This window comes from Manis pentadactyla, chromosome 2 (assembly GCF_030020395.1).
Source record: "Manis pentadactyla isolate mManPen7 chromosome 2, mManPen7.hap1, whole genome shotgun sequence".
NCBI lineage: Eukaryota > Metazoa > Chordata > Mammalia > Pholidota > Manidae > Manis > Manis pentadactyla.
In genome coordinates this window covers 114237409-114304816 of record NC_080020.1, presented here as the reverse complement: position 1 = coordinate 114304816, position 67408 = coordinate 114237409, and the positions used below count along the sequence as shown (strand labels likewise).

The following is a 67408-nucleotide window of genomic DNA, read 5'->3' as shown; positions in this document are numbered from 1 at the left end:
TTTCATTTACATTCTATCTTTTACCCTCAGTTCAAACATTTGCTATCCCTCTTGCTTTAAATAAAACCAAATCTTAGAGACTTTCTCTACTTTGTAGTATTCTCTAGTATTAGGAAATTTCAAGAGTAATTCAGGTATGTATGAATACAGTGGCTTTTAAAAAATTAATTTCTTCTCAGCATGCCTGTTGGGAAATTTAGTATATTAAAATTTCTGAGAAGTCCAGGAAATGAACATGTGTCACTCTGGTTAACCCAGTTTGGTTTTTTTCCTAAACTGATTTCTGCCACAGAGCCTTTCTGTCTCCTCCATGTAAACCAGTGGGCATCCTTGAAATCAGCATTCCTTGCACTACCCTTTAGGAAATGCCGTCTTGTACAACAGCCATAAAGAACTTACCATTCCTTTGATACAGTGCCCTTTGTCATGCCTCCTTCCCTTTGCACATTGAGTTTGGCAAAGAATCTGGACCCCATTTCATGACATAAGTCTTCATGAACATTGACTACCTCACCAATGAACTATTTTATCTGATCACAGAAACATGACTTTTGGCATATCCCTAATTTCTCTTTATGACTTATGGTGGTTAAGAGCTCTAGTTCTGGAGGCAGACAAGCCTAGGTTCAAACCCTAAAACGACCACTTCCTACTATGTGTAATCCTGGTTTCCTCATCCTTAGAATGCAGATGAGAACATACCTATCTCTTAGTGTTGCTGTGAAAATAAATGAGATAATGTATATAAAGTTGTTAGCAAGATTTCCTGGCCACATGGTAATACATGTAATAAATAACAGCTATTTTTATTTTTACAGAAAGCTTGGGTTTTGACTATTACCTTGTAGTTCTACCATTGGTGCAGGAAGCAAAAGGAAATTGGAGCTACTAACTACCCCCGGTTAAAAGCTACCACCAAACTAGTGTGGAAAACATTTCACTGGTTAACATCTCAAAAGTGAGCTCAAGCCTATCAGCCCCTGGAAATACAGATAATACATAGACGAGACAGTCTGGCACAATTACTTAAAATTCAAAGAGAATATTTTCACTGTGGAAATCAGAACTCTTTCAGTGGCCTGTAAATTTCCAGCAAAAGGAATCCTGCCACCGTGTGGTGGAAGAGCTGTAAGGCTTAGGCTGATTGCTAGTTCCAGCCTGAGATCCCTCTCAGATCTTTGCCACATCTGAATTTATGAGGCGCAGGGGGTAATTGACTTTTGCCTATTCCTCCTGAAATCTGAAATCACATTATATCTTGGTTCGTTGAGAAGGAAGTTAAGATGCCTGATAACTTTCTGTATTTTTTGCAAGTAGTAGAGAATGAATCAGTCTTTAGTAGGATTTGCATATAAAAAACCTCAAGCTGTTCATAAAATTTTGTATCATATTTCTGTGGAACATTTTAATTTTTTCTTCAGTAAAACGGTCTATGAAAACCACACTTTTTGCAGGCTTGAGGTCTAACTAGCTGGGTGAATGAAGAACACTTAATAGAAACTGGGTTTCTGGATTGGCCTTTTAGTCCAGAATACTTCTAACTCCAGTCCAACTTCTCTAGTATTAGGAAATGAGTAGGGAAATCTTAATGGTTGGAAGTGGAGGAGATAGAGCCTCCTTTTAGCACTTGCAGGGCCTCTGGACTATGAGTCTGGTATTGAGAAGAAATCATCTGAAAATCATGAACAATATAAAGGCCCTAAATTAGACCCTTTTTTTTTTTTTTTAGCTGTGATTAAAAGCAATCCACGTTATCTTAGATATCCTTGGCTTGTCATCTGAATCAAAGGAAAAGCTCCCCTCTCTTTAGGGAGAAAGCCCAAGACTCCAGTAATATTTTGGAGGCCTGCCTGCTAGAAGAGTCAGCATTTTGAGGGTATGGTCACATGGTGACGGAGTCTGTTGCACCAGAGTTCAGCCTTCTAGCTCAATAAGGCAGTGTGATCTAGTGCCAGGAGAAGAGAAGGCAAGAAACAAGAAAAATTTACAAATGTTTTTCTCCTTTCCTCTAGGTCTTCTATTATCGTGAAGAGAAAGTCTATACATGATAGCCAACAAAAAAGCCAACCTTGTGGATAACAAAAATTCTCAACCATAAAATATATTTATCAACAATGATAACAGTGGTTAATCAAAAGCAGAACTAAGGATTCTGAAAAAAAAAAAAGGTCCACTTAGCAGCAGAATTACAGGTAAATACCCATGAGTTATTAGAAACCAGGATCTTGATCTCTTAACTACAGGGGGAAGAAGTATTTTTTTAGACACATTCTTTAAGTTAGTTTCTTATGTCAGTGGGACTCCATTACCTTCCCTTTCGCTTACTTTACTTTCATTCTCTTCAGTTCTGATTCTTTTGTAATTCTGCAAAACCTAAGTAGTTTATTGGTGAACATTTTAACATACTATTTGGACGTATTTTTAGTCATAACCTGTTTGAGGTTACTAAAACTGCTTTGTGAGGAAATGTTTGGTCTTCCGAAACATTTAACCTGATCTGATGAGTTAAAGTAAAAAAGGGCTTTTTTATTCTTATAACCAGCAATGTGGATAATCCAACTCAGTCAAACACCTGATGTTTCTAACAGACCTGAGTCAAAAAGATCACATACAACTTTAAGATTCCTTTTAAATAGCTAATAGGCATCAAAATTTTTGAGGTAGATGAGGGTTAGCTATTTTCCTACAATCTCTGTACCAAGTCAGAAAAAAAAAATCAAGCCCAGATCAAACTGTCCCACAAACAGATTTTACTACACATTTCTTAGTAAGCATGCACAAAGTTTATGCAAGCTTCTCAGTGAAGCCCCAACTTCTCTGTCTTGGTAGTTCATTTGCTACTTTCCATGAGAGGCCATTTAAGGCACACTTGACAACACTCCAGATGGGATCGTTCTAATCCAGTCAGCTACAAGCAATCAGAAATTCTTAGACCAAATGGCAGGAAGCAATACCATTCAGGGTTCAAGCCTCAGGTACTAGGCCTAAGGGTACAGTACACAAGCCCCACTAGTTTCTTACAGCCAGCCTCTCCATGCAAGGATGGGGACGGGACTACTTAGAAATACTTTAGTCATATATTCACATATCCTGAGTCACTCTAGTTTTACCTGAAAGAGCTACCACTATTACCTAATATATTGATCAACAAGCTATTTTTTCTAAAAGAAAACCTATTTCACACATTTACTCTAGTAATTACCAACACCTCTGGTGGTGACTGAAATACAGATAGCAGAGGAACTTGGAACAGCAGTGTCTTGCCAGTGGGTTTCAGCCCCCAGCAAGTTTGCTATGGATTCAGTGTGACCAAAGAAATGACAGTTTTCTTTGGGGTGAAAGGGTTTATTAACCTGGCTTGTTCTTCCAGCGGTAGGTGGAGCACTAGTGTCTCTGCCTCTGCCCAGAGCACTGGGCTGAGCTCTATAGAGTGCAATAATAGCTTATTACCTAAAGGTGTGGAAGTGGTAGCCTAGCAACAGGCCAGTTACGTCATCAGGTGGTTTAAGTTCAGTGAGGATCCTGGCCACAGGAACCCCAACTTTCCCACACTCTACCCCTACAGGATTCTTGCCTTACAATCTATACACTCTCAATCTTCCACAATGCTCCCTGTGTGAGAAAGCTGGAGCACTATAACCAGATTCCACAACAGCAACAGAGAATAACAACTTAGAGATAATAACAAAAATTAAGATACAACAAGATCTTGATACACATAACAAAAATTATAATAATCCTTAAGCCAGAGGAAAGTTCCCAAACCACAAAGATCTTAGGAGCGTAAGACACGTTTTAATACCAACATAGGCAAATCTTGTCCATCAGGTAGGATGCATGCAAGAGAGTGGTCCTGTGATAGGACTGTAGCAGGCAGGCGGTCCCTTCCAGGTCTAGTATACCATACTTTTACTCCTTTCCCCATGGGGGTTACTGAAGGGTCTATATATAGTGCTACTGGAGGTGCATGCACTGGCCATAATGATAAAACAAAACTCCCTGGTGAGATGCTCCTACCTTCTGCCATTCAGAATACACTACTGACCTTTGGGGGCCACTCTGCTGTTATTGCAGGAATACAGAGGCCAGCTTCCAGGCCTTGTCCCCAAGGTGCCAGGAGTGCCAGCCATCATTGGTCCATGTGCTGAAAGGTCCACCAAGGCCATGTCCACTCAATGGAGTCTGCAGGGTTCAGTGCAGTTAGTACTGGCAGCAAGATATTATTCTGGTGGCTGAACCTCAGCTTCAGTGATTCTTCCTTGGTTTTTACTTGCAGTTGTATAGGGGAGGCAGCCATATGTGTTAACATGTCTACGGGTCTCAGGGCTCCCTTTCAGGGTCTCTCATTCAAACACTGTAGCACAGTCCATAAGCAGACTGACCATCCCCCAGACTATTGGTATCTGACATTAGTCCGTATTTCAACAAGCCATTGTGCCTCTCTATCATGCCTGCTGCGGTAGGATTGTATGGCACATGAAACTTCCATTTGATTCCCAGCTGTCGCACCCATTCTTGCAGTGTATGTCCAGTAAAATGGGTGCCCTGATCATTCTCAATTACCTGTGGTCAGCCATAGGTGGCAAAGAGATGCTCCAGGCCTCTTTTGGTCATCTGCTGGTCTGCACAACGGGTAGGAAAAGCAACCAGAAGTCCAGTAGCTGTGCCCACACAAGTCATGGCATACTGATATCCTTCTGACACAGGTAGAGCGGCAATATAGTCTGTCTGCCATCTGACGAGGGGTATAGGCCCCTTAGCTATTGTCCCATGTTGCTGTGGAACTCGGTGTAAGTCCCTGTCTTGCCAGTGGGTTTCAGCCTTGGGCAAGTTCACTATGGATTCAACGTGACCAAAGAAATTGACAGCAAAATGTTCTTGGGGTGAAAGGGTTATACCCAACTTTATTCTCACAGTGGCAGGTCAGTCACTAGAATCCCATTCACTCAGAGCAAATCTTGAGTGCAGCAAGCCAGTCTCTGCCTCTGGGCCCCTCTGTCTGCACAGCTGTCCCACACAGCCATCCTCTGGGCCTCTGTCCTCAGCAGTGCCACCACTGCAGCCTCTGCTCTGCTCTTCTCTCCTGCAGCCTTGCAGCCCTGCCACCATGTTGCCCACAGAGCACTGGGCAGAGCTCTTTATACAGAGTCAACAGCCATGTATTGCCCACAGGTGTGCAGTGAGCTAGTCAACCAGGGCCAGGTGAGAATCCTGGCCACAGGAACTCCCATTTTATCCACAGTCCCTTTTGGAGCACATGACACACTCCTGCCAGGCTCCACTAACTTCTTCAAAGGTCAAAGACAAGCCCCACTGGTGGGCTACAGCCCACACTGTCTTTTGCCCCACATGCAACGAACGCTGATGTAACCATTGGGCTACATCAGAGGCAGACTTTCCTTCTAACATATCTGGGCCAATTTATCTACTTCATCATTTCCTGGGGATGCCAGTGGCAAATGACCTGTCATATGGTATACTGTAATTATTTTAGTCTGACCACAGGCCCGTAAGTCTTGCCCCCACAGGGGTTGGTGACCAACCAGCCAGTTGGCATAGTACCTGGTTGATTCTGCCAACTATGCCAGTTGTCTTGCCAATGGGTTTCGGCCCCCGGCAAGTTTGCTATGGATTCAGTGTGACCGAAGAAATGACAGTAGAACATTTCTTTCAGGTGAAAGGGTTTATTACCTGGCTTGTTCTCCCAGCAGTAGGTCCAGCACTAGCGTCTCTGCCTCCGCCCAGAGCACTGGGTCAGCTCTCTATAAGTGCAATAATAGCTTATTGCCTAAAGGTGTGGAATTGGTAGCCTAGCAACAGACCAGTTACATCATCAGGTGGTTTAAGTTCAGTGAGGATCTTGGCCATAGGAACCCCAACTTCTCCAAAAGCCGCCTGCAGCATTTCTCATTAGGGAACTAGCTGTCTACTCCTGGAGCGGGAAATCCATGGGAGAGCTGCCAGCTGCCACTGGGGTGCATGGAACCTAACTCATGTATAAAAACACTACCAAATACATAATTGGAAAGAGAAAATGTTACACAATATCCCCAGTTTCTCAAGACCCAAGATTTGGTTTCAGGTGGGGATAGGAGCAGGCACTGTGAAGACAGGGAAAGAGAGAAGGCAGTCTACATTGTTCTGAAAACTTCCCCACCCCAAACTGCTCAGAATGCCACATGCTTCCCCTTCAGCAGCTGTAACTAATTCCTACTGGGACTACCTGAGGACACCACAGAAATCTTTTGGCTTCTTATGAAAATTATTGTAACAATACTTATTTTTATTAGAAAAGTAGAATTTAACAAATCATTTCATTTGTATTATTTTGAATCATTTCAGCAATTCTAGGTGAAAACATATCTTTATCAAACAGGAAATAAATTAAAAATGGAAAAAAAGATTACCTACCCATTCATGGTAAGCACAATTTAACTGAAAAGGAGATGAACTTGAGAAAGGCAAAACTCAAGGTCTTAAAAATAAGATTATACTCTAAATGTGATGCATGAAATGAATTTGTGGTCACCAAAACATCCTGGCCTGCCTGAGTTCCACCTAGTGGTGTTTCATAGGAACTTGAACAAAGTTGAACTAGTAAATCTGTAGGTCAAATAGAAACATGCATAAGTAGGAAATACTTTATTAAATCAGTACTTTGATGTTAGGGTAATTAATAAAAATTAAATTCATTAGCTTCTAAATTCTAAATAGGTAAAGATATTCAGCTAAAATTATGGTCTTAAGTGTGCAAAAATGTCAGTCTTTCCTTCCTAAATCAATAGAGATTTTAAATTCATTTTAAATGAATGTTAAAAAATGTTAGATCAAAGTAAATTCAGAACTAAATAAGTATAATTAAATAATAACTAATAAGATGCTAAAAGACAATATGAAAGTAGAGGTTCTTTCATCTAATGAATATCTACTGAATGTCTATTAGATACAAGGTGCTGCTCTAGGTATTGAACATACCAGTGAACAAAAAACCAACTGCCCTAATTTAAATTTAAAGGAAAACTGTAGTCCTTGCAATGTCGGTAGATTAAATATTTTCATAATTATGTTTTAGATATGTTCTGTTCTTTGAACGTATCTTTAGATACGTTTGGACCACATTTGGACCACATTCATTTCCGTCTCATACATATACTATACAAAACTTCAACTTTTGTACCACCTGGGCATTCTGAGATTGCTTGGGACACTTACTCGTGATCAGGTACTACCCTGGACCAGATCCCCAGAACTGTGCAAGTGCCCGGGAGCGGGGCTACAACTGCTCCGGAGGAGCTCTTCTCTGAGGTGCTTTGCTGAAACACTCTCCAAACCAACTGCCTCTAATGCTGCAGGGCCTATTTTAAGGTAGGGCCCTCCAAATATATCCTGAAATTTTGATGACTATTAAGTTGTCAACCATCAATAATATGGGGGCACTTTTATTTGGGGATAGGGGTGGTCACGAAGACTACTAGCATTAGTGGGCAAGGGCCAGGGAGGCTAAATGAGTCCCTCAATGGGATGAATTTTTCCCATGAAGAAACGTCCCCCACAAAAAGGCCAATATCACCTGCCCACTGAGAGATATTGAACTACTGTCATGTGGGACAGAAACTTCATTTACTTTTTATTTTTTTATTTTGGCATCATCAGAAACTTCATTTTAAGTCTGTATTTTTTCTATTAGAAAACAAGTCAGGTAATTTTAGTGTCATATTTTATTAAATATCTACATGCCATAAAACTTACTTCACTGAAAACTACCCAAGAAAGTATAAAATCACTTAACTGATTTCTACACCTTAGTTTGAATGGGAAACTCTTATAATCAAATAGAAGATATCTAATAAGTACTTACTGCAGTAGCTATTATACTAAACAGTTTCGAGAACAAGAGGAAAATCTGTAACTAAAGATTGTCTTGTATCCTGTTCACAGATTTCTTCTAAATGTGTATTTAAAAAATAAATTACATAATTATTCAGACCTGTTTGGCAATGGTAAGACTTCAGAACATTAGTGAAGAAATCACATGTAAAAACAATCACTTTGATGCAATTAAATGCTATTTTTTTAAAAAGCCTCCTTTAGAGCAGTGGTTCTCAAACTTTAGCATGCATCAGAATTTCCTGGGGTGAAGCTTTATAAACTACAGATTGCTGGCCCACCTCCAGAGCTTCTGACAAGTTTCCACATGATGCTGATGCTGTTGCACAACACTTTGAGAACCACTACTTTAAGATACAGTCTCCAGAATTCAAACTAGTAAGCAGTGCCTATATGCTGCTGCTTTTTCTTACATATAAAATACACCACAACAATTATGGCACAGGCACTTTGTGCCTATCTCCTCCATGCTTCTTCCCTTCAGAAAATCCAGTAAGAAGTAGTGAAGAATACTATACCCAGAATGAGAATATGACCTATCATGAATGTATAAACAAATATCACAGTGAATTATCATACTTAAGACTCAGATTCACAAATTTCTTCATCAGGGCAGCAATAATATTCCACAAAACATATCTGACCATCTTCATTTCTAATCATATACTGCAATGAGAGGAATCCTCGGTTATCAGTCCGAATAGATACCTTACAAGACAGGACTAATGCCTTTGTAGAGGGTTTCAGTAAACAAATCTTGTATCTGTAGAAAAGTAAATAAAAAGCTGTTATTTGGATACACTTAAATCAGTGTTCATAACTCCAAGGACAAAAATTAGCCCAAAACTACCAAGTAGCAAATATAAGAATAAAATCAATTACCTGTGCAATTTGCTGTTTGTTTATTTACTTTTATTTCATTCACTATCACATCTCTAAATTCACAAGTAAACCAAGCACCCTACTATTTATTAATGTTACACTTCTATTTACAGATGAAAAGCTTTCTAAAAATTTTATTTAATAGAAATGTGGTATTTAATCACACCTTCATCACTAATGGCAATCTTTACATTAAGAACTGACCTGTTGACCTGGGTCTGATTACAATGAAATAATTCAATCAAATCAGAATCTTTGGGATAGTCAAGGTGGGAACTTCCTGCATTCCCAAAAGTAGATAACCTATGGCAGAAAAAGAGCACTCATTTACTCATTGGCCCAACAATAAACCATATTCATATCCAAATAAAACATTTCCTTAAGAAGCTCATTTTGGTGAGCGAAGCAGATATGTAAACAAGTGCTGACAATACACTGTAACAATTACCATAATAAAGATTCCTACAGGATGCTGTGGGAGTACAGAAGAACTAATAACCAATAAAGAGCTTTGAAAAAAAGCAGTCACAAAAGGAATCCAATTTGCTTCAATTTCATTACTTTAATTCCACCCTGTTATTCACTATTCCTGATACTCCTTTTCTGATATTGACCAGTGAAATAGGTGAAGGATAAAGAGGTACAAACTTCAAATTGTATATCAGTCACAGTGGCAGAAGTATAACACAGGGTATATAGCCAATAACAAAACACACATATATATACATATCATAGAGGAGAGAGAAATGACTAATAGAAGACTTTGATCTAAATCAACTAGGAGCCTGGGGTCCCATTCCCTATCTTTATGGCCACACCAAATAATTATGGCTTTTTTGTATGTCAGACTGCTCTTTGGCCTGTTTTATGGTTTTCCTTGCTTGGTAATATCAGCTGTTTGGATGCAGACAATTTATAAATGTTTTTATGTTTACTTAACCTTCAAAAACTTCCTGATCATTTGCTGTGGGGTTGACATGTTGATAAGTACCCTATGAGCACAGTGACAACACCCAGGTGCTAGTTTCCCCAGGATCCATCTTTTCTAACATAACTTTCTCTGAGACATTTTGTTCATGCCCAGCTATTATGATGGTTCCCAAATTAAATTTCCCATCTAGACTGATCTCCTGAGCTCTCTGTATATCCAACTACTCCTTACTTTCACAGACACCTCAAATTTAACATATCTAAAAAAAAAATTTCAACTCCCAGGTCCCCACCACCAAATCATTTCCCATACTGGAGATGAGAGAAACCTGATATATCCAGTCACCTATACTTATAGACAGCATATTTAGATGGGGATCTATTTAGATGGGGATCCTGTGAAATACAGTTGACCCCTGAACAATGTGGGGGTTAGGGGCACTGACACCCCCTGACATACTGTCAGATCCACATATAACTTCAACTCCCTAAAGACTTAACTATTAATAGCTTACTGCTGACCAGAAGCCTTACCAATAACAAATCTGATTAGTACATATTTTCTATGTTTTATGTATTACAGTGCATTCTTACAATAAAGCTAGAGAAAATGCCTTTTTTTTCAAATTACACCAATCTCCAAATAAATTTTCCAATATGTTATTGAAAAAACTCCACATGTAAATGGACCCGTGCAGTTCAAACTCACATTGTTTAGGGGTCAGCTGTACCCTGTTTAAATACCTGGAATTCATTTTGCTGCTGAAGTTGGGTTCCACTGATTTTTATTTTGGATAACATTTTACCCAATTTTGCAACAACTTTTTAACTACCTAGTGTTATGAAAAGGGCCTGCAGTTCTTCTAAACTAGATATAGAAAGAACAGCTTTTACCTCTCATTCCATATGTATTTAGCTCGTTTACTCTTTAATATTCTGAAATAATTCAAAGGAGAAAAATTTAAATTCTCCAAACTGATTCCAATCCTGAAATAAGATTTGCCATTCCATAATTTGTTGGGTCAAAATATCAGAAGCAGCTTATAGTTTTTGTTATTGTATTCCTACTGAAAATTGCCCTCTTAGGAAGTTTACTTCAACCTATCCTCCATAAGTACTCCTGTACTGATTGTCTATTGTACTAATATATATTATTTTGGTACGTAACAGCATGCAGTTTTGTTCCTTCCATGCTGTTTCATCTTATCTCTTCTTCACCTCGATTTTAAGCTGTTCCTTTCTATAGAGCTTAATGACTAGACATACTTAGTGAATGAACCACATATAGAAAACATCTGCTTCCTTTGCATCCTATACTAATTTGAAAGAAAAACCATATAGAGGCATACCTCATTCTATCACACTTTGCTTTACTGTCATTCACAGATAATTGCGTTTTTTTACAAATTGAAAGTTTGTGGCGACCCTGCATCAGGCAAATCTGTTGGTACCATTTCTCCTCCAACATTTGCTCACTTCATGTCTCTTTGTCACACTTTGGTAATACTCTTGTACAAGAGTTCAAACCTTTGCATTTTTACATTTCTTATAATGCTATGTGATCAGTGATTATGACTTACTGAAAGCTCAGATGATGGTTAGAAATTTTTAGCAATAAAGTATTTTTTAATTTAAGTATGGACTTTTTTTAGGCATACTTTTCATACTTAACAGACTACACTAATGTATAAACATAACTTTTGTATGACTGGAAAACCAAAAACTTCGTTTGACTTGCTTCATTGTAGTGCTCTCAAACTAAACCCACATTATCTCCAAGGTATGTCTGAAATACAAACATCTTTCCCCAAAATTTAAGGCCAGTTTTTCCTTATATGTAACCTGATCTACAACAGTTAGTACAATGCAAAGACCACTAGCTTATGAATTAGGAAACTGGGCTCCTCATCTAGAAATCAGCACTACCTATCAGCTTTCAGTAATGAGTTTGTCTTCCTGGTCTTAAGTTTCCTGACCTATTGAAGTATGAGATAAGAGTAAAAGCTCTCTGAAGTTCTCAAAATTCTAGGAACTGAAAAGATAAAAGTTCCACATCCTAAGCAAATGTGTAAGCAGGGAGATGGAATAGACTACATTAACTACCACTGTACTGTGTTCACATACCGGAAATAAGGCTTGTCAGGAGACATCGTGATCTGTAGGACCTCACTCGTCATATCCAATTCAGAAAATGCTTCACGGAGCCCCTCTGACTGCAGAATAATTTTATTAATAACATTGGTGCTGCAGAAATCAAAATCTAGAGTCTCCTCAGGCTCCTGAGTATTGATTTTACAGACTGTTACCACTCCTCCTTCTTCCAGAAATAGCATCAAAGGGTAACCATAACCCTGGTAACACATTCGAAGTGCAGTTAAAGTTCCTGCAAAGGAAATAAATCATACTTCAGGCTTAGCTTTACAGCTCTGGATTCAGCTTCTCCTCAAATGCTACAGAAAGCAACTCAAGAATATTTTATTCTGCCCAATTTCTAGCATTTATGTATCTCCTCATAAGGAGGGATCACATCTTCCCTGATGACAGGGGAGTGCAATTTAATAATTGCAAGAAAATTGGGAATCAAAAGAAAACAAAATATAACATGACTCTTTGAAATCATTTTCCAGCTTGCCAAACACACCTCAGAAATCGCTTATTGATTTTATATATATATACACAATTTCAGTATGGAAAACCTACATGGACCAATACTGCAAGTAACAGAATTGTTGTGAATAAGTATGTTATGTTCTTGCAGGTTGAATTTGAATAGTGGATTGCTTTGATAATGTCAGTGTATTCTCTGTAAAGATCTTCCCAGTCTTTTCTATTGGGAGATATTCTTTGCATTTCCTCAACTTTTTATAACAAATTGGAAGAAAAAGAAAGGGTGGTTAATGGTGGAAACTATTATTGTTATTATATCATTATTATTATAATGATAATAAAATGGTTCACCTGGCATTGGATTTGATCCAAAAATAGATAAACAGTCTAAAAGGACAGTTAAATTAATTCGAAAAGTAACAGACTCTTCCTGAACTGTAAACTCTTGAAATATTCCGGCCTAGAAAAAAAAGTAAACATGAAAATGTATAAAAAACAATGAAAATTTACATATAGGGTTCTAGATTTTACTTTTTATACTTTAACATATGCTAACTCCATGATAATTTCTGATTATGCTTCAAAACATCTTGTTTTTTCAACTACTATCCACTAGAATACTGCTACTCAATAGTTAAAGGTGTAACAGTAATTTAGGTCCCCATGCAAAACTTTATGAAGAGTCCTTTATCTAGCTTTTTGAATCGAAACTATCCCCTATGTGACTCTCCTTTGCCTCTTTTTTGTGCCCATCAGTATGGCAAAGGTCACTTGGAAAATAGCCAAACAATTTGATAATGCACAAGTGATAAAAGTTGTCAATTTGTTTAAGGATAGGAGCCTTGTCTTATTTATCCCTCTCTATACCTGAGAGCCTACCGTGCACTTGGGTGTTCAAAAAAATGCTGAATTAGATCTGAAATCCTATCCGAACCACCCAAATATTACTTTGTAAGAACAAACATATTATAGCTGATAAACGAAAAAAATATTATTTAGTAACATGGAAGTAATGATAAAAGAGCATATATTCTGAAAACAAATGTTCTGGGTACTCATCCCAACTCAGGTCACTTGCCAGTTGTGGGATTACTGGCAAATCATTTAAATGGTGCCTCAGTTTCTACATATGTAAAATAGGAATAATAACAGAACCTACTTCATAGAACTATTGTGAGGATTAAATGCATTAAACATATAAAACACTCAGAAGAGTGCCTGGCCTATAGTGTAGCTTAATACATTTCAGACATATTATTATTAACCATTATGTAAAACAAGTAGGGACAAGAATTTGTTACCAGGAGAGAAGAGAACTCAAATGATGGCATTTTGTTTTCTTCAATGATGTCTATTGAGAACTTTGGAATTCATACTGGAAGAACATCATATGTCACAGACTTAATGGTGTCTACTTACATACCTGAATAAAAGCATTTGCTTGCACACACTTTGCATTTTCTACCGTAACCTTGATTCCATTTTTAGTAGCGAAACATGTAGCATGTTCTCGGAAGTGAATAGCCTTCAAGATAGTGGAGAGATTCCTAACGTTGTCAAGGCTGGCCACTAAGCTGTAATCATTCTCATCTTGGATCCGTTGGGTTAGGAGAGGCATCTTCCACAGCACATTCGGCCCCAAGCGATGCGCCTGGTATCAACACTTGCTCACGTGACACCTGATGAGGTTCGACAATAAAACTCCGCACCAATGCTGGCGCGGCCCACGATCTCAACCTACGAGGAGAGCGGGAAAGGCCTGGGCGTTGAACTCAGTCAAACACGGATTGAATTCCACCTCTGTCACTTAACTCTTTGGAACTCCGGGGAAAATTACTTTGAAGCTGCGGTTTTCTCGTTTTTAGCAAAGGGACAATAAGAAATGGAAAGTTGAACAACGAAAAGGCAACTAACACGGTAGGTCCTCTTGGGGCCAGTTTCGCTCCGCCAAACCAAGGCTACGTATCCCCGCAGTTTTGAGCCGTCCTTGCCTCTAACAGAACAGGCGGTCCCCCGAGCTTTCCAGAGTACAGACAACCCCGTTCCCCAGGGGCGGCATCTGTTTCCTGGGGCGCGGGAACCCTACCTTTGCGATGGGGTCCGCACACCGGAGAGCCTTTCCCAGCTTCGTCACTGGGGAAAGCGGCGATGTCTCCCGGGAAGTTGGGGAGGAAGGGCAGCGGCTCCCGCCACTCTTTTCAGACCCGTCAGCCACCTCGGGCACCGTTACCACAGAGAGAGACGAGGCCTAGAGAGCTCAGTGGGCTATGGGCTGTACAAGAGACCGGAAAGAGGGCATCATGGAGCTGGAGGAGAACCACCGAGCCGAGCTACGGTACCATAGAGACCGGAAGGGGGAGTGGAACGGCAAAGCCGGAAGGAAAACCGAGAACCGAGGCGGTGAGGCAAGATGGCAGCGACCAAGAGGAAACGGCGTGGAGGCTTGGCGATACAGGCGAAGAAACCAAAAAGAGACAAAAAAGATGCCAGGACGGCAGCTAAGCAGAGCGACATGGCAGAGGAGTTGGAGCAAGAAGAGAGAAACCGTATCCCAGGCCCCGTTTGCAAGGTAGAGACGGCTACCCTCGCATGGCTGCGGCCGCCGCCCCGCGCGCCTACCTGATTACAGCTTTAATGATTTCGGAGTTGCTTGGGTGGAGAGGGAAGGGAGCTCGGTGTCAGCTGGCCTCTGGGTCTGTCTGGCCACCACGTTCCCATCCAATCCTCCAGCACGTGCCCGTTCTGCTGGAGAGCGGGCCGGCTGAGCGACTGGGCCGGCTTCAGACTGCTTCCCTGGCTCACGATCGTCTTGCAGGGTACCCAGTCAGCGTCCGCCTTCTAGTTACTAATTTTTTTTGGAGGGTAGTACTTTCCTTTAAGTTATTTCTCACTACTGAGTATGTTTCTCCCAATGATTGTGCCATGGTCCGCTAATGTCACTCAGATTCTGAAACTTGTTAGGCGTTTCTTTGAAAAGTTGTTGTCCTTGGGACAGTGACTTCGACTTGATCAGGTGTTTAACTCTCAAAGGATGATGAAAGCTAGACTAGATAGAGTGACCTTTTCTTGTATTTAACAAACTTTTAACGTGCCAGACACTATACAAAGTTAGATTTCCTCTGACTTTGGGATTGCAAAACTACACTGTGATCTCTTCCTCCTTAAATGTTGGAGTTTAGAAGGAAACTAAGAATTCATGTTAAGTCGATGGTGGTATTCAAAAGAAGGTGAACACAAGTTGTTGGACCTAACTTTCATTCAACTGAGAGCTCCTTAAGCTAGATTAAATACTGCGGAGACAAGGATGGCCTTTGATTTATTAATTACTGTGTCCCTGGTGCGGACCTCCCCTCTCCCCAACGTATGCTTAGCTTAGTATTTATTCACCACGTAGTAGGTGATAAATAGGCAACCTTTTGTGGTGTAGTGGCAAGCACTAGGAAGGGAGTTAGCTCTGAGGGATGAAAGGTGAGTTTAATTTCTAGCCCTTCTGTTAATTAACAGCGGTATTTTGAGCTCTTTTCCCATCTGCACATTAAGAGAAGAAATTATTTACTTTTTGTGGAGAATAAGCTGACCTTCTGGAAGATTTTTCGATAAATGTTAATACTCTCATTCTTCCCTTTTTAGAAGCTAAAAAGAAATATAATAGTATCTATGACCTGAGTCAAGATAAGAGAAACTCTGTGTAACTGCGAAAGATAGAGAATGCTTTTACCCCACTAAGGAATTAGCCTTTGAGCTGAATCCCAAGGGAAGGGCACAGTTCTGATATTCAAAAGTGAGAGAGAACAATGCAAGGGAGAGGACAGAACTAATTAAAGGTGGTTTTGAAGTGTTGAATGCTGAAAATCTAAAAAGTAGAGCCAGATTGGCTAAAGTGTAGGGTTGATTTGGGACAATAATGACGTAAAAATATAAACATCTTAGAATCCATTGTTAAAGCTGTCATTTTGGTCTTTGTTTAGAAAACCCCGTGAATTTAAGGATGTGATGGGAGTAGTGCTTTAGAAAGCTCGAACTTGCTAGCCTGCCATATCTATTGGAGGAGCCCTTGTCTGGGAAGGCTAGCAGCAGTTTAGGAGGTTTAAGATGGTAAGGATCTGAACAAGGGCACGGTGAATAGGAAAAGTAAGTTGTAACAAAGAGAAATTGACAGCATTGAGTAGTGCTTATGATGGCAGAATAAGGGCAAATGGAAGATTCAGAGCCTGGTGGATGGTAATGATGATGACATCATCAGAAAAATAATAGTAAGAAAATTTACTGGACTTAAGGTTTAGCATTCGAGAATTGAATTTGAAGTGTTAAGTTAAATACTTGGATTATTAGGACTGGAGAGTTCCTTACCTTTCTATAGAGTTGCCAGTTGGTCCGTTGGGAATGATTATGAGAACTCTGTCCTTGAGAGACCAGAAATAAAAAGAGGCCTGAGAAAGAATCTTTATCAGGAGGAGGATTGAAGAAGAAAAACCAAAAAGGAAGTCAGTCAGTGAGTATTTCTGGTGGTGCCATCGCCAGTGAACGCTACTGAGAGATTGAGTTCAAGGGCTAAGGACTGTTTTGCTTGCTACCGGAAGCTTTTTATGAATATTGTGCTTCTCTACTTACTTTATATAGAGGGAGTTAACTTGTTCATAGGCTGTGTTACTTCATAAGAACCAGGAGCCATCTTTAGTTTGTTGTTGCTTTACGTAAGGAATTTAATTTGTCTATGGCATAAAATAAATTGGGGACTTATAAAAGTTTTCTTTCTTGCCTCATCACATGGTGCTTGGCCACTTTTGGCCTATGTGACAGACGTGTTGTAGTTATCTAAGTAAGGATGTCGAGCCTTTATTCGTTTGTTGGTTTGTTGACTATCTTCCCAAATAAGACCAGTGTCTGGCTCCTGGTAGGAACCTACTAAATGTTAGGTTAATATTAAGGTCTTTTGTGCAAGGAATAGGGAATGAGGAGTCCACTCTGATTTCAGGAGTGGGAAGAGTTCTGTGTATAGTAAAACATTTCAGTTCCATGAATTACATGGAGAAAGGGGCAGAGTTACAGGTGTAGTCTTGATGTATTAGAGGATGATGGGATACTTAAAAAGCTGGATACTTTTATGTCTTTTTTTTGTTGAAATACAGTTGATATATAATAGTATATTGGTTTCAGATGGACAACATAGTGACTTGACAATTGTGTGCAATACTAAGCTCTCATCATGATGAGTGTAGTTACCATCTGTCAACATTCAAAGCAATTGTAATATTATTGATTATATTCTCTATGCTATACTTTTCATCCCCATGACTAATTTATTTTATAATTGGAATTTTGTACTTCTTTTTCCCCTTCACTTTATGTCATCCATCCTCTCTCACCTGTGGTAACTGTCAGTTTATGACTCTGTGTTTATGAGTTTTGTTTTTTATATCTCACATGTAAGTGAAATCATGTATTTGTCTTTCTCTGATTCACTCAGCATAATACACTCTAGGTTCATTCATGTTGTAAATGGCAAGATTTCATTCTTTTTTATGACTGAGTGTTTTCCATTGTAGACATTTAATATTAAAAAAAAAAAGATAGGTTCAGTATGAGATTTAAAAATCTTTTAACATTTTCTTTTTCTTTAGGGCAAGTGGAAAAATAAGGAACGAATTCTCATCTTTTCTTCCAGAGGAATAAATTTCAGAACAAGACATTTGATGCAAGACTTAAGAATGCTAATGCCTCATTCTAAAGCAGGTGCCTTTATATCATATATGTTAAAAAATTTATATTTATGAACTGTTTATATATTTCCAGTGCAAATCGTATTTCATTTAATCTTCTCAGGTAAAGAACTGTGATGCCTCCGAAGTTTATCTTTTCAGTGCCAAGATTTTTCCAGTTAATGTTTTGTTAGAAATTCTTTGCAAAATTTATTATTCTCTTTACTTTCTTAAACAGATATCCTCATATATCAAAACATTTCTTGAAGGTTCAGGAATGTCTTTATTGTAGTGCTCTCAGAGGCTGTGAACTGGTTTGTCCTTAATGATTCAGGACTGCTGTGTATTACTTTCTGCATTAAAAAAAAAAAGTTCTCATTTAAAAAACTAATGCACTGGAGTAGGCCTTGAAGTACCTTTAAACCAGGGCTCAGTCTACTTCTAAACACCAGGCTCCTTTTAGCAGTGAGGGGTCTTTCAGGCTAGTGAAGACTGTCTATTTTTAGGTTTAGAACTGTGGCAGTGCCGTCATGCAGCTGTTTTTTATGCCTGTGTTGGGAGGTGCTTTTGGTTTTAATTCTAGGTAGTAACTTTGTTCTTTAGACCAGTGTTTTTCAAACTGGGGTCTGCGGTTTTATCTTCAGATTGCTGAAACTAGTAAGATAAATTTTGATTTGTATCTTTTTTTCCTATGATAATATAAAACCAATCTTTTTTTTTTTAAAGTTTTTTTTTGGCATCTGTAATTCAAAATTGAAAATAGTTTTGCTCAATTCAAATTTAAGTGTGAGTATTCCTTAAACTGAAGGCCTAGAACAATCTTCGGTCTGTGAGAATGTTCCATTTGTGAAAGAGATTCATAGAATACATGAAGTCTGAGAAACAGTGCTTAGATCATACTTTATAATTCAAGACTGTTTTGTAACCACTAATTTTTGCATTTAAAAACAAAACGTGTTTTCAGGTCTAATCATTTAGAAAATTAGCATCTCATTTAAACTGAGGATTATAAAAACATTTAAAATAATTTTATGGAAAGTGTGTGATTTGACTGAAGTAGCTTTGAAAGCTTTTGTTAACCTGCTTTTTCTTTTTTTCTTTTTATAGATACTAAAATGGATCGTAAAGATAAGTTATTTGTGATTAATGAGGTAATTTTATAAAGTAAAATATTCTAGGAACACTACATATATAAGAGCAAAATATTTTGGAACACTAATGATGATTTACTGAAAAAATAAGTCAATTATTCAGTGACTTTTAAATTTGTAAAAAATATTCCAACAAATTTTATTAACTTCAATAATCTGCTTTCTAAATTTTGATAATACTTATAAAAGTAATTTTACAGTTTAGTACTTCAGTGCATAGTTTTTCTTGATCATTCTTTTATTTGTGTTGTTTCAACAAGCATACTGAAATTTCCTGAAGTCTGGAACTGTATTTCATCTTTTTTCTCAGTATGTTTAGTACAATGCTATATTCATAGTAGGTACTCATAAAAATTACCAACATGTATAAAGTAAAATTAAAAACTCACTAAATATTTTAAAACCTCACATTGTAAAAGTGTTGTGCCCGTGTTAAAAGTGATACATGTGGTGTTTACTTACAAACTAGTAATAGCTTAAATTTGCAAAATACTGTTGAAGATACTAAACTTGTATTTTAAATTTTTTAAAGCTTAAAAGAATTAAGGTAATTCACTTTAGCTATTAGAGAGGCCTCTTTTATCCATTTAATACAAGTTTTTGAGTCTCTGCTATATGTGACATTATTCTACATGTTGTGGAAATAGTGTTTTACCAGACAATGCCCCTGTCGTCATGGAGCTTACATTATAAGCAGGGAGACAGGCCATATACAAGTATTACAATTTCAAATGAAGATAGGAGACATACAATAGGATAGGGTTTCTAGGAACTGAAGTTTGATGGGGAAACAGCCAATATAATATTGTCTTTATTCTAAGATCAGTAAGAAACAAAAGTATTGTACCTATGAATTTAAGTTATTAAGTTGAAAGCATCAAGTAGTTTAAAGCATATGAATATGTTAGTTTATGAATATTATAGTAATAAAGGACTTCGTTCCTATATTGCTCTGATGTATTTCTAAAGTGTGACTTTGTAAACTTTCAAGATGTTGAAGTTTAATTCAACTTGAAATAGGTTTTGGGTATTTCTGCCTTTTACCAGTTTCTTAGAGATTTCACAGAACCAGTTCACAGGAATAATAGTACAGATGAGGAAGTAAAAACTTAAACTTAAATTTCTTGGGCTTAAAATAAAAAAGCCAAAGAACTAAAAATCAAAGTTAGCATTATAAAGGATGTCTTTGGTTTTATAAGGTTTATTTTTCCCTAAAACTGGTGAGGCTAATTGTAGTGTGTTTTATCCCTAGGGCATCTGTTATCAGTATTTGTAGTTTGTACACAGGACTATGGTTAGAAGAGGTTCTCAGTAATCAGAAATGAGTCCAGGTACTTTAAACAGCTAGGCCAAAAAGAGTGGATACTTCCACCAAAGAGGTGGGCAGAGTGTCTACTTTACCTTGGATAGAATACCTAAGAACTGTAAATGTTTCTGCAAAGAAGTTTACCTAGATTTAGACCTTCATAGCCTGTTAACCTGCTTAAGTATCTTTGGAGGTATCTAGATACTAATTACATTGAATTGCATTAGTTCTCATTTTTATTATCTGCTTCATTTTTGTATACTTTGCTTTATTTAGGTTTGTGAAATGAAAAACTGCAATAAATGTATCTACTTTGAAGCTAAGAAGAAACAAGATCTCTATATGTGGTAAGGAATATATTAAGTAAGGTTTGAGTGGAACTCAATTCTTTTAAATGGATTTGTTTTTGTACCTCTCAGGCTTTTATGTAAAAAGACAGGGCCAGGGGAGAAAGCAAACTAATTTGATTTCACAAAAGTTCAAACCTTTAAAGAAAATTAAATATATGAATATTGTGAGCACATTATGGTGTCTTTTAAACTGTGAATGGACAGTATTATTTACCATGTTCTAATTCTAATGAGTTGAAGAAAACTTCATTGTTTTTCAGGCTCTCAAATTCACCTCATGGACCATCTGCTAAATTCCTTGTTCAGAATAGTAAGTTGACTCAATTTAAAATTTTTTATGAGAAAATTGAAAATAATCTTTGGGATAGTTGTGCCAAAGTTATAATTTTTTTTGTTGCAATTTTTCTAGTTCATACCCTAGCTGAACTAAAGATGACTGGAAACTGTTTGAAAGGTTCCCGGCCCCTTTTATCTTTTGACCCTGTAAGTTTCTCAGCGTACGAAGTCTAAATTTACTCTGCATTGTTGTTTTTTTAGTGGATATAGTTGTATATAGTTAACATAAAAGACACACAAACACAATTTTAAAAAAACCACTCTGCTGTGGTCAAATATGTTCACTTTATTTTTATAGGTTTTTGATGAGTTGCCGCATTATGCTTTGTTAAAAGAACTCTTGATTCAGGTAAGTATTTTTTCCAGAAAATATTTTTAGTAATGTGTCTTTCTTTGGACTTTTTAACTTATACATGATACGTCATAGAATAAGAAACTAAAATACCTTTTGTTTTACTAGATCTTCAGTACACCACGATATCATCCCAAAAGCCAGCCATTTGTGGACCATGTGTTTACTTTCACCATTTTGGATAATAGGATATGGTTTCGGAACTTCCAGGTTAGATTTTATTATATTTCGAAATAAATTGGGATATACAGTGTTTTGTGTATATTGCAGATGCAAATAATAAATCCTTTTGATTTAAATAGCTTTCTTATCCTCCACAGACTTGCAGTAAGTAACTACTCATACCACATCTCTTAAAATACTTTGTGATCTCTGCCTTCTTCTTTTCATGGCTGTCAGCTGATACGGAGTATGGTTTTTCTAAAAAGCCACCATATATTCAGTAAAATACAAGTTTCTTTCCCAAGAGGTTAGAATTACCTGGGTGTGTTAAGACTTAGAAAAAATAAAACCCTTGTAGAGGACAATGAGAACTATTAGATGAGTCACAGATGACTTGTTCAGGAGGAGAGGTGATTCTGGAAATCCTGAAGCAAGAGTTTGGTAGGATAAGTCTGCAGAGAGGTGGAGAGGAGAGATGGAAGAGAACAGCAAGACAAAATTTCAGGCAGCATATGAAGTGATGTGGGCTTTTTTCTGAATGTGCTATATTGGATTCCTTACAGTTGAGTTAAACATACCTGCTTCTTAATCTCTGAGGACAGATATACCTGAATCAACAATATTAATATTTACAGTTCAGAAGTTCCCTTTCAATTCCACAGTTGGTAGCCATAAAATAAATTTGGCCATGTATCTTTTTACATAACTTTCCAATCTAGTTTGAATTAGATTCATAAAAACAAGGGGCTGATTTAAATGTTAAAAGGTTTCCCATAGTGTGCTTTAATACAATTTGTTATGGTGACTGTCATTTTCAAAATTCATTTAACCAGTTTTTCAAGAATATCTGCATTATGAGAAGATTTAGACCAAATCGAAATTACTCAATTTTCAAAGACTGTGCTTGAAAAAATGTATTTTCCCATGACAACTGTCTGTAACTAGTAATATATTTTAGAAAATATTGATGATTTGGCAATTGGTAGGTCTACCTTAATTTGATTGTCAGTTCCTTTAAACACATTTGTAGTGAGGTTATAGACAGTGTACCTTTTGGGAACAGTATATCCAACCAAAATGAAATGTTTCCTTTTTATTAAAGATTATAGAAGAAGATGCTGCTCTCGTAGAAATAGGGCCTCGTTTTGTCTTGAATCTCATAAAAATTTTCCAGGGAAGTTTTGGAGGACCAACTTTATATGAAAATCCTCACTACCAGTCACCAAACATGGTAAGCTGTTTTTGTTGTTCATTGGTCCTGTCCTCAGTGTCCCAGAACTCTGGCCAAAATAATTCTCTCAAGTAGTCACTCTTCTATTAACTATGAAACTGAATTTGATTTTTGCTGTATATGGCCTTACCAATTGCTTTTTTTTAATGACACAGGGTGAAAGGAAATAGTGTTTGTAACTGAATGTCCCTGACATATATAAAATGTTAATTTTTATTTCAAAAGCATCTTAATTTTTTTGTTTTTAGCATCGGCGTGTCATACGATCTATCACAGCTGCAAAATACAGAGAGAAACAGCAAGTGAAAGATGTGCAGAAAATGAAAAAGAAAGAACCAAAGACTGTTCTTCCACATGATCCCACTGCAGATGTTTTTCTTGTACCAGCTGAGGAAAAACCTATAGAAATACAGTGGGTAAAACCAGAGCCAAAAGTTGATTTGAAAGCAAGAAAGAAAAGGGTATATAAAAGGCAAAGAAAAATGAAACAGAAGATGAACAGTGGGAAGGCAAAATGAATCAATGGATAACTAGATATTTTTCCTGGTATTTTGTATTTATTTTGTATTCAGTGTATAAATACTTCTGTTATCCAGGGCTGTATATCTAGTGTGGCATTTAAGAGAAAAAAAAAATTAAAAATCTTAACAGCTTCACTGTGTTTTTCTAAATAAAATAACAACTCATCAGTTAATTTGTTTTTCTTTTCAAAGTGTGTTTGGTAAAACTAAACATTTAGTGTTCTTAGGAGTTAGGCCAGCTCTCTTGGATTAAAATTTTCGTTTTAGCAAAGATGAAATTCGGGTATATTGAGTCATTATTACTTAAACCATTAGGCACTTTGAGAACATAGTTTTGGATGGTAAAGTGGGGATCGACTGGTAGAAAGGAGAGTGTCTTACTAAAGTGTGAGTCCCCGAGTCACTCACTCACCAATGAGTGAGCCCTTGGATTTTGTTTTCTTACGTTGAAAAAGAGTCCAATAAAAATTATTAGGTTTTGAGTGTCAATTGAGTTAGTACATGTTGAAAGTATTTTGTAGATTACAAATTTAGAAGCAGTGGGTATAATTACATAATTAAAATGGTAAAAGGTAAAATGGAACAGGTAGAGGACACTAGAACACTTGAATTTCTCCCCTTAAGAGAACCGTTTATTGGAAGCAAAGACAGCACTGGGTTTATCATTCTGGAGGTAGATTAATAGCAGGGAAAGAAGATTTTGGGTGCCAGTGTTGGAGAGGTGGTTTGCTACTGAGGAAATGGGCACATACACATGAACTATACACACAAAATTGGGTCATGCATGTGTTTTGTCACCCACTTACTTCATGTTAATTATTTCCCCATGTCTCTGTTTACAATATGACAAATAATTGCACAGTATTCCACTGTACCACAGCTGTATAGTTTCTTAATGTTGAATATTTAAGTCAGTTTTTTCTGATAAAAGTGCTTGCACCAACGTTTCTATGCATAATTGTGTACACCTGTGGTTTCCTTATTATAGGTGGAACTTAGGTCAAAAGTTAGAAGCATTAGGACATTTTGATTTTTCCCCTAAATATTGTACCTTGCCAGAGGTTAGAGTGTTCAATTTCTTGTACTCTTGCCAATGGTGACAATCATTGTCTACTTGACTGATAAAAACATGAATACTTTCCTTTGGCTAGGTATTGGTTTTTCTTTTGTGACTAGTACTGTTTTTGTGTAGTAGTTAATCTTTACGTTTGTAAGAACTCTTACATAGTAATCTAGTCATCTTCCCTAGTTTGTCACTTGAATTTTTAATTTTATGTCTTTATTTTAAATGCAGGCAGAATGATCAATTTTCTTTCATTTATATCCTTAATTTTCTGCTAAGAGAGGTCTTGAGTGTATATTGGGCTATTTTGTCTTGTAATAGTCTATATTAGGCTACTTGCCTTGAAATCTAAATTGCGCAATTAGGTCAGAGGTCTACTTGAAATACTTGTGTGCGGCTAATGAAGGCCAAATTTGGTTCAGTGCAGAAGAATAAAAAAGCCTTTAGACAATTGAATATAGATAGCCTTGGGTGAAAAGAGCTGTGTTTAGGATTTGTTTTTAAACACTTCTCAACAAGTTAATTATGGATTATTAACATACATGGATCAACAAGCTATGAGTTTACGTGAAGACCTGAGATTTTAATACTTTTTGATGTGTATTGTCGTTTTAGTGGAATTGCCATTTAACAATTTTAATTATCAGTTTCCACACATAGATGTTTTCCTGTCCCAAATTACTTCCCTTTCCCAGTCACTTATATGGATACCCCATTTGAATGAATTCCTCATTTTCCAAGTCCATGTGCATTTAGAAATCAGCTTGTTTAAAAGAGATGTTCCTTTAGACTGAAGTTTATATACAGTTTAATTGTCTTGAAAGTTCTATGTAATCTTACAAGTAAAAATATATCCCTCTTCGCTCAACAGGAAAAAGGCAAGTGACTCAAATTGTAAGCAAAACTAGATGGAAGAAGAAAAACGTCCTTTGTCACTTTTGTCCCTTCACGCCCAATTCCATTCTCAGAGGAGGAAAGGTCCCATATTTTGCTCCACTCAAAACTGATTTCCCTATCCATTATCAATTTACAACTAAGGCTGTAGAGTGTCTTCTTTCTTTGGAAAAGAGGTAGGTGTATGAATTTTGAGTAGCAAGTTGTTTGGGCAATGGTGTGTGTAAAAATTTGATGAAGTTTAGAGTTGGTTTTGTTTCGACTGTTCAGGGGGCAGGCTATTAGGAAGAAAGGAACATCCTTTAAGTACCCTCAATCCTATGCAATAGAAGCTAGCAACAGAGCCAAGCCTCTCAACCATGCATGGCTGACAAACTCCACCTAACAACGAGTATATGTGAACATCCCACATTACAGTGAAGTATATTGGGGTACTGATCTTTCAATGACAGGATATTATTTGGACACCTAATTGGGAAAGTTGTACAGATCTTCCATCCTGTAATACACTGTATCAATTAGATCAACCAAAACCTATCCCTTACCTGCATTCTCAACCTAAAGTTATCTTGCAAAAGTAGGATTAGAGACCAGAAAGTGAGAATTAGAGTGATGAATGGGTCAGCACAATTTCATCCATATTGGTGGTAAAACATTTTAGTATGTTATTTTAAAGTGTGTTGATACTTCCCTCTTAACCTGATTTCAGTTTGTCATCTTATTTACTATTGTTTCTCATGCATATTGGCCAGGATTATTAGAGATCTCATTAAGTGGCAGCTGAAGCGTACTGAAAAGAGTTTTAAAAACCTTGGTACTCAGTCCCACGAAATCCTGGCATTGATTAATTGGGGAAGTTTTGAGCAAACCACTTGACTACTTCGAGCCTGCGTTGCCTCATCTGTAACAACTGGACTCAATTGAGAAATTATCAGAACCTCAAGATGTTTTCCCGACTCTTTTCCCATCAGACTCCCATCTCACTTCCGTTTCAGCCCTTACATCGGCTGCCCATTCGGGGCCCCTTACACTGACGACCGTCTGTGCCCATCACAATGACTCCCACTAAGGCCCCGCCTCCTAACTGCCGTGGCCCCGCCTCTCACCCCTCTGCGGCCCCTTCTCCTTCCCGCCGCGGCTCCGCCTCCCACCGGCCGGGGCCCCGCCTCCGTCCCGCGCGGCTCTTCCCAGAATAGAGCCCGCCCTCCGCCCATGCGGAGCCGGGGCCGCAGGCACCGCCCCCTCCGCGCGTCCGCGTGCCGCAGCCCGCGCCGCCTTCCGCCGCCTCGCTCCAGCGCCCCGCGTCGCCGCCGCCGGGCTCGCTGGCTGGCGCGGTGCGAGCGCTGGGCTCCCGCAGCAGGAGAGGACCATCAGGGCCGCCGCCCCCACTTCGGCCCGGGCCCGGGCGGTGGCCCCGCCCTGGGCCCCGACCCCAACCACCTGCCCGGCCAGGCGATGAAGTGTCACTACGAGGCGCTGGGGGTGCGGCGCGACGCTAGCGAGGAGGAGCTCAAGAAGGCCTATCGGAAGCTGGCACTGAAATGGCACCCGGGTAACTACTCAGCAACCGCCGCAGCCCCTCGCAGCAGCCCGTTCCTCGCGACCCTTCTCCCTGTTCTCCCCGGAACCAGTCCGGGAACCTGACCGAGCCTAGACCTGCCAGCCCGGTAACTCCCCTCGCCCTGGAAGCCGGCCGTCTCCGGCCAGGTGGCCCCTGCGCAGTCCTCCCGCTGAGCGGCCTCTCCACCCCTCGTGGACGCTAACGGGCGACCCCGAGCTTCGCTCGAGCTCCGGGTACCCCCACCAGCACCCGGCTTCCCGCGGTGCCACTTGATGGAGAGGACCACATTCTAGGACTTGCTTCTCCCACCCCATCGCAAGCCCACTGAGGAGTCGTCGTGAGCTGTTTACTCAGTCCTAGGCTTGCCCTTTGCTGGAATCCCCAGCGTCTCAGCTAACCCGGGGCTTTTCCTCTGCCCTTAACTTGCCGCGAAAATCCCAGCTACCTAAGTGTAATTTATGGCTCCTTTTTTATTGCAGTCAGGACAAAGGAAGTAGGAAAGGTATTTTTAAAAGCTACGCTTTTTTTTCTTTTAGTGAACTGTTTGAGCAGACCCTTGTATACTCTGGATTTTCTGCAGATGAAGAGTTTTAATTGCGTGCTTTCCCTAGTGAAGTTTGTGTGTTTACTTAGAAATATGCCTCCTTTGGATATCTTTTTGGTTGTAGTCCAGGCATGTGTGATTTTTGTGAAGTGATCTGATCTTCCAGATTGGGAAACCAAGGCAGTAGTTGAATTTCAGCTTTTTAAGATTTATGAGAGGCTTTCATATTACCAGTAATCACTAAGCACGTTTACAGCTTCCAGTATATGCAAGTTGCTACACTGTCGATTCTGAAATGCTTTAGAGTCAGAGTCTTGCTGGGAAGCCTGCCGTATATATAATCCTTATACATACAAAAAGTTAAATACAAGTGCAAGCAAAATAGCACAAAGTATATAGTTGGTAGTTGGATTAATAGAGCAACTAATATATGCCCCACCAATTCAGAGGAGGGAGTTTTCCCTAATACACTAAGAGGCGATGAGTCTTCCCCTTGGCAGAGGAGCCTGGATTTTAGCTGGATCTTGGAATTGGAGAAAAGTGAACTTTATGGGGAAGAGCACTGTGGTGGACAAAAGATAATTCAAGGGACAGTTTCTTTGACCAAGTTCTATTGAGAGTCTGAAAATATGGGTAGGGACAAGAGCTGAAGGAAAGGCTCTGGGCCCAAAGTCAGAAGGTAATGTCTGTAGTTGAGGGAACAAGAAATAAAGGTATGGGTTTATTACTTAGAGAGATTACTAACAGAGGAACTAAAAGTTTGATATACCAAAAGGAAAGAGGTAAATTAGCTGAATGTTCTCACAGCAGGAAGTCAATAGCTATCTCCAAAAAATTAATCCAAAAATAGCGTAGAAGCATATTCTTAGGGTAAATATGAGTTACCATTACAAATCAACCAAGGAATTAGAAGAAAGTCAGGAATTCATTGACTCTCTGGATGGCAGAGTGTGACGAAAAGGATTAATGCTTGTAACCAAATGCATATTTGATTTTGATGACAATATTTGATGACTATCAGTTTTGAGTAGTACTGAAATTAAATTGTAAAGGGCCTTGTCTGTTAGATTAAGGACTGTGAAATTTGTTGTTCCAATAATGGAGAGTTGATGCTGCTTTTATTAAGATGTCTTAGGAAGGTACTATAAAGGTAGCTGAGTGGACTGAAGAGGGCCAGAAACAGAAGTCAGAGTCCACGTGGGCAGGCAAGTACCCCAGCCAGGCTTGGTGTCACAGGGAGTGGTAAGGCCAGGTTAAGAGATGTTGTAAAGAAAAAATTGCCAGATCTGGCAATTAATTGGAAATCAGTGCCAGGAAGTATGCAAGTAATACTAAAATATCAGTTAACTAATTTGAAACCAAACCTTTTAGGAACTAAATGTGAATGTCTTCTTTGGGTTGAAGTACATATACATTTAAGGGATAAATACTCTCCCAAAAAGTGCATGATTTTGATACTCTTTGAAAAAGTGCACAATTTTGATACTCTTTGCTGGCTCATTATTAAGTGTCACCCACAGCGTTTCATTCTGTGTGCCAGTACTGTGTTAGATGTTTCTGATGTTAATATATGGGCTTTGCTTCAAGAATATGTACCTCAGATAGAAAGGCTACCCATTTTTCATTGTTGAAAAAAAAGACATTTCCTTTATTTTATTGAGGAACTGAGAATAATTTCAAGTAGGGTCAACAGCACTGCCTAGTGAAATCACTCCTTGTAAAGGGCAGGCTTTCAATAATTGATCTGATGAATATTTCTTGAGCATGTCACTGTGTGAATGAGACAGGACAGGTCCCTGCCCTGCCAGCTCTTAAAGTCTTCAGGGAAAGAGGAAAGCTACCAATTTTGATCCAGTGACATATGGGCTATATGAGGGCAAATACAAGGTGTTTATGAGCACATGTACCCAGCCTGGACTGGGTGTATGGGTGGGCTGGATAGATATGCATCCCTGAAGAAGTAACATCTAGGTCAAGACTTAGAGCAGGAATGCAGGGAATGTGGAGGGAGGCCAGAGAAAGCATGGCAGAGTCTAGAAAGGGCAAAGAGGTGAGCAGACCAGGTCCACACCAGTCAGGTCTTGAAGGTTGTAGTAGACTGGTAATCTGGATGAAATAGATTGGATTTTAACCTAGAGGAATTGGAAAGCTTTTGAAGAGTTGGAAGCAGGGACAGTGATAGGTTTATATTTCTCAAGTATCTTTCTGGGCTGTAGTGGAGAGGGTGGGTGGGAGCAGGCAAGATGAGGTAGGGTGATGAGGAGGTCAGAGTACATTGAAGTCACCCTGGATGCAGATAGGCCAGGTGATGGAAACTCTGAGCCAAGTGCCAAAACTGTCAGTGAGTATGGGGGAGTGGCTAGGAGGTGCGTGGGCAGTGAACGGGAGGGGAAGAAGCAGGGATGGCCAGATGGTCTGGGTCTTGAAGGAATGTAGTTTGTCCCCAGGGGTGAGTGAAGGATCAGTGATGAGGTGGCTGCCAGCTCTGCCCCAGCCCCGTATGTGAGGGAAACTTTAGGAAAGGGTGTTCTCAGGGAGCCTGGCTGTGGTTAGGCAGGGCTTAAAAGGCATGATTTCTGGAAATGTCAAGAAGGCACTGTAAAAACTTTTGGGAGGGAGTGGAAGAGTATGGGAGCGGATCAAGAGAAAATCACAAAGAACTGTGTGCGAATACCTTTTAAACTTGGATGAATGAATCTATAATACCTGTGGCTTTTGCATTTGGCTAAAATAAACATGGGCTTCCTCTTTTTAACTTACAGCCTATTAGATCTCAGCTCAACCATATAGTCAACCAGTTCAGGTATATTTAAGTGAAATAAAAAGCCTTATGGCAGATTGAAAAGTTATCTTAGAAAGAATTTTCAGTCTGAAGCTGGATCTTATATGCAGATGGTATGTTGATGAGTTTTATGTGTTTAGAAGCTTTAGCTTTCTCCAAACTTCTTGGGGGAGGAAAGAAGGGCGTGGGGAGAAACAGGACGACACAGTACAGCACTGATTAAAAGGTGACCAAGAACCACCCACCTGCCACCCGCAGTCATCTTTTTTGTTTTTTGTGGGAAGATATGTTTTCTGGTTCTTTTGTTTTTGCCATCTTTAATTTGATTTTAATGTGATTCTCTGACAAAAATGTTCTTAATGATATGATGGAGATGTAGAAGTCATGACTGTTTTCAGCTGGACTCACCTTGAAGGTGAATCTAGATGACGTTCAGCTGCATGTGACAGGAAGCTGGCTATAGCGGCTAACCCAAATAGTCATTTTATTTTTCTCACATATCAAGAAATCCAATGGTGGCCTCTCTTGGTAGTTCCAGCTGCTTAATGCAACCATCAAAGACTTGCTTCATCATACTCACCATCAGGCTTGAGTCCTTGCAACAAGAATAAGCTGCTAAGTCTCAAGGATCGAAGTTTATTGTTCTCATGTAGAGGAACAGATGAGCAGGCAAGCCCCAGAAAGGCGTCCTCCTCCAGGAGGTCGCTGGACTCTGCTCAGCAGGCCCTCACTCGTCATCCACGGTGGCGCCTGGGGATCCCCGCCAGCAGAATGGAGGCTGGAAGGATAAAGCAGTGACAGAGAGGGTGTGCTAGGTGCCCTTTGAGGAAGATTCTTAAAAGTTGATCAGAGGATATTTTGACAGATGTTATTCAGCAGAGCCTAGCTAGTCATACTTCAGAAGAGACTGGGAAGTGGAGTCTCAATTCCGGGCCCAGGTGCCCACCCTAGAGTCAGAGGCCAGTTCTTCCTGGAGGGAGGCAGTGTACTAGCAGCTGTCTCACAATTCTCAGAGTCCAACTGCAGGCATTAAACCATGGCTTTGGGCAGGACATAGGGCATGGGTTAAGGGCATAAGGTATGTGCTACCAACGCCCATCCTTTTCATCTGGAAAACCAAGCCTGTCCTGGGAACCTTAGTAGACATCTGTTTATATCTGATTAGCTAAAAATGGGGTCCCCTGGTAACACCACGTCTTGCCAATGGGTTTCAGCCCCAGGCAACTTCACTATGGATTCAATGTGACCAAAGAAATGACAGTAGAACGTTTTTGGGGTAAAAGGGTTATATTCAACTTTATTTCCACAGTGGCAGGTCATTCACTAGAATCCTGTCCACTCAGAGCGAGTCTGCATGCAGCAAGCCGGTCTCTGCCTCTGGGCCTCTCTACCTGCACAGCCTTCTCAGTCTCTGTCCTCGGCACTGCCACCACTCCAGTCTTGTCTCTGCTCTCCTGCAGCCTTGCAGCCATGCCACCATGTCGCCCAGAGCACTGGGCAGGGCTCTTTATATAGAGTCAATAACGACATAATTTGCCCACACATGTGTAGTGAGCTAGCCAACCGGAGCCAGGTGAGAATCCTGGCCACAGGAGCCTTCACTTTATCCACACCCCAACTTAAGAAAGTCTGGGGAGGAGAATTTCTTAACTGGGTATATAATCACTGTGAACAAAGTAAGAGTTTTGTTAGGAAGAAGGGAATAGATACTGGGTAGATAGTACTGTCTCACAGAGTGGTGATCAAAATCCCAAATAATTATAACAGCACACACTGAGTGTCTTTTACAACATACGACCCATTGCAATGGGGCTACAAGATGGAGTTTGGAAATATTAGTTGGAAATAACAGGAAATCTAACCACAATGGCTTAAACAAGAATTTTTTTCCTCATAAGAAGCATTGGAGGTAGGTGCCTGTTGCCATTGTGTCAGTGGTTCCCCACATCCCTTGGGATCTGGCTTTGCCTGCATGGTCTCAAGTGGCTGCTTAAGCTCCAGCTCATTCACAGCCTCAGACCCCAGCCCCTTGCCGCCTGTGGGCTGGAGGCTGCCATTCTTCACCACGTGGCCTTCTCCATAGTGTCTTCATGTCCTGGCAGCTGGCTACTTCCAGAGAGATCAGAGAGAGGAGAGCCGGAGGTGAAACAGTAGTCTTCCATGAACTCATCTCAGAAGTGATGTGCAGTGCCTCCTCACTGGTGCTCCGCGCTGGCCACACAGACCAGCCCTGCTGACCTGGGTGGGGACTATGCTGGGGAGTGAATGCCAGGAGGTGGCCTCATCCTTCGGGGCCATCTTGGAAGTGGCTCCCTCCTGAGGGCAAAGATGCTTTTCTGAATTTTGTGTTAAGGAAGCACAGCAAAAGGAAAAGCAGCTAGTTAGTACTTACTTTTTAAGCTTTATGAGGCTTATTTTGGTGTATGTTGTTAAGAAAGAAAAACTTTGTGAACAATAAACACAATCTAGCACTAAATAATGTTAGGCCTTGTATAACTGATTTGATATGCATGTTTTTGTTCCTTCTAAAAATAAGATGTATACTGTTCAGGTTTTCCATTTGTGAATATCCAGATTGAGTGCTCAGTGATGCACCAAGGCTTAGGGAAAAGCCTGAAATTTCTACTCAGGTAGATGCTTATATCAGATCCTGATTATCAGCTATCATCGGTGTCTCTGCCTTTCCCTAATTGTTTTACTTTGTTTTGTACACACCTCATCTGTTTACAGCATTTGTCATGGAAGAGGTCCCTTTTAGATTGTGTCCTCCACTTTTTTGATAATTAAAATTCTGTGGCTTTATTTTAACAGACAAAAATCTGGATAATGCCGCTGAAGCAGCTGAACAATTTAAGTTAATCCAAGCAGCATATGATGTGTTGAGTGACCCTCAGGAAAGAGCATGGTGAGCATCAAAATCCCTCCTGCTCTCACGAATTTTGTTGGGAAAAATTATCAATAGATAAGTTTTTAAAAAAATATGTTGAATGATTTGTGATGTGTTTGAAACATCTGTCATCTATTCATTATATAAAGTGCAGTGTTTGGGTGGAAGGAACCTTAGTGATGATTACACCAACTATCTGGATTTTACAGGTAATGAAAGAAAGTTTGGCAGTATTAGGTAGATCGAATTTTGATACTTATGAAGTGACATGTCATTAAATGATGTCTCTGGTATATAACATTTACTGATGTCAGACAAGGAATGATGTTGACTTGTCCTTGAAACTCAGATTCAGTGTAGTGATACAAGAATCGTAATATTTTCCCAGTAACTACTTTATATAAAGAAATTAAGCTTCTACATCTATGACAGATACTTTTACTAATGATGACCTGATAATTTAATACCATTACCAAGAAAAATTTCTACACTTGAAATTCTGAGTTTTCAGATTCTCTTGAACTTTTTGCTGCAAGGAAGTAGGTTTTAAGTCCTGACGTAACTTGAGATTAACCCAAAGAGCAGGTGGGTGTTCACTGCTACCGTGAGTCTTCTGTGTGTTAAACACTGTACAGTACAGCTTGCTGTCAAGAGAGAAAGACTGTGTAGAGAAAATTCTTCTAGAATTGTCTTTTAAATGAAAGTCAGAGAGAGAATCCTAAGTTTTCTCCTCCTGAGGAATTTGCCTTAGAAATGATCTGGCCATAGAAATGCTTTTGCCTTCCGTTTGGGAACTTTGAAATTCTTTCCTGGCTGCTTTTTGGTTTAGCCTTTCCTCTAGACTCTATTGTTTTCCTGTCTTAAGGATTCCCTTGTCTTTTTATTTAAAGCCCCTGCCTATTAACTCTTCTTTTGGCTGGAGGCAGTACTGTACAATGGCTAGGAGAACTGTGGTCCTTCCAGTGCAGGAGACCTGGTTTTGAATTCCATCTTTGCTGCTAATTACCCTTAGGAATATGGAAAACAAATTATTGACTATTTGCTAAGCTTCAGCTTCCTGTTAGATCTTTGCGTATAATAACTAGTTTACAGAGTTTTTATGAGGAGTAATTGTGTGTGAGTGAAGCTCGTAGATTATTTACATAAACATTCTGTTACATGTTGGTAAATTCCCAATCACAAATGTGTAATTAGTCTAGGAGCAGATTATATCCAATACTGTCCTAATCAATAATGTTTTTTTCCTGTGAAAGTACAGCCACTTCTCTAGGAGAATCTGGGAATTCTGTGGTATATTAAATTCTATGATTCATGTGGGATAATACCATATAATGCCAATGACGTATTAGAAGTTGCAGTCATAGTTTTAATCAGCAGTTCTGTGAAAGATTATGAAGTCTTTTCGTGTTGATATTTTTCTTAAAATCTTTTGATTGTTCATTCAAGCATATAATAATACTGTTTTGTCTGTTTCAGTGTAAGGAGTACTTCTAAATTTTTATTTATTCAGCCTTCAGTGATGATGGTAATTTTTGTTGTTGTTGTTTAGGTATGATAATCATAGAGAAGCTCTACTTAAAGGTAAGCTTGATGGGGAATATAAAGATGACAGCTTAGATTTGCTTCGCTACTTCACTGTTACCTGTTACTCTGGTCATGGAGATGATGAAAAGGTAAGATAAAGGAGCTGATTCTTAATTTCTTATCAAGTACAAGACTTTCAAATACAGAGAGAGTTCTTAAAATTATTCTATAATAGAAAGTTGAAACAATGTTCATCTTAAAAACTGAAAAAACATTGCCTTCATATGTAAATTGTCAGCATATAAAAACCTCTAGCTGAAATCTAAATGTACTTTAAGTGACAGGTTGAACCTGAACTTCTTTAACATTAAAGTTTTCCATGTTTTATTTTAAAATCTTATTCTGTATTCTGTGATTAGACTAGATTAGACTATGAAAGTATTAAGAATTTGGTTTCTGTTTTTTAGGGCTTTTATACTGTGTATCGTAATGTTTTTGAAATGATTGCAAGGGAAGAACTAGAATCTGTGTTAGAAGCAGATATTGAGGATTTCCCGACTTTTGGAGACTCCCAGAGTGACTATGATACGGTAAAAGAAAACTGCATTGCCATTTTACAGTTAGCGTTTATTTATTGGTGTGCCTTTTCCCCATTTCTTTATTTTTAAAAAATGGATTCTGCTTGTTGGTTCTGTTCTGTGACTCTCTTGCTTCCGGAAGGACTTTCAGCTCCCTGCAGCCTCCCCACTTTACTTTTCCCTGTTTATTGACTATGGTCCCATCCCATTAATTTCCTCATTGAAGTTATTCTGAAGCGTGATTTATTCTGTAAAGCCTTAGGTGGACTGTCTTTTCCATTCATTAATAGTAATGTTAGGTGTATGAAAAAAGATGTTTTGCATCACTGATATATGTTGCCTTACTAGAAAGGAAAAGTTTAAAAAAACCTAGCATTTTACTTCTGACTTGCTTGGTCACTAGGTAGTCCATCCTTTCTACGCTTACTGGCAGAGTTTCTGCACTCAGAAGAACTTTGCTTGGAAGGAAGAATATGATACCCGACAAGCTTCAAACCGCTGGGAGAAACGAGCCATGGAAAAAGAAAACAAAAAGATTCGAGACAAAGCCAGGAAGGAGAAGAATGAGCTTGTCCGTCAGTTAGTAGCGTTCATTCGGAAAAGAGATAAAAGAGTGCAGGCCCATCGAAAGCTTGTGGAGGAGCAGAACGCAGAGAAGGCGAGAAAAGCCGAGGAGATGAGGCGTCGGCAGAAGCTGAAGCAGGCCAAGTGCGTACTGCTCGCTGGGTCCCTCGTTGGTGCCGGTGTGGGGCTGGAGGCGACCTCGGCGGGGTCTCGTGGGCTTCCAGGCTGGGTCCCATCATCCCTGCTGCAGCCTTCTTTTGTTTTTCTTTCAAGTCCTGTATTGGACAATGTTTTTTCACCTACTGTGAAAAAAGTACTTTTTTTCCCATTGAATTGGAGGTTTCTCTTCCTTTGTACTTGAGATCCTTTACAGGCTCATGTAAAATTTAGTAACAACTAACGTTCATTGAATTCTTAGTCTGCATGGGCCCCGTTTTAAGCACTTTTCTCACAACAATTCTGTGAATTAGGTTCTGGTTTTTATCCTCATTCTCCTGAGGAAACAAGGCCAACTGGTCCGAGGGCACAGCTAGTAAATTGCTGACGTGGGAATTGAACCCAAGAAGTCAGCCCTGTGCCCCTTTTAGCCACCTTGCAATACAGCCCCTTTAATCGTGTGTTCTTAAAGATTTAGTTCATTTTAGTGTCTTTAAAGTTTATTTTGTTGTTTTCAGTTAGTGTAAAAGCTTTGTGTCCAAAGAATTATAGGGATTCTTTTTAAAATTAATTCACTTCTTAAAAATTCTACCTACCCCACTCCTCGCTTTTGAAAATTACCACTTTACTTGACACTTAGATGATTTAAAAATACCTTAAGACTTTAAATAAGTTGCCAAGAGGTATATGTTTCAAAAGCCATATCTAGTAGAGCAATCAAAATCAAACAGATGACAGATTTAAGTGACTTTTCCCTGGTTTTAACCAAGCACAGGTTTTAAGTTGGTAAGCATTGGCCCCTTGGGAGGGGAAGCTCTCAAGGGGATGGATTTGAAGCCTAAAGAGTAAGTAAAACCAATTTGGAGACACGCTTCTCAGTGTAGCTGACTGCTGTGTGTGTTTAGACTGGCAGAACAGTACCAAGAACAGAGCTGGATGACAGTGGCCAATTTGGAGAAAGAGCTCCGGGAGATGGAGGCACAGTATGAAAAAGAGTTTGGAGATGGATCAGATGAAGATGAAATGGAGGAACACGAACTCAAAGATGGACAGGATGGTAACTTCCTCGCTCATTAAGAAACTTTAGAAACTAAATGTTTTCATGTGCAGAGGTTGTGCATTGAAGTTGCTTACAGGTGCCACTTGAGAGGCCTAAGTGTAAGACGACAGGCATGGGAGAGCAGGTGTAAACCTGGAGAACACCTGAGTTCCAGCCGATTGCTGCCAGGACCAGTGTTGCCAGGGTTTTTGTGTTTGTTTGTTAACTTAAGCTGGAAATCTGGATTTTTTTTTTGATGTGGCAGATAATTAAAATGAAAAACAGAATTGTATGGGCCAAGCAAAGGTAGTCTGTTAAGGTAGTCCAATTCCAGTAATATGATTAACAAACTTTTCTGAACATGTTTTAAACAGTTTGTGCTCTGGCTGCATAAATATATTGACAAGTGGGCATATTGATAGATGGAACTAAATAGTCATTTAAAATGCATTTCAGCAGTAGGTCAAGTTTTAATGGTAACTGTAGAAAAGCTGATAGTGTGCTGATCTGTGTGATGTATATAAATTCTGCCTCTCGTTTCTGACTCTAGAGGGGCTGCTCTTGGTGTGCTCGAATGGGTTTTTTCTCTGATTCTGGCATAAGAGCAGGCATGTGACTATGTAAAAGGCAAGGACTTGGTGGTGTTGAGGATAGTCTCTGTTTTCCTCATGGTCTCTAGCTATTCCATGAGAAGTAAAACTGGATAATCTAAGCACATTTAAATCAATTTTACCTTATCCAAAAATGTGGTTTTTCCAAATAGCCCAAATGAAATGATAGACTTATTTATTCAAAATGATTATAAAATGAAATGTTTTATTAATGAATTAGAAATAGTATTGTGAAGTGCTTTGAAAATTATAAAGCACTTTATAAATGTGAGGTGGCGAAAGTATGTAGAGTTTTATAATTTATAAAGTGCTTCCACACATAAGATCTCATTTGATCCTCACGCAGTACCCCTTAAATGTAGATTTTGCTCATAGAATTATCTCCATTTTACTGATGATGAAACTAAGACTCTGAAAAGCTATGGCATGTACTTGAGAACATACAGCCATTTTTAGATCCAGATTTTATTTTAAAATCCAGTATTTCTTACTATTTGATTAATCAAAGATAATTTTATGTATGCATTATGTTGAAAGTACACAGATAATTGGAAAATAGCATATACTAAACATTAATACTAGATAGGGTATGTTTTGATCATTTATTATTTCAATGAGAATGTCCTTCAGAATCATATTAACATCACTAATAATAAACCAAGTCTCCTCAGTAGACTTATGAAAAGAACTGGGAATGTAAAGTGATTTATTTGGACCCTTTCCATTATAATTCAGTGTTGCTTTTGAAAGGTTGACTCAAATTCTGGTAGCAGAATTTGTTTTTTGTAAGGAAATACAAACAGTTTAGTTTCTCATTTGTGTGGGGCACCAGATCATTATTAAAGAGGTGTAATTTGTTATCATGTTTAGATTTGTGTTCTGTTCAAACAGGAATCTGACAACCAGCTTCCCTCTCATAGGTAAAGACAGTGATGAGATGGAGGACGCTGAGCGTTATGATGGCCTTTACTGCCCAGCATGTGACAAATCTTTCAAGACAGAAAAGGCGTAAGTTTAGTATCTTTGAACTAACCATTCCTTTTGAGATGAAATGTAACACTTTGAAGATCCTAAAAAGAAATGCTTGTAGCAGTTGATGACTAGCCCTCACGGATCATCGTGGGGGAATTTCTATCCAGTGGGGGAGGAAGAAGGATTTATGCCTGCAAATAAGCCTGTGTACTGATTCTCACTCATGTCGATATTCCAATGTAATTGCTGCTTTTTAAACATGTACACTGTCTCCAGAAAGAAAGGTTGCTTGTTTTGGCAAAGAAGGCAGAGTCACACAGGCAAAGAGGCTAGATCAAAGCCAGTCATCTTTCTCTGGAGTTGGTGGCAAACTCACTTCTAGGCATCACACTCCAATGCAGCCATTGCTGCCGCCCGAGAACTTTGTGTCCTGTGTAAAGCATATTTGCTGCAGTGGGAAGACTGTATCTTATGGGAACAATGGTGAAGAGACGTATGAAAAGAGATATTATTGTAGAGAGGGGGAAAAATATGAAAGAAAATGAGAGTAGAATCAGTCAGGGAATCGGAAACGATACACATGCAGGAAAGATAGAGACCAGAGGATGAAGATGGAGATGTAGGAGTCGTAAATGGCATTCCTGCATAGCCCTCAAGGGAATAGTGGAGCAAGAGAAGTGGCGAGAAGCAGGAAGGTTAGGAACAACCAGGAAAACAAAAGCAACGCTGAAGGATATGTAAAAGTGTATTTTTTATTTGGAAATAATGTCAAACTTAGAAGTTGCAAGAATAGAATATAAGCGCCCATTCCTCTGTTGCTAACATTTTTCCCCCATTGCATGCGCTCATTCTCTATATACATACACAGGTTTATCCTGAACAATTTGAGAGTAAGTTATATACATAATGCTCCTTTACCCTTAAATACCTCAGTATGCATTCCTTAAGAGTAAAGATACTCTCTTACATAATTGCAGTACAGCTATCAACCTCAGCAGGTTTATAACATAGATACGGATACGGTACTTTGACCTCATTTACTGCCCGTCTTCAGCCTCTGTCACTTGATCCTTCATTAATGTCCTGTATAGCCTCTTTTCCACTTCAAAACAGGACCCAGTCTAGGATCATATATTGCATTTATTTATTTAGTCTCGTTTAATCTGCATCAGTACCCTTGTCTATGCCACTGATATTCCAGAATACTGGCCCTTTAAAATATCTTTTTAATAGAGTATTTTTCAGTTTGATTTATTAGAGTTAAGTTACACATCCCCAGCTGGAATACTGCACAAGTATGTTGTTTGCTTGCAGCGTTTCATATCTGGAGGCACATAATGTCTATCTGCCCTTCATTGGCAGTAGTAATTTTCCAATCTAGACATTCTCCAGTTTTCTCACTGTAGAGTTACTGTTTTTTCCCTTGTAACAAATGTCCCCTTATAGCATGTTTAATCTGTAGGGAGACACTTTTAAACTATGCAGATAGCTTGCTCCTTCTTAGCTTTAGCATCCATTGATGATTTCAGCGTGTACCAGTCTTGACTCGAATGTCCCCAAGTGAGGCTTTTCTGATGCCAGTGCTCCTTCTGCAGTGCTAGTCATCATGTGCTTCTGCTGGAAACAAGAGCACTCTTTTCCCCCCACTTATCTGTCTATTGTCAGTGTGAATTTTTGAATATTTTTCAGTGCTTTATAATTCATTATTGCTTTCTTCATGCTCAGATTTTTCCAGATATGGTTAGTAAGAGTTCCTTCAAGCTGGATGCGGTGTCCTTTTGACATGTCCCAGTCAGTTTTTTTGAGCACTAACTTTCTGTCACAAGATGTTCTAATTTCTACAAGGAACCTTGGTCTGAAGGAGAATTTTAGTAGAAGGAAGAGTAGAAACCCAAACTAGAAAACCAAACTCTGAACAGATGAGGTAAAATTGATCATGACCAAGTTTCCTACTTTCTGGCTCAGAGTTTGAGACACAGGGGTACAGATGTGTCTGAGCTCACATTTGAGTGATGGGAATGAGAAGGGAGACCCCTCTTGAGAAGGTGAAACATAGCTGTTGAGAAAATTCAAAAGGAGGTAAACCATTCTTGTACTTAAAGCCCTCACATCATAGTTTCTCAAATTTATATATATTTCCTTTTTTAAAGTTAGAATGTCTTGTGACTTCGCTGAGATCCCTCAAAGGCCATAGCACAGCCTGGACCATATAAGCATTGGCAAGTGCTTAGTAATTAAAAGAAACAGCAGAGAAGACTTGAATTTTAATTGGAAAATAAAAATAATAATTTGACCAAAATAAACAAAAGAAAATACATAGATAAAAAGAGGGGAGAACGCTGGGTACAGGAAGTAAGAATGTAGTTGTGGGCTTCCAGTGTTCTTCCTGCCTAAGAAAACCAGACAGAGTTCCGTTTCTCTTTATGGTATCATTAACATTTTGCTTTGTTAATGGGAAAAAAGTAAATTTTAGCTTGGTTGCTCTTACCCAGCAAGGTTTTTGGACACATGTAAATTAATCGTGTTGTAGTTTACTCACATCAGATTGTTCTTTCAGCATGAGGAATCATGAAAAATCAAAGAAGCATCGGGAAATGGTTACCTTGTTAAAACAGCAGTTAGAGGAAGAGGAAGAAAATTTTTCAGGAACTCAAACTGATGAAAATCCACTGAATGCTAATTCTGAGGAAGAAGTAGAAGATGCTCCAAAACAAAAGTACTTCTAAAAATGTTACTAAACTACTTATCACATTTAGAGAGTGCATTAAAATGGTGTTTTATCTGAAAGACGTAATTCTGTTATGCTAATATTTTCTGCATTTCTTCTAGTTAAGGGAACTTACAGTATTGAAGTAATATGTCTTTACAGAATATATTATGACTACATTAAAAGCAGGTTTATACTTAGGTAACTGATATACTAATTACTATCAGTTAACCACTTATAATTATCTAAAATGATAATGTGAATATTTTTGTTTCTTTTTATGCTTTATGACATTAAATATTTTTAGTATTCTCCTTTGCTCTGCATTTTGGTATTTTTCCTTCTCACTTAATAAGTCTTCACAAAGTATTTGACGTTTTAATTTATCTTTGTTCTTAGGCTTTCCAAAAAACAGAAGAAAAAGAAACAGAAGCCAGCACAGGTATGTTGAAAAGCTTTGTTAACATTGAATGTCAAATATTAAGTTGGAGTACTTTTGTTTACTCAGTTATAATATATGTCAAGGAGAGGGACTTGCACTCTATAATTTTATGTTGCTTGTAAAATGGATTGAAAAGTGTTGAAAAATGTTTATTTTCTCTGTTCTCTGTGTATACCTAATTTAATCACTATTGGTGTATTTTTAAATTTTGCATGTGGATTCCCATAACAGCTAGCTAACTGGCTGAGTGACTGTATTTAAAAAAAAAATATGGACACATGTGATGACTAGATTTTTAAATAAAGACAATTCAAATCAGAAAAATATGAAAATTTGGGGGTTGGTCACTGTATATTTAAGTTTATTCTGCCATCAGCATAAATGAAATTTTGCAAAAGGAATATTTGGTTAGAAATTTGTAATGACTGTGATTCTTGAAAAAATGTTTGTATTACTCAGAAATGTAAGTAGTTTAAATATATCACACCTGGGGTCTAAATCCAATCTCTATCTTCAGTATTACTTTTCAATATAAGGGTATTAAGTTGTATGTATATGTAACAATCCTGTGGATATTTTTAGACCTACAAAAAACAAAATGAGATTGTCCATTTTACTAAGGATATTTGGTAGTTCTAAAGGGAATGGAATTGATTTCTGTGCCATTTTAATATCTAATTATATTAGATATAGGTATTAAATGTTACATAGTTCTTTTGAAAAACTGAAAATGTTTAAAATATAAGGTAACACTAATACTTTTTTATAAAACTTTAGATTTGGCTTAGTTGACTATTTTATCTGTTTCACATTCCAAAAAAGTACATGACACCTAAGTTAATCACTGTTAAAATTATGACGTTAAAAAGTTGTGTGTTAGTAGTGTGTACATTGTGAAGGCCTGTTGAAGCAGTGACACCCCAGTAGCAATGAGCATACCTAATGCACACATCTTGGTTTCTAAATCCCCTTCCTAAAGGACTCAGGGCTTGGTCCTTAGAGAAACAGTTGATTTCAGGGCTGGGTCAAGAAAAGTACAAGGTACCTGCATCATCTTAGACTAGAAACTAAGGAACTATTTAAAATGGTTGGGAATACATCAGAAGTACCCAGTGGTCCCCTTAAAGGCCTGCTAAATTTGGTAATATTTGAGTTATCAAAAGGAATAATAGTAATAGATTTTTACACATTGATTTTGTTAAAAAAAAATTGTGTGTCTATATTAAGCCCAAAAAGTGTTGGAGAGAGGAGGTGAATGGGGAAGCTTGATTACAGAGGAATATGAATTAGGACAAATGTAAATGGTAGGAGCACTAGAGGTAGAAATATCACTGTTCTTCATCCACCAATGTAATAAATGTTCACACAAGAATCACCAAATCCATTGTGTAAATGATTAGGGAATAGGGTATTTATACAAATCTCAAAGTAATGCTCTGCAAATTACTTATTAGTTAAAAAAGGAAAAAAATATTTTATTTGTCAATAGCACCTTAACCAAATGGTCAGACTTTAATCACTGAAAAATGGACAAACTAATGTTTTGCCTCCTAATGTAACACACTGAGAAGGACACAGAATTATCTTTATAATATTCTTGTTAGAAATGTGTACCCTGAATCAAATCATGAGGGAGCATTTGGAGAAAGCCATATTAACTATGGGACCTTCTACAAAACAGTGATCAAATTGTTAACACCATAAAAAAAAAAGAAAAAACGAGTACTGTTCTAGAATAAAGGAGATTAAAGAGATATGATAACTAAATGTAATATATGATCCTCGATTGTACCCCCTTTCAGCGTTTACAAAAAGACATTATTGGAATGTGAATATGGACTGTGTGACAGATAACACCAGTGTTAAAGTCCTGAGTATTAAGAAGGTATTGTGGATATGTAGGAGAATGTTTTTGTTCTTAGGAGATGACATAGTGATGTGTCCTGAGGTCTGCCTATAGTTTAAATCTGTAGTTCAGCAGTTCACCCAGGGAAAGTGTGTGTGCAAAGAGAGAAACTATGGGAGGAAGCAAATGTGGCAAAATATTACCCAAAATAAAAACAAGAGTTGCACTTAGTGAAGATACATTTGCCAGGCATCTTTCTTTTGTAATGCCAGGTTGTTGTTTCTTTTTCCTGAGTATGAAAATAACATGTGCTTCTAGCAGTTTGGAAAGTACAGAAAGCTATAAATAATTACTCCTAGTTTTGCTTACAGGTACTACTTAACATTGAATTAAATTGTAATTAGGCATTATAAATTTTTCTCTTCAGTTTTTGCTAATGTGTTGTAAACATTCCAGCTAATGTGTTGAATCAGTATCTTTGGAAACATGATTTTTAAGAGCTTCATAATTTTCTTTCATATATTGAACCATTCACTTACTGGGCATTTGGATTATTTCTGGCTTTTCCCTAACTTAATTTTTCTCTGATGAGCATTTATGTTCTTAAATTATTTGCTTTTCTTTTTTATTTTCTGAAAGTATACTCCTACCAGAGGGCTTAGGACATCATTGTTATAACTATTTGGCAACATAAGTCAGTATAATTACAGTATTTATTTTGTATTGCATACATGTTTATTACCTAGAATTATGATGGTAATTTCCATGAAAATGGAACTGGAGAAGGAGTAAAGGTTGAATCAGAAGATACCAATTTAAATCAAGACAGTGCCAAAGAATTAGAAGATAGTCCCCAGGAAAATGTAAATGTCACAGAGTTTGTTGAACTTTGTGGTGACCCAAAAAATGAAGCGAAAAGGTAAGTCAAAACTGCATGTTGTTTTCTAATTACTTAATATTGATAGTAAGGGTATCTTTTCGTACATTAAGTAGAATTTCCTCCCGCATGACTGATGAAGTAATGTGGGGATATCGGTGATTTACACGTTTATCCAGACATGTACATGTGTATACAGATGAAACATGTCGGAAAGAGAACACTCAAGGAATGAGGCTCACACACATTTCAGCAACATGGCCAAAAAGTCAGAAGTGCCTTGGATCGAGTGCTGTTTCATCCACTGAGGCTCTTACTTTGTCCTGGATCAGTAATCCTTTTTTAAAAATTTTATGAATGTTTATATACCTCTTCTATTGTATCATCGATCTAAGCTCAGTATCTTTTTGTTTTTTATTGCACCTACAATAAAATGCATAAATCTGAGGGTTCAATTTGATGGATTTTGACATGCAACCACTGCCCAGATCAAGATACCAAACAATCTTCACTGATTTTTTTTGGGGTCCCTCAGTGAGAACAGGACGTGCCCCACTTGACTGCAGCATCGCTCACCAAATCTCAATGCTTGTGACTGTTGCCCTGTGTTCAGCCCCACAGTACAGCCTGTCAGGAGGTCATGTCCACATTCTCCTCTGTTCCCCTGGAGCAGAGAATAATTTACTCCTTGAGAAAGGATCTGAACAATAAACAGCCTCAGACTCCTGTCATAGGACCATGAAAAAATTCAAATGACAGGATAAAGTGGGAGCCTGAGTTGAAAATGCATAGCACTGGGGCAATAGTGAAGGGGCAGGGGAATGTACTTGGGAGTTTAAGGAGTTTTGGGAGCACACGGACAGGATGGAGGCCTAGAGTTGGGTGGCAGCTGTAGGAAATGGAAAACAGGGAGCTGCACCAACTGGTAATATGGAAGCTTTGAAGAACTTTGGAGAATGGAAACCTGGAAGGGGAGGTCACACACTATCTGATGCTAGGTGTTTGTTCCTATTTTATAAATAAGGAAACTGAGTCCCAGATTAAGTGACTTGCCTAAGAACAAAAACCAGGCAGTAGAAAAGCTGTCATTTAATCCCTGTCTGCTGACTCCTTGAAGACACCCCGATCACCTAGTTCCGTGGGGCCTACGTGTCCTGTAAAGGTCCCTTGGGGGCTCTTTGGAGGGTATTCAGGGTGGGCTAAAAGGCAGGGCTCCAGGCTCCTGGCCACCTGTCTCATCTGGAGCTCCAGTGGTTTCATTTGTTTTCCATATTGCCTCTACATGAGAATTTATCTCAGGAGGAAATTCTCATTGTTAAAAGTCAGACTTTGGCACTACTGATAAAGTTTGGCTTCCTCATTTTTACTGATGTGAGAAAAGGATTCAGACAACTCAGGTGAGCTCATCATAGCTGAGGAGTGGCAGGGCCGGCGGAGACGTCTGTGCCTTGCCGTGGGCCCTTCTCCAGCTGCTCCGCAGTGTGGCTAACTTGTGAGAAGTTCCTCTTTAAAAAAAGTGTGTGTATCGAGAGTACTTGTAAAAAATAAAGGTCTTAGATAATTACTTTTAGAGATGTAGCTGCTGTCTTTCATAATATTATAAATTGTTCTCCAGGAATATCATTCTAAATTTTCTTGGATATGTTTGTGGCATACTGTGATGGTTTTTGTAAATTAGTAAATGTCAGTCTGTTGCCTTTATGCTCTGTGTCCTCATCTTGATGCTTTCAAAGCTGGCTAAATACTGCATAATGTTGTATTAACTCCTAATCAGCATCTTTTAAATACCTAGGCCATTTAACTTATTATAGACTCTTGGTTTCTGCCTTAAGAATAGTATGCTCATGAAGGGGCTGGCAGCATTTTCCTCTACTCATTATAATCCAGCCCATCTGTTCTGTAAATACCGTTGCTCTCTGATTTTAGCCAAAGAATTTGGGAAAATATTAAATGATCAAGGAAAATGAAGATTCATAGAAGATTGAGTAGAGGAATATTCAGGAGTTAAATTTGAATAGGAGCTGTTGAATATACTGACTGGCAGAGGTTGAAGGGTTAAAGGATACAGGTGGGGGGAAACCCACCAGATCAGCAGAAAGGAGATAATCATTTAATAAAAGAAAATTCTTCACATTAAACACATTTAATTTTATAAAAAAATGCATGACAGTGTTTTTAGTTTTCTCATTTCACTGAACCTTTGAAGGTTCAGAAGGTTGTGTTTTGGGGGAACCCATTTAATGTGAGTACCACTGGTTGCTGTGAAGATGATTTGCTTCCGTAAATGAGTATTAAGTGCTTTACTTTTTTACAGAAACACACTGGACAAAAATTTAGAAATATCTTAGAGGTCTTGTTTTAACTTATGTTTCAACAGTTTTAAGTAAATTCTTTAATTTTTTTGTCAAATTTGTTATCTACTATGATCCATAAAGTTGCTCTTTAAAGCTGTTCATTTAAGATAGAAAAATTAAGTAGCTCGTCCATTAAAATTAATTAATTAGTCTTTAAGTGCAAGACACTTCTGAGTCATCTTGGGAGCAAGATGATAGTTAAAAGGGGTATATTATTATTATTAGATTATACTGAATTCTTTCATTTATTTTCCAGTGTTCCTAAACCTAAAGGAAAGAAAGCCAAAGATATGAAAAAATCTGTCAGAGTACCTGCTGAACCACAGACAGTGGTAGGTCAAAATTATATTGACGTCTCTTCCTTGGACCTTGTTGTTTAAGCAGTGTAATCTACATTCTTTATTCTGAAGATATGTGTGTTTGGAGAGCCCTTCTTTTCCTACTGTGTAGCTGTGGATCAGCAGTTTTCCTGGATGATCATAGAATTTATATATGTGCTACTGTTACTTTTTTTTCTTTAAAGTAAAAAGAAGCCCATTGGAAATAGAAGACTGTACCAGAATAGCTGCTGTGCTGTTTTCCAGTACTTCGAAATCTAAAGCCTTGGTCTGGTCCATGTGGTGCATGCTAGTGAAGACCTCAGGCTGATTGTGTTGGTTAAAGGGGCTTCAAAGAAAAGCTACCTCTGTTGAGCCTGTCTTGGTAGCTCTCCAGTTTGTTACAAGATCTTCATTTTGCAATTGTTTGATATTTAATTTTGACATGAAAACATAAAATACTGCTCTCAGATAATAACACTTGCTTTTATTTATCTTTTCTCAGAGTGATGTTCTTATTAGCTGTACAACCTGCCATAGTGAATTTCCATCCCGGAATAAACTTTTTGACCATCTAAAGGCCACAGGTCATGCGAGAGCACCTTCATCATCTTCTTTAAACAGTGTAGCAAATAGTCGAAGCAAGAAAGAGAAACGTAAAAACAGATAGAAATTCTGCCAACACATTTTCTTTCTGATTGTCTCTAGATTTTGAAACCAAAAACTGAACTGAAGTCATCTAGAGTTAAAATTTCAGTGATCTGCAATTTGTTGCATTGTGGAAGATTATTTTTTATCTTTTAAAAACATTTTTTTTGTTTAATATATATTTTTTAAACATTTCATTAGTGATTGAATATACTTTTGCCATACAAATTGACTTGAATATCTCAAAGCAGGTAAATATTGTAAAGTATGCTTTCTTGATTTCTGTTGGCTCATGTGGACACAAATGTACAGGGAGAATTAAATTATTTTAACACTTACAAATGCCCCTTTCTGTTTCATTTTGTGAATTTAGCATTACCTAATTTATATGATATACTTCATTATCCATCAAAGACTCAGATCATTTTTAAATTTTCCTAAATTTTTTTCCACCTGATAACATGACTCCACAGCCCTGATTTTAAAATTATTTCTAAATAGCTGATTGATTACTGTACTTCTCTTCCTTTGAGGACAATGATAGGTAGAAACTAATTGAACATACACAGTTGTATTTCAAGAATAGTATCTCTTCAAGGTATAATTGTTTATGAAGAGATTTTTATTTATAATTATCAACAAGATACACATTTTGGTTTCTTTTCACTCCGATTTGAATTCTGGAAATGGAAGCAAATTAATTTATTTGGTCCTCCTTAGGCACAATGACAGCTGTGAAGCATGCTGAATTAAGGCAGCAGATGGTTCAGAATATTTACTGACTCTAACAAGGGATATCCTTCCTTGGGTTTTGTTCCTTCACTGTTTTCAGAAGGTTTGGGTTTTTTTTTCCATCATTCAATGGAGGAAAAACATTTTTTAATGGAAGATTTTTGAATAGGGATGATATTTGTGCTATCTATTCTATAGCAGGGATGAATATTGAATCAACAGAAATAGGGAGAATCATTATAAGTGAGTGTGGTCAAGTATATGGATCAATGAGGAGTCTGTGTTTTGGTTGAATTAAATAGGCAGTTCTTTTTAATGTTTCTATGATTTAAAGAACTAGAGTAGAATTTGACATGTCAGGTTTACAGTTGGAACCCTTCATTGAAATAGGCTTTCTTTTGATTGGTCTTAAAGTAACTTTGAACTATTTGAAATATATACTTTCTGTTTCTTACATCTTTGAATATTCAAATAAAGGAATCTTCAGTTATGTTTAAGCTCTAAAACAGAAAAGTCCTGGATGGCAGCATCTTTTCTGAAAGCCTCGTGGATAGGTTGATGATGTGGACCATTCTGTGTGATTGACTTGAAAATATGCATTTGTACTTTAATTTTTCTCTTTTTTATTTAGAGATATGTGTATTTCTTTACTTCCCTATATCTAACTTATATTAATAATTCCTCATAATGCTTTTTTTCTTCCCTTTCTTTGTCCCTTCAAGGGAAATACAGCCAGTTTTCTATCTTTGGTCTTAACCCCCAAGCTTCATGTGAACACTCCACCTTGCTCTGATTTGAACTAGATGAATTTGCCATAATAATGAATAGGAATACTAATGAACAGAGGGCATATTAGTCACATGTTAGTGTACTGTAAAAAAATACAAAGTCATGTTGAATGGCAGATTTGCTGCAAATGTTCTCAGACCTTCCTTACCTCCCCTTGTACCAACCATGTAGGTATTTAATTCATTTCTGCTTTATGTGAGGATTGATTGGGGTTACTTGTCACTGTTATCTGATTAACAAAAATCAACCATAATTTTTAAGGGATCTTCACCTGTGTGATTAGACGTTAGCTCTCACTTCTGATCCTATGTATAAGATGCTGATAAACCATTTAACTTTTGAACTTCATTTTCCTTATCTTCACAGATTTCTTAGAAAAATATTATCACCACTTATCATATGGAATTAGTATGAAGGACAAATAAAATTATATAAAAGCAGTTTTTTAAATACAAAAATTTTATGCAAAATGTTGAATTTAAATGGACTAAATCTTTTTTCAGTTAAAATATTTGCAGACAGAAGTATATATGTTGAATTAAATATGTGTTAAGTTTTATAGGAATTTCCTTCTCTACTTCTGAAGATGAAAATAGAAACATATATTATGCCAAGAGTAAAATACTACTTTTGGTAAATCACTATGTTTGATTTCATTTGTCTGAGGTAAAACAATATTCTAAAATGTATGAGCACATATTTTACATTGATCTCATTAAAGGGCAGTGATAACTACCATCTTGATAGAGGTTAGGTCCAGTTATGGAAGATGCATAGAATGAGAGTTCTGGAAAGAGTGGCTAGGGGAAATCTTTTCACTCCATAATTTAGTCAGTGGTGCCAAAGCTGGGGTTCTCTGTAAAGCCCCATGAGACTTCCTGTTTCAAAATAAGAGCTGTATCCTTAGCAAAAGCACACTTTAGGAAAATAGGTCTGTATCAAAATGAAACTTCTATAGAACAATAGTCACCCTAAGTAAAGAGACAAGCCTCAGACTGGGAGAAAATGTTTGCAAGCCATATTAGTGACAAAGTAGTAGTATCCAAAACACATTAAAAAACAAATGAACCTCCTGCAAATCAGTGAGAAAATGACAGCCATGCATTTAAACAGTAGTTCTGAGACTTTCTGTTCTTAAGACTCATTTACATGCTGAAAAATTGAGACCCTCAAAGAGTTTTTGTGTGTGTAGATTATATCCATTAACATTTACTTTATTAGAAATTAGAGGAATTTTTTAAGTGCTAAATTATAAAAATAATATATGTTAAATACCAACTATGGGAAATAAATTTTTCAAAATAAGTTTAATGGTATGAGGCAATTTACATTTTTGAACATCCTTTAATGTCTCCCTTAATAGAAGACAGTGGGTTCTCCTATCTGCTTCTGCAGTGTTACTCTCTGTTTTGGTTAAAGTATATGAAGAAAATAGAGCCTCACACATACAGAAAATGGGAAAAAGAAGGAAATTTGGGGCCCCATGGGGCCCCCAGAGTTCTCAGATCACACTTTAGAACTACTGCACTAGAAAAATGGGTAAAATATGTGAAAAGAAGATGGAATAGTTAACATGAAAAGATGATCATTGTCGCTGATAATCAGGGAAATAGCACTTAATAATTGTTTCACGTTTTCAGTTTGGCAAAAGGCAAAAAGTTACGCAAGGTCAATTGTTGGTAAGGATGGAGATGGGAACACATTCATTTCTTCTGGAGTAAAATTCACTCAATTTGACAATGTCTGTGAAAGTTGAGTCTGTGTGTGCCCTTGGCTCAATAAGGCTAGGTATGACCTAGCTCTCACTCTCGGTGTTCACGGAGCCACAGCCTGGGTTCCTCCTGGGAATTCTCAGGAAGGCGGTTCTTGGGGCCCCCACTGGACCTGCTAAATGGGAATCTGTGGTTAGCAAGATTTCTTGGGTGACCCATTTGCTCCTTAAAGCTTGAGAAACAGTGCTCTTAAGAATCCGTGTGCATGTGTACAAGGAGACTTAATGAATGTTTGCAGCTGAACTGGTTTAATCTAGGAAAAGTTGTAAGTACCTTAAATGTCAGTGAAAAAGAAGTGCATGAATTGTGGCCTATGCATAAATAAGGTGGCAAACAAGCAGTGAAAATGAGTGACCTGATCTGTAATGTTAGTGGATAGCCCTTGAAAAAGATATTGAATGTAAAGAAGCTGCTGAAGATGAAATGTATGCCATTTATACATTTTTTTAAAATACTGTTTTTACTTATAGAGAGAATATAGAAACCTCAATGGCAAGCACATCATGTAGGAAAGTACTTGCCTCTGGTAAGGGAAGGAGAGGAATGAAATTGGGGTGTGGCAACAAAAGGGACCCTATCTGAGTCTGTTTTTTTTTAAAGACCTGAAGGAAAATACTAGCATTTATTAATTCTGGATGGTGGGTAATGTTACTCTGGTTTTCGCGAAATACTTGAAACATCCAGAAAAATAAAAATTAGTGCTCTACCTGCTGGCAGAAAAGACCCGTACCAGAAAGGGGAGATACAGCGTTTCAGATCTGCATTTTATTCCTGGCATATTCCATAGCTGAAATTGTGTCAGAGGCTATTACCTGTCTCTCAGTATTCATAATCCCTTTTTCCCTCGAATTCTGATTTTTAGTTGTGCACAGCCATCTAGGATCTAAAGATTGCTTTCCCAGCGTCCCTTGCAACTAGAGGGCCAGTAATTTGAGCGACTTTTGGGATGTTTGTTCCTTCTACCAGCTTCAATGAAGAATTTATGGCTGGAGCTCTAGCCCCTCCAACAATCCTCAACAAAAAAAGCACAGGAGTTTCATTGCTGACACCTCAGAGGTAGGACCGTACCAGCCCCAGACCACCTACCTCTGCACTTGAGAGAAATAAAACATCGCTGAATCCTCTTGTTTTGTGCTTTCTGTCACATACAACTCAAGTCCTGATTGAGTCACATTTTAGCATACACAGTTACCTAAATGAGAAGTATAGCTTAAACAGTGACAAGAATATGGGCCCTTAACTCTTAAGAGATTTTAGATCAAACTCCAGTGCTAGCATAAATTCTCTGATTTTGAGCAAGTCATTTAAACTCTTGAAGCCTTTTTTTTTTTTTTTTTGAGAGGTGAGACCAACCATGTGGAATTGTAAGGATTAAAGAATTGTAAAGGCTTTTAAGTGTGAGCACTATGCCTGGTATATAGTAGGCATTCAATAACTGTTAGCTTTTACTTTCAATAATCTCTGCTTAAAAATTCTTGCTTTATTTAACTGTTCATCAGTTTCTCAGTCTGAACAATGAAGTGGTAAATTGGAAAGAATCTATGATTGTATTGATACTATAGCGTACATACTTTTTAAAAAGGTACTATTATGAATGCTGGCCCAAATGGAACACAGTTTTTAGATGCTAAAGCTGAGAATATGGTATTTCAATGTGGTGTGTGATAGTGATGGAAACTGTCTTGAAGATCAGTGATCCTAATTATGTTAGAAGGCTCAGTGCATTTCTGCAGATAATTACTTTGCCATTAAAACCAGTCAGGGCCCCAGCATCATTGATGTCCTTTCAGCTATGAAGTGCCTTCTGAAAATAGAAAAGGCTCAAATTAGCTTTTGCACTACAAATCATTTGAATGTCACTTGGAGAAGGTTTCTACAATTTCTAAAATGAAAAGGCCATAGTATCTCTTAGCATTTAGATTAAATGGTATATAATTTATCTCTTCAGGTACTTATTTTCAAATTTAATCAAGAACTCATACCTTTGTGAGTCCAAATTTAGTAAAAGCTCATAATCTTGGCATATTCTGGAGCAGACTTTCCACCAGTTCATCCAACAGTGGCATTGCTCTCTTACAATGCAGTGAGGTCTGGTGTTCCTGCAACTATATGGTCAGGGTTCTCTGCCAGAAATGCTGTAGAAGGATGCCTGTGACAGTAGGGTCCTGGGCTGGGATTCTTTGCAGTTCCAGAGAAGCCCAACAGCTTAATGACAAGACCTTTGGCAAGCATCTGTCCCAGCCACTCCAGCTCACTTTGAAGATCCATTTTATTTGCAGCTTTGTTTTTTAGGTCACCTCAGTTTGCACTGACTTCATTGTTCTTAATTCCTGCAATGATACTATTGTTGTAATTTCCCAGACTGTCCAGTTGGGAAGTACTTTCTGAGTGGCTTAGAAGTCATGCTTTTGTGCTGTTGGCAAGATCGTCAGGGACAATTTGTCCTATTTCTGTTTTGGAGTCTACTCTTCATTTCTCAGGAGCAACAGCTTTTCACAAACTGATTTCATATTTGTTAGGTTGAAAACTGTGTGTGCTTTAATGATGGAATTATAAAGTGCTCTTTGCAAAATATTCAGAATAATATATATTAGACAAACACCACCCGGGATCCCACATTTATCAACCTCTTAATGTATACTCCCAAGACTGTCTAGGCAGAGAGGTTTACTTTTTCAAAAACACTGAACTTGTCCTCTAGATACTGTTTTACAACTTGCTTTTGGACTTAATATACACATGCTCTATGTTAACTCTTAAAACATATCAATACCATCTTAGGGGCTCCATGATACATGATTACATATGGTCGATAAAGCTGATGGTCATTTAGGTTTTCCAATTTTTCACCATGACATTCTGATGAATATACTTACCTTTATATTATTCGTATTTTATGTATTTTATTACCCCCACTTAGGATAAATTCCTAGAAGGGGAGTTGTTGAGTCAAAGGGATTATCCTTTTAAAATGTTGATCTGCACTGCCAGATTGCCATCCCCCAAAAGTGTACCTGCTTATGTTCTATTTACAGTTTAAGAGAATAATTTATGTCAATCCGGCCAAACCTAAAAGTGTCTAGAACATCTTAAAGAAGCATATGCTTAAACTTGAAATAATTGAATATAGTTTGATGCCATTTTCTTCTAAACAACAAATAGGCTTGCCCTTGCTTACCTGCCAGTGACATCAGGATATGCTCCCTATGACAGTTACAGTTGGCATTTGTCTGGGACAGGCTGGATGACACGTTCTGTCCAGCTATCCGTGACAGGTGGTGGAGGAGCCTCACACCATGTTCACATTATTCACAACCAACCAAATCATAAGACATATAATGTAATTTTCATGTTAAATTTCATTTAACTAACACAGATGATGAAAAATTGTAATCATTTCAAGCTTTGCTTATTTGTGGTCCTTCTTAGTATCTTCATGGAACAAAAAGCAAACAAGTCAGCATCAGCCCACTTTAGAAGCATCTTTTGAGCGCCTGGCCCCATTTGGGTTTTAGTAGTCTGTGTTAAATGGGGCCGTCACACTTCTCAGGGAGCTTCCCTGCCCAAGGAGTCAGAGCTGTCAGCTGGGTGGAGAGGAGGGGGTAACCAGAGACAAAGTCTTGTCTCACTGAACATTTTTCTTAAAAAATTGGTACTGTATGCATTTTCTTTCTCTCCAAACTTGTGTTTTGAGAGGGAAGCAAGCACCAGTGCAGATGGCAAATTACTGCAAGGAGCTTTGTGGAGAACTTTCCTCATGCAAAGCAGGCATGCCCATCTGCAGCCTTGTGTTGGCTGAGATACCTGTGTTCTGAGATCTGGGTCACCTTGAGAGAAAGTTGTGTAGCTGGAGAGCTACATCTGAATCCCAGCGCTATTTCTCACCAGCTGTGTGACCTTAAGCAAATTACTTAATTTCACTGAGCTCTAGCTTATCCATCTGTAAAATAAGGGTAATGGTATTAACATTAGTTTCCTAGTCTACTGGAATAAATGACCACAAACTTGATGACTTCAAAAACACAAATGTATTATCTTACAGTTCTGGAGGGTAGAAGTCTGAAATGGATCTCACTGGGTTAAAAAGTCAAGGTGTTGGCAGGGCTGGTTTCTTCCAGCAGCTCCAGGGCAGTATCTTGTTTTCCAGAAACTGGAAAGCTTGTCTGATTTCCAGAGGCTGCCTGCATTCCTTGGCTTGTGGCCCCCTACTATGTTTGGAGCCAGCAATGGCCAGTGGCACACATCTCCTCTCATGCTGACCTTCTTCCACTTGTAAAGCCCCTTGTGATTACAGGCCCCTCCTGGATCATTGGGGATTGTCTCCCCATCTCAAGATCCTTAACTTCGTCACCTCTGCAAAGTCCCTCTGCCGTGAGAGGGAACATAGTCACAGGTTTCAAGGATTAGAATGCAGACATCTTTTGGGCAGGAGGTGCCTCGGAAGCATTGTTGCAGGGACCAGAGGTTAATATCTATGAAGCACAGTGGCCCTGCTGACAAGTCTTGGGCTTCAACTAGACTGTGAGCTCCCTGAGGGTGCACAGGGGCTCCTTCCTCCTTTTTCATCGTTATACTTAGCTAGAACCACAGCACGTGCTTAAGAAATACTTACTGAATTGAATTCAGAGCACACTCAGAGAAAGGGATTGGAGCCCCTGGACACTCCTTGAGTTATGTTGTGCGGAAAATACATGGACCTCAGTAGACCATCTGTGGGCTACTTTAAATGCTGAATCTTAGTGTGGCTCTGCGGGCAGCTGTGCTGATCAGATGATTCCAGCAGGCACTCTCATTCAGTAGAGCTGAGTGCGGCTGCGTTTGCACAACACAAAACCACCTAATGGGACTGCTGTGCTCTCCACCAACAGAGGACAGATGTTCCCTTGCTCTATGCACACTTGAAGAGAAGTTGCACTGAATCATCCTGAATATCCAAAACATGAGCTCTGTGCTAGCCTGGTGCTCTCCATTAAACTCTGGACTTTGCACAGGTTCCTCCTCTGGTATCAACACAGCCTTTCTAAAGTGAAATGTAGCTGTGGGGTTAGGGAAGCATCCAATTCATTTTTTCTTTGTCAAGGAAATTTGAAATGTACCTGTTTCCTAACACTCCCAACCATCATAGGAGAGAGACTCAAAGCAGCATTACACTAGGGCAAATTGCAGGAATGATTCACTAATTTCCCAGCCCCGTGGGACATATAATTGTCCACCTGTCTCTGCCCCTACACTCATTTTGCCCTAGAGGAGAGTGTGGTTATCTGATTGGTGGGTTTGGGAGAGGAACTGGGTGGAGGTGGCTCAGCCCAGGCCCCTCTCCTTTGGGTTGGCCTGAACACCTGTGGAGTGTAAGTGCTTGGTCTAGATCCACAGTGAGGGGACAAAGCTACAGGGGCTCTGCCCTGTAGGTGGCCAGCAGGGAGGGTGGGTGGCATGGTGGGAAGGCTGGTACAGTGCTGCTGTAATTGGTGGTCTCTGGTTCACCCTGCAGTTTAGTGACAGGAAGCCCTTGTTGCCCCCTTCAGCTGATGGGTCATAAAGATGGTATTTGATGCTCTTCTGCTTTGGTCTATTTCCTCTCAAAAGGTCTAGAACCGAGTTGGGAAAAGGAATGCTACACAGAGTGGGCCCCCCGAGGCTCAGTGGACCAAAGGTGCCTTTTGCGATTTTGATTTGTAATAGTGAAGTAAATTTTGGTTACTTTAATCAACAACAACTTTCAAAGACAGCAACCAGAATAGCAGCCCAGACCTTGGCAGCAGAAAGTCGTAGAAATACACAATCCTTGTTTGAACAAAGGGTGCTTAGGCCCACTCAGTAAAGAAAATCAAAATTATGCTGGCAAAATACCATTTTTCACCTATTAGATTGTAAAATTGAAGACATTTGAAACATTCTCTGTTGAGACAGTATAGAAAAACACACAACCTATAGACATTAATAATCTTTGACTCAAAAATGCTAATTCTATAAATGCATCCTACAGATATATTCACACTGTGTGTAAGGGTTAATTGCAACCTTTTTTGGAAAGGCAAAATATTCTAAATAGCTTAAATATCCATTAATAGTGAATAAATTATTGTACAACTACAAAAAGATCTGCAAAATACAGTGTTAAGTAAAAACAAGCTTGATGCATTTGTGGTCTATAGTGGTTGAAGGGCCATAAACAGTGGCTGCCTAGGTGAGTTGAACCAGGTGATGGGGAGAAGAGTAGGGGCCGGGGACTTTTTTTTCACTGTATATTTTTTTGTACTTTTGGAATTTCATACCAGCCGTATGTATTATTTATTTACAGAATTTAATTTTTGTGGGAGACAGAATTTTTTTAATGGCCTCCCAAGGTTCCTTTTATCCCCAGAACCTGTGAATATGATGAGCTGTCACTCCTGTAATTGTTATGTCTATGGCACAATTCCCCTTAAAATAGGGAATTCTCTGGGTGGGTCTAACACACTCACAGGAGCCCAGTTAAAAGCAGTTTTCTCCAAAAGGGACCCCTCCTATACTGTTGCTGGGAATGTAAATTGGTGCAGCCACTACCCAAAGCACTATGGAGGTTTCTCAAAAAACTAAAAATAGAAATACCATGTGACTCAGTAATTCTGCTTCTAGGAATTTACCTGAAGAAAACAAAATCTCTGATTCAAAAAGATATATACACTTCTATGTTTATTGCTGCATTATTTATAATAGCCAAGATATGAAAGCAACTGAGTATCCATCAACAGATGAATGGATAAAGAAGATGTGATAGATATATGCAGTGGAATACTATTCAGCCATCAAAAATAATTTTTGCTATGGATAGACCTAGAGGGTATTATGCTAAGTGAAATAAGCCAGGCAGAGAAAGACAAATAACATAGGATTTCACTTACAAGTGGAATCTGAAAAAAAACGAAACAAAACAGAAATAGACTCATAGACACTGAGAAGTGACTGGTGGTTACCACGGGGAAGGGGTTGGAGTGGGTGGGTGAAATAAGTGAATGGGATTAAGAGATACAAAATTTCAATCATAATGTAAATTAGTCACAGGGATAAAAGGACAACATACAGAATATAGTCAAGAGTTCTGTAACATCTTCCTATGTTGACAGTAACTACACCAGTTGGGATGAGCATCTGATAATATAGATTAAACTATTGAATCACTCTTTTATACTTGAAACCCATAAAATATTATATATCAACTATACTTCAATTTAAAATAAAAGCAGTTTTCTCCAGCTGGTGACAGAATGGGAGGTCAGAGAGATTTCTGTGCATGAAAAAGAGTTGATGTTCATCATTGGTTTTGCAGATGAAGGAGGCCATATGCCACAAAATGTAGTTGGCCTTAAGGAAGTAAGACAGCTAGCAAGGACAAAGGACCTCAGTCCTATGACCATAATGTATGGAATTCCACCAACAACCTGAATGAGTTCAGAAGCTGATTCTTCTCTATAACCTCCAGATAAGAGCCCAAGCCTTGTGAGACCCTCAGTAGAGTACTGTAGAAGGTATTCTAGAAGGAATTCTGATCTACAGAACTGTGAGCTATAAATGGATGTGGTTTTAAGCTGAGTTTGTGGCAATTTGTTATGCAACAATAGAAAACCAGTACATTTTTTACTGTAAGTTACAGAAATATTTTGGTAATGAAAAAGGTGAAAGGCATGTCACTAATACCTACTCAGGGACATTAGTCCCATGAACTCATACGGGACCCTGTCTGCCCTTTTCAGGAAAGTACTGGTAGTCTCTTTTTAGAGATGGAGGAAGCAGAGACTCAAAGTAATCAAGCAACTTGCTCAAGGTCAGACAACTAGAACACAGCAGAACTGGGCCTTGAACCCAGGGCTTCATGGTCCCAAACCTCAAGTTCTTTACCACCCCACTGCCTCCCTGGTAGGATGCCAAGCCAGGGTGTTCACCTGAGTGATAACAAAAGGCTGGGATGATGGATTTAGGATCCAAAAGAAGTGCTTACAGATGAGTTTCTGAGGGAAATAAGAGCAGGTAATTGAAAGATATATGACTTGCATGAAAATAACCGGAACAAAATAGAAAGGGAAAACATGAGTTAGCCTCAGGACATGGTCATGGAGTAGGGCTTAGAGTTGATGGCAGTATTATCAAGGGTCTGGGTGAAAGGAACCTACAGGGCTGCTGCTCTTAGGATTGTTAATAGCTGCGCAGAGTCCTGAACGGGAGGTCCTGCTATGTCTGCCCTAGGTTCAGTTCTGGGTGCTGCACTTAATGGAGGGCACACTGGGCAGGAACACAGAAGTGGCAAAGTCAGGAATAGTGGCCAAAATTTAGGAACACCTAATCTAGAGTATAATGGAAATAAAGACACTTAGCAATATTGAGCGGGAGGAATGACGTCCCAAGGAGCCAGACTAAGAGATTCTTGTTTGGTTTACTACATCCCACCCATCTGAAACCTCTCCTTTTTCTCTGTTTTCCCAAATCCTACACTTAATTCAAGTCAAATTTAAGTGCAGACACACCCTTAGGATTTATGGGACCTAGAGGAGGAGAACAAATGGAGACCTACATACTGTATGTCGAAATGTTTCAAAGTTATAATCAAGCTAACAAACGATTAAGTTAAAAATGCTTTATCCCCCTACCTTGGTAATTATAACTTTATAAGGACTCAAAAGGCTGAGCTCAAATTTTGAGTTCTCAGATTCTTTACATTGCCTACCAGAAAATGGTGGTGGCATGGAAATAGGGCAGGTCTGGCCTCTCACCCCGTCTCTTCCCCTGACCCCTGACCTCCCATCCCCCTGTCTCCCCACTGTCAGCTCCCATCCTTCAGTGTGTGTATCCACTCAGACGTCCCAGTTCTCATGTCCAAGTGCCAGCTGACCCCCAGCAACCAGCTGCCCCAGGAGGAGACCCATGTAGGCCTGCAAGTGAGCTCAGAGCCATCTGGCAAGGGAGTCTGGGATTCTAGGGTCCCGGGCGTCTGCATTATGGTCTGGACCTCAGGGCCTTGTGGATTCTTTGATCTCTAGGGAGGGCAGGACCAAAGGAAGGCCAAAATGGGACCCTCTACAGCTGAGGGCCCAGAGTGGGGGCCCATTCCACCTTGAGCTTTAGAGCAACATCGTTTAAGTGACTCTTCTTCCATGAAGCATTCCCAATTTCTCCTCAGGCTTTTTTTTCTTCTGAACTCCTCTACCACTTGATACTTAACTATTTCCTGCCTCAAGAGCAAGCCTAGGGAACTTTTGGAAGGATGCACCCCATTCATGTCGGCTGAGGAGTCTGCTCCTGAAAGCGCTGTGCACTGGAAGGCAAGAAAGAGGCCAGCAGAAATACTTGGTGCTGGCCCTTGTCTGCTTTGAACCCCTCATCTATTTGCAAATGGAAACTTTGTTTTGTTAGACACAGGTCTTGTTTTCTTTAAAATTTAATTAACCTCAAGTTAATTCTTTGCCGTCCTGTTGGTACAGCACAGACATATCTCAGGAGAACACGAAGTAATGCTCTCTCCCCAAATAATCACCCTTTTGGGGGACCTCTAATAATATGCATTTCTAAATTCATCTATTTTGTAATTTGAGGAATTGATTTATTACCCTTGTGGAAGCCTTAACATCTAAGCTTTTTGTTTTCCCCAATGCATAGTAACCTTATTAAGGAAAATTTCCCCATTATCTTAATGATTCACCACTCGTGTCTGGCACTTTTTCTTTGTGCTATTAATACTTCATCACAGGATGGAAAACAATGTAAAGAGCAGATTGACAAGTAAAATGTGGAGAAAACCATCCTCAGTATGGATTTACTGAGGCTTGTTGAGCTGAGCCTGGTCTGGAGCATTCAAGAGAAGCCTGAGTCACTTATTAATGCCTTCAAGGAAAGAAGGGCTCCCATATTCACAGGTCTGTGAGACTCTGATTTCCCATATCATTAGTACCATGCTGGCTTACAGCTACTTGGCCACATGCTTGTTTTCCAGGGACCTTAGGTTTGGGGCTGAACATGTATGCAGTGCCCTAAGATCCCAGAGCTCACACACACTTCACCCACTTATTTGTGGAATCTAAAAACAAAAAACAAAATGAGCAAAACAGCAGCAGACTCGTAGACACTGAGAAGTGACTGGTGGTTACCATGGGGGGAGGGGTTGGGGTGGGTGGATGGGGAGGGTGAGGGGAATAAAGGGGCACAAAAATCTCAATCATAATATAAGTTGTTCATGGGGATGGTAGTACAGCATGGAGAATGTAGCCAATGATTCTATGATTCCAGGAAAAACTATTGAAAGCCTCTTACTGTGTCCTGCTACTTTAAAATTTCAGAGTATCAAAATGCTAGAGCTGATATGGACCTTCGAGTTTATCTATCTAGTTCAACCTGCTCACTTTACAGATGAGAGAACTTGCTTCAGGGAGAAGGTGCTCCCCTACTTGGGGAGTGTTTCTCAGTGCACAGTGACCACAAGCCGGGCACCACAGCCGGTATTAGATTCATTTATAAGTGTATTGGTCCTGCTGTTCCAAGAAGGATCTAAGACCAAATGTCTGATATTAAGAAACTCATACATGCTAAGACAGGCACAGTCACAGGGGGCCATCTGGTGAGAAAATGAGGAGCAGCAGAGGTGAGGCTTAGAACCTCCCCCCTCATGTTCTGAGAGAAATCTTCTGCATACATGGATGTTTATTGCCCTCGTCTAGCTCGGATTAACACATAGTCTACAGGCACACACCTGATCATCTACATTTGCTCTCTTACAACACTAAACTCTGTTTTCTACCTTTATCTCGTATCTACCTACCACTTCAGCATTTAATAAAAAAAAATAATAATAGAGAAATGTGGTATCCACATATAAGTCAAGTTTAAAAATCAAATGAATAGTCATATTTGAACTGACTGTGTATAGTTCATAATGCATGAACAAAACCGAAAGCTTCTGTGATGACTGCCCTTGCCCTGTTCACCATGTAACTTATTCACTATGTAAGAATTTGTGCTCTATGTAAGAATTTGTTCATTATGCATCAGAAGATTGGAGACTGACGAAAATTAGGCTTGGGGTGGATTAATGATTGTGCATTGAGTATTGACCCCCCTATACAGAAATTTATTGTGGTTAACAACTATTTGATCAATAAATATGAGAGATGCCCTCACACACACACAAAAATATATATATATATATATTTAAACACACTTCCAATTGTAAAATAAATAAGTAACCGGTATGTAATGTATAGCATAAGGAATATAGTCAAAATATTGTAACAACTTGGTATGGTGATACCTGGTACCTAGAATTATCATGTATATAAATGTTGAATCACTGTGTTGTACACCTGAAACTAATGTAATGCAATACTGTTGTCAACTACCCTTCAATAAAAAAAAAAAAAAAAAATTTTAAATCCAAAAAAAAAAAGAAACTCATACATGAAGGAAAGATTGGAGTTCTCTGTGCTACAGTGAACATTTTTTTCTCACCTAAATATGGAGAAATAAGGTCTGTTTGCTTTAAAGCAACTAAATCTCTCTGTCATTACATTCATTTATGTAATCTAAATTACTATATTAATCCTTCCCTCTATTCTTGCTGGAAGAAATGGTCTCTATACATGAAAATATTCTTTTCAAATATGTGTAAAAATTGTAAAATATACCATTTTAGTCATTTTTAAGTGTACCATTCAGTAGTATTAAGCATGTTTCCAATGGTGCACAGCTCTCACCACTACCCATTTTCAGAACTTTATCACCATCCCAAACAGAAGCTCTGTACCTATGAAACAATAATTTCCCACCCTTTCCTTCCCCAACTCTTGGTAGCCTCTATTATAGTTTCTGTCTCTATGAATTTGCCCTCTCTAAGCACCCCATATAAGTGAAACCATGCAATATTTGTCCTTTTATAACTGGCTTATTTCACTTAGCATAATGTTTTCAAGGTTCATCCATGTTGTAGCATATTTCAGAATTTCCTTCCTTTTTTAGTTTGAATACCATTCCATTATGTGCATATGCCACATTTTGTTTTCCATTTATCCAGTGATAGCATGTGGCTTGTTGTCACCTTTTGGCTATTCTAAGTTTGGCTGCTATGAACATGGTTGTACAATTATCTGTTTGAATCCCTGCTTTCCATTCTTTTGGATATATATCCAGAAGCAAAATTGCTGGGCAATATGGTAATTTCATGTTTAACTTTTTGGGGAACTAACATATTTTTTTCCATAATGGATAACATTTCCATAATGAAACATTAAAAATTTGCTTCAAGTGGCAATCAACGATGCCTGCAAATTGGGGCTTTTAGCTAGAGCAGAGAAAGAGCTGGATAATAGAAACAACCAACTTTTTAACTCTTACATGGATGAAGATGAATGAGGATGAAATATTGACTGTCAGTCTAAGCAATGTAACAAGGAAGCATCAGCAATGCACAAGTGTTCCAATATCCATATATGCTCACTAACACTTGTTAATTTCTGTTTTTTGTTTGTTTTTTTAAATAGCCGTCCTGATGGGTATAGGTGGTATCTCACTGTGGTTTTGATTTACATTTCCCTAATGACTAGTGATAGTGATCCTTTTTAAATGTGCTTACTGGCCATTTATCATTTCTGGAGAAATGCCTGTTCAAGTTCTTTGCCCATTTTTGAATTGGATTGTTTTCTTGTTGTTGTAGGTTGTAGGAGTTCTTTATATATTCTGGATATTCAGCCTTTATTGGATATACGATTTTGAAAAAATATATTTGCCCATTCTATGGGCTGTCTTTTCACTCTCTTGATAGTGCCTTTTGATGCACAGAGCTTTTTTAATTTTAAGTAGGCCTGATTTATCTATTTTTTGCCAATGCTATATCCAAGAAGACTTTGCCAAATCCATTGTCACAAAGAATTGTTTTCCTCTAAGAAGAATTTTATAGTCTTAGCTCTTATGTTTAAGACCTTAATCCATTTTGGGTTAATTCTTGTACATGTTGTATGGGAAGGGTCCAAATCCACTCCTTGTTTGTGAATATCCAGTTTTCCCAGCACCATTTGTTGAAAAGATTATTTCTTTCCCCATTGAATGGTCTTGACACCCATGCCAAAAATTAATTGACCATGTATGAGAGGGCTTATTTTTGGGCTCTCTTTTCTATGATGTTGGTCTAAAAGTTTGTGATTAAGTTTTGAAAACAGGAAATGTGAGTCCTCCAACTTTATTCTTCATTTTCAAAGATATTCTTTAGAATTGTGTACCCAGAGGGCATGCATTTCTGAAAAATATTTTCAAGAGTTGCAAAATCTGAATCTTCAAAACTTTAATACAGAACGTAGACTGTTTTCTTCCCTCTCTGCGGCATTGAAAGGATTGAATGAAAGTACGTCTTGCTTCCTTGTACCAGAACCCACCACCTCTCTCTGCAGTCCCTCCAGAAGGGCTACAGAAGTAAGGGAGTTGATTCTGGGTGTAAGGATTCTATGTGAAGAAGTATGGTCAGAAGTGTACAGGCAGAGAAAGGCAATATTCCTGGGAAGGGAAGGAGCCCCCTACTAAAAAGAGGATGGATGGTGGGATATTCCTAAAAAGGAGGAAGCAGGCAGTTACTGGAGATGGCTCCCAGGGTCCAGAAGGTGACTCAGTGATGTTCCCAAGAATAAAGAGGGTACTGTAGCCCAGACTGGTGGAAGTGGTACGGGACCACGCAAGAGGCATGGATGGGGCTCTTGTGCCAGGTTCTAGTGGTGGCAGTACCAAACAGAACCAGCTGGACACTGGCTCAGTGGGACATCTCTGCTACAGTTCACTTAGTCTATTGATGCTCCTCACCTCCAGTACCACCACAGGAAGAAAAAAGAATCTAAAAATATTTTATTTCTGGCATGATTTCCACTCTCCCCTCCTACCTCTTGCTTTTTAAAAATTTGCTTCAAGTGGCAATCAATGATGCCTGCAAATTGGGACTTTTAGCTAGAGCAGAGAAAGAGCTGGATAATAGAAACAACCAACTTTTTAACTCTTACATGGATGAAGATGACTGTCAGTCTAAGCAATGTAACAAGGAAGCATGAAGCAATGAGCAGGATAAAGAAGGCCCAAAAGTGTGCCAAGGACCAGCAATAAAACTCCCAGTCAAGACAGCCAGGGCTGGGGCACTTAGAGGGGAGCAAGAAAGCTGTGATCAGCAGGTGAAGGGGCAGAACAAAGGGATGGCAGGGGCGCAAGCAAGCAAGAATCAGAGATTTGGTTAAGACTGGCTTGGGTAGTTGGGAATTACTATTACCAGGCACTTAGAGCAAGAGGACAGTTGAATTAATTACTACCCTTTGCAGCCAGGAGAGCACATGCACTCCAGGCAGGAGGAAGAGAATGCAGTAGGTATGCAAGCGAAAACATTCAAGGAGGGTGTCTGTCAGCCAGGGGTAGGCTGTCTGGTGATACGTTTGGGAATCCTCACCATCTAGACAATGAAACCATCCTGCATATTGGAGGAAATCACTCATAGACAGTATTCAGAGAAGTTAAAAAGAGGTCAAGGGAAAAACCCCTGGGGTATATCAGCCCTGGGGAGCAAACTAAACAAAAACCAATGCACGAAAATGTGAAGGCCTCAAGAGGTAGCAGAATGGAAGGCTGTGGAGCCATTGAAAAAGAAGTAGAGAGGAAGGGAATTTTTAGAAGAATTTGACCAACAGTCTCAGCTGCCACTGAGATGCCAAGGTGAGGGCCAGAGCTTTTCTGTGGAATTTAGCAGTTGGGGGGTTGTATTAGTCAGGGTTTTCCCTGACTAACAGAACCAATAGGATTGCTGTCCATCTATCTATCTGTCTGTCTATTTATCTATCATCATCATCTATCATTTATGTATAGCTATATATATCTAGCTACATAGACATTCATCTATGTGGATAAATAGGTGCATATCTATATCTAGAAAGATTTGTTGTGAGGTATTGGCTCATGTGACTTTATATATATCTACATCTTATGTAGATATATTTATCTATGTTGATAAATATATATAGCTGTATACAGCTGTATCTAGAAAGAGATTTATTATAGGATATTGGCTCATTTGATTATGGAGGTTGAGAAGTCTCTCAATCTATCACCTGCATGCTGGAGACCCAGAAACCCAGTTGTGTAGTTCAAAGGCTTGAGAGCCAGAGGAGCCAACGGTGTGGATTCCAGGCTGGGGCTGCAGGCTGAGGACCGACTGGGAATGCTGAGGGCAGGAGGAGACTGACAGCTTAGCTCAAGCAGTCGGGAGGAGAGCGGGCGAGTCCAGTCTTCCTCCACCTTCTTGTTCTATTCAGGCCCCTAGCAAATAGCATGGTGCCCATGTACACTGGGGAGGGCCATCTGCTCTGCTCATTCCACCAATCCAAGGGCTAATCTCTTCTGGAAACGTCCTCACAGACACCCCTGGAAAAAATGTGTAACAATGTCTGGGTGTCTCATGGCCAGTGAAGTTGCCGCCTGAAATGAACCATCACAGGGGTTCTTGGACCCTTTTGTAAGAGCAGGTTGTTGGGAGAGGGCCTGCGGGCTCCGAGAGTGCAAGGGGGGCCGGAATGTAGCGGCGCCCACCATTCCTTCCCAGCAGCATCACTTTTAGGAAGAGGGTGTATGCTTGAAGGAAGCTTTTTTTTTTAATGGGAGAGAAGCATGTTTATAGGCTAAGGGGAAGAAGGAAGAAGAATGTGGAAGTGGAAACTCCTGTAGCGACTGAACCATTTATGCAGCGAGATCCCGGAGAGTGTGCAGCCATTGTGGGGACATATTCATGTGAAATAATCGCCGCACCGCGACCGTGAAGGGTGGGGCAGCAGTAGCCAGTGAAGCCTGGGGCTCGGGGAGGCTAGTGCCATGGCCAGAGGACATGTGTGCGAAAGCCCTGAGAAAGTTGGGAGACCAGCGCAAGGGGAGCGCAGGCAGGTTGTCTGGGAAGCAAAAGGCCGGCGGGGCTGGGGCGGGGCAGCCCTGGAGGCACTACGCCCGGAGAGTAGGACCAGAATTCTTGCCAGAGTCAATGCTTTTCTGATTAACACAGGGTCACTTACTGAGGGTGAGAAGGGCAGGGATGTGAGTTGGGGACCCAAGGAAGTGCAAGGAACTGCAGCCCCCCCCTTTGGAGAATGAATGAGGGGTGTCTGGGAATTCCTCTTGTTATTAGGGCCTCACAGTTCATTTACAAGTGGTTTCCTTTTCTTTCCAACAGTCCCTGGAACTTTATTACTTGAAATTCTAAATACATATAATATTATTAAACATATATTAATATGTTTGACAAAACATGTTTCTAATGATATACACATTTCTAAATATATTTGTGTTTTTGAATACACACACACACAC

General features: G+C 38.9%; 4 protein-coding genes across 6 annotated transcripts in view; 2 read left to right on the top strand and 2 right to left on the bottom strand.

Annotated features, from left to right (window-relative positions):
• Positions 1–7703: 7703 nt before the first annotated feature.
• RAD1 (RAD1 checkpoint DNA exonuclease) lies at positions 7704–14587 on the bottom strand. Its single transcript, XM_036884913.2, has 6 exons — positions 14393–14587; positions 13730–14043; positions 12658–12766; positions 11824–12082; positions 8974–9072; positions 7704–8650 (listed from the first exon to the last, which is right to left on the bottom strand). Exons 2-6 carry the CDS (start codon positions 13922–13924, stop codon positions 8467–8469), a joined length of 846 nt encoding a protein of 281 aa, XP_036740808.1. The 5' UTR covers positions 13925–14043; positions 14393–14587; the 3' UTR covers positions 7704–8466.
• On the top strand, positions 14580–23587 carry BRIX1 (biogenesis of ribosomes BRX1). The gene is made up of 10 exons (XM_036884911.2): positions 14580–14875; positions 17928–18039; positions 19113–19156; positions 20739–20809; positions 21073–21122; positions 21222–21295; positions 21447–21497; positions 21609–21710; positions 22765–22893; positions 23142–23587. Exons 1-10 carry the CDS (start codon positions 14717–14719, stop codon positions 23409–23411), a joined length of 1062 nt encoding a protein of 353 aa, XP_036740806.1. The 5' UTR covers positions 14580–14716; the 3' UTR covers positions 23412–23587.
• Positions 23588–26591: 3004 nt separating this feature from the next.
• DNAJC21 (DnaJ heat shock protein family (Hsp40) member C21) lies at positions 26592–52192 on the top strand. Of its 3 annotated transcripts, none has more exons than XM_036884921.2 (12): positions 26592–26923; positions 33070–33163; positions 34695–34818; positions 35137–35259; positions 35651–35955; positions 36873–37024; positions 38538–38625; positions 41147–41305; positions 41696–41738; positions 44331–44503; positions 47072–47147; positions 51936–52192. In XM_036884921.2, the coding sequence occupies exons 1-12, from the start codon at positions 26827–26829 to the stop codon at positions 51951–51953; spliced, it is 1452 nt and encodes a 483-aa protein (XP_036740816.2). In that variant the 5' UTR covers positions 26592–26826; the 3' UTR covers positions 51954–52192. The 3 variants fall into 3 exon arrangements, with proteins under 3 accessions (XP_036740816.2, XP_057351941.1, XP_036740815.2); XM_057495958.1 differs by lacking the exon at positions 51936–52192 and adding an exon at positions 47339–47611; XM_036884920.2 differs by lacking the exon at positions 51936–52192 and adding an exon at positions 47638–50568 and having other exon boundaries at positions 26593–26923.
• Positions 52193–66132: 13940 nt separating this feature from the next.
• Positions 66133–67408, bottom strand: part of AGXT2 (alanine--glyoxylate aminotransferase 2) — a 40125-nt gene continuing 38849 nt past the window's right edge. Inside the window, exon 14 of the mRNA XM_036884931.2 lies at positions 66133–66475. Coding sequence (XP_036740826.2) covers positions 66464–66475 — 12 coding nt within the window. The 3' untranslated portion in view covers positions 66133–66463. The remainder of the gene's footprint in view (positions 66476–67408) is intronic.

What these genes read in the sequence shown, in the direction of transcription:
- RAD1 (XM_036884913.2), bottom strand. Translation starts at nt 13,924, where the DNA reads ATGCCTCTCCTAACCCAACGGATCCAAGATGAGAATGATTACAGCTTA. An exon ending in AAGCAAATGCTTTTATTCAG is followed by an intron (nt 12,767 to 13,729) that starts GTATGTAAGTAG and finishes TTTTTTTTCTAG; the next exon opens with GCCGGAATATTTCAAGAGTT. An exon ending in CCTGACAAGCCTTATTTCCG is followed by an intron (nt 9,073 to 11,823) that starts GTATGTGAACAC and finishes TTTCTGCCATAG; the next exon opens with GTTATCTACTTTTGGGAATG.
- BRIX1 (XM_036884911.2), top strand. Translation starts at nt 14,717, where the DNA reads ATGGCAGCGACCAAGAGGAAACGGCGTGGAGGCTTGGCGATACAGGCG. An exon ending in TCCCAGGCCCCGTTTGCAAG is followed by an intron (nt 14,876 to 17,927) that starts GTAGAGACGGCT and finishes CTTTTTCTTTAG; the next exon opens with GGCAAGTGGAAAAATAAGGA. An exon ending in TAAATTCCTTGTTCAGAATA is followed by an intron (nt 21,123 to 21,221) that starts GTAAGTTGACTC and finishes CAATTTTTCTAG; the next exon opens with TTCATACCCTAGCTGAACTA.
- DNAJC21 (XM_036884920.2), top strand. Translation starts at nt 26,827, where the DNA reads ATGAAGTGTCACTACGAGGCGCTGGGGGTGCGGCGCGACGCTAGCGAG. An exon ending in GAAGATGCTCCAAAACAAAA is followed by an intron (nt 41,306 to 41,695) that starts GTACTTCTAAAA and finishes CTTTGTTCTTAG; the next exon opens with GCTTTCCAAAAAACAGAAGA. An exon ending in CTGCTGAACCACAGACAGTG is followed by an intron (nt 47,148 to 47,637) that starts GTAGGTCAAAAT and finishes ATCTTTTCTCAG; the next exon opens with AGTGATGTTCTTATTAGCTG.